Source organism: Microcaecilia unicolor, chromosome 1 (assembly GCF_901765095.1).
Source record: "Microcaecilia unicolor chromosome 1, aMicUni1.1, whole genome shotgun sequence".
In the NCBI taxonomy this organism is placed as follows: Eukaryota; Metazoa; Chordata; class Amphibia; order Gymnophiona; family Siphonopidae; genus Microcaecilia; species Microcaecilia unicolor.
The window spans coordinates 233,693,796-233,755,292 of record NC_044031.1 but is presented as its reverse complement, the minus strand read 5'-3'; the positions used below and the strand labels follow the sequence as shown (position 1 = coordinate 233,755,292).

The 61,497-nt window shown below is 43.8% G+C and overlaps 1 protein-coding gene across 1 annotated transcript; it reads left to right on the top strand.

Moving 5' to 3' along the window:
• Positions 1–5,663: 5,663 nt before the first annotated feature.
• On the top strand, positions 5,664–39,378 carry FRRS1L (ferric chelate reductase 1 like). The gene is made up of 5 exons (XM_030209326.1): positions 5,664–5,853; positions 10,608–10,692; positions 20,423–20,561; positions 28,699–28,945; positions 39,206–39,378. The coding sequence occupies exons 1-5, from the start codon at positions 5,664–5,666 to the stop codon at positions 39,376–39,378; spliced, it is 834 nt and encodes a 277-aa protein (XP_030065186.1).
• Positions 39,379–61,497: the final 22,119 nt, after the last annotated feature.

Sequence of the window (61,497 nt, the reverse complement as noted above, 5' to 3'; positions counted from 1 at the left end):
GTAATGTCAGAGGGGGCAGGGGATTGGCAGAGCCAACAGTCATGTGCCTGCTTTTCACACTACCTTGCTGCCTGCACCTGGGGCAGATTGCCTCTACCTCCCCGCCCTTGGTACGCTACTGATTTCCTATACCCCTACACTGCCTTTATGCAAACGGTTGGTTCTTCCAAACCTTAAAATGGCACACTATGAAACCACTCGTCATTTGGTGTTTTATTTTCCACTAGTAGAAAAGGCCCGTTTCTGGGAGAGATGAAACGGGCGTTAGCAAGGTTTTGGGGCAGGGGGAGATGGAGTTTGCAGCCTCTAGAGCCATGGTCAGTGACCCAGCTGTCCCCGAAGCCCCCTGCAGGCACAGGGAGATAGCGTTTGCAGCCTCGCCACCCACCGTCAGCGAGGCAGCTGTCCCCCAACCCCCCTCGAGGCACCTTCGCGCTCCATGATGCTGTTTCCATGGAGATCGCGCATTTCTTTCCTGCAGTGTGGTCTGCCGGAGATCGTGTTTGTTTCCTGCAGTGTGGTCCGCCCTTGTCGTCCTGATGTTGTGACGCTTCACAGGTGATGCTGTTTTCGTGGATAGATCGCATTTGCAGCTTCGGCACCCAGCTGGGAGATCGCGTGTTTGTTTCCTGCTGTGTGGTCCGCCGGAGATCGCATTTGTTTCCTGCAGTGTGGTCCGCCCTCGTCATGACGTTGTGACGCGAGGGCGGGGCACACGATGCTTCACAGTTCTGACTTCCAGTTTCCAGGCATGGGCAAACAGGATATTTCTGGCGCCTCACAGTTCCGGTTTTGAGGGGGATTTGAGGCTTCATTTAGAACGTTGGGGTTGCGAATTATGTCCGGAAGGGGTGTGGCGGAGGGCGGGTCCTGAGTGACAGTGAGTGGTGCATGAGTGAGAGTGAGTGTTGCTGACAGCCTACCCTCCAGTGTTTCCCTCCCACAGAGTGAGCTTCAAAATGTTCCAGGTGAGAATTATTATATAGGATTACCTTAATTGTGAAATGATCTTCCCCCATCACTCAGTGATTTAAAACTTTGTTAAAGACACATTTTTTTTCAGCCTAGCCTTCTCTTCTAGTGAATGACACTCATTTTCACGAATGTTCAGTCACTGGCTTCGGTGTGTGTGTGTGTGCGTGGGGGTCTGATTATATGGATATACTGCACAGAATTTAAGAGTGATTGTTATTTTGATATCTTTCCTATTTTATTATTGGCGTTCCTTTCTTATACTCTAATTTTCTTTTTAGATTTTGCACCGCTTAGATCTGTTTGTCAGCACAGGTGGTATAAAAAGTTTTAATAAACATAAATCTTTGAGCTGTTTATTCCTGTCTTTTAGGTCAGAACAGATATAATGGTCTCTTCCTTGTGAGCAATGGACTTCTTTGTGTGTGAAGGATGGATACTGGAGTTGTGAAGATAGCTTCATTTGTCAGTTGGTTTCTGTATATAGATGCACCAGTAGTCAGAGGTACTATCTAGATAATGCAGCTAAATATTGTTACAGAGCACCTCCACACTACCTGGATAGCACTAGGATGGTTCAAGGGCAGAGTGTGAGCATTCTGCCTACTCTGTGGATAGTCAACGATAGTTGCTATCCATATAGCTATGCGGATAATTTAACCTGCCTAGCTATCCAGCTAGTGGTTGAATATCACTGCTATTTGCAGAGCTGGCAGTGGTCTCCCCTGAATATGCATCTGTATCGTTCCTCACTATCTGGATAATGGTGCTGAATATATGATTTAAATGCCATGGCCAGAATTTAAATAATATGCTGGCCATGGCATTTGAATATTGGCCTGATCATTAATTAATATGAATGCCTGAACTGTGTCAAACCACCCACTAGGATTTATTTACCGCCTTTTTGAAGGAATTCTCTCAAAGCGGTGTACAGTAAGAATAAATCAAACATGATTAATAGACAATTACAGCAGTAAAAATATTCAAGTATCAATAAAAAGTATGGCGTGGAGGGGCATAATCGAACGCGAACGCTATGTCTGAGAACGGGTACGTGAAGGGGCGGGACAGACCGTATTTTTGAAAAAAATGGGCGCCCATCTTTTTTTTTTGATAATACGGTTTGTGCCGGGCAAATGCATCGGATGTGTGTGGATTTGAGCTGGGCAGTTTCGTTTTTCAGCGATAATGGAAACCGAAGGCGCCCAGCTCAAAAACGAACAAATCCAAGGCATTGGGTCATGGGAGGAGCCAGGATTCGTAGTGTAGTGGTCCCCCTCACATGCCAAGACACCAACCGGGCACCCTAGGGCCCACTTGTAACAATTTAAAATAAAAAGTCAAATACCTCCCAAGTCTATGGCTCCCTTCCTTTGGGTGCTGAGCCCTTCAAATCCCCCCCAAAACCCACTGCTCACAAATCTACACCATTACCATAGCCCTTGTGGCTGAAGGGGGGCACCTAGATGTGGGTACAGTGGGTTTTGGGGGCGGTTTGGAGCGCTCCCATTTACCACCACAAGTGTAACAGGTACGGGGGGGGGGGGGGGGGGATAGGCCTGGGTCCACCTGGGTGAAGTCCACTGCACCTACTAATAACTGCTCCAGGGACCTGCATACTGCTGTGATGGAGCTGGGTATGACATTTGAGGCTGGCATACAAGTTGGCAAAAAAAAGTTTTTAAAGTTCTTTTTTTTTGTAGGAGGGGGTTAGTGACCACTGAGGGAGTCAGGGGAGGTCATCCCCGATTCCCTCCGGTGGTCATCTGGGCAGTTGGGGCACTTTTGGGGGACTTGTTTGTGAGCAAAAAGGGTCCAGAAAAAGTGACCCAACTTCTCGCTAAAAATGCTTTTCTTTTTTCCATTATCGGCTGAGGGCGCCCATTTCTGCTCAGCTGATAACCATGCCCCAGTCCCGCCTTCACCATGCCTCTGACACGCCCCGTCAACTTTGTTTGTTCCCATGACAGATTGCAGTTGAAGGCGCCCAAAATCGGCTTTCGATTATACCGATTTGGGTGCCCACCAGAAAAAGGCGCCCATCTCCCGATTTGGGTCGAAATATGGGTGCCCATCACTTTCGAAAATAAGCCGCATACTCTACTGCTTACAATGTCAACACAATACATAATAGAACATTTTAATTGACAATGTAATGTATAAGCAAAGATGGAACATATAGGGCCTTATTTACTAAGCTGCACAGTAGACACGCTAACATTGTAGTGTGTGCTAACACTAGAGACACCCATAGGAATATATGGGTGTCTTTAGCATTAGCATGTGCTAATTTTTAGCGCATGCTAAAAAGTTAGCACACCTACAGCGCTGCTTAGTAAACAGGGTCCAAAAATAGGTAAAAGGAGTTAGAAAGTGTCACATAAGGTCGGAGAGATGGTTAAATATTATCTCAGCTAGAGTAGGAGTGGATGTCAACTAGATCTAGATCCACATGACAGGGTGATCCAGTCCTGGGTTTACCCCATTGCATGCAGGTACTTATAGTCTTGCTTTTCTTAGGGGCTGGAATGAGGAAAGCAGAACTATAAGTTCCTACGTGCAATAGGGTAAAACCAAGACTGCATCAACCCTTTCGGACGAATCTGGATCCATTTGGCAACCTTAGTCCACACAAACGTTTGCAAACACCAATGGAAATGAAATGGGCTGCCCAGCACCTTTTTGAAATACAGCATTCTTGGGTCAGGAGCAACTAGGAATCACTCCTACCCCTATACTCCCTGATAGGATAAACTGTAGAGGATAAGGCATGGACTGGGGATGCAGGAGAGATGATGCAAAGCCTGGGGTGAAAGATAGTTTTAAAATTTTCAGTCAAATGTATTTATTTATTTATTGATATATATTTTTTTGTTGGCCATTGGGAAAGGGTCTGAGACTGGCTTCCTGGAATGCAATTAGTCTATAAGGGCTGGCAGTCAATATTTTTGTTTATTTTTGAAAAATAGTGCAAACTGAAATAAAGCCACAACCCACCAATAAACTGAAAATAACAAAAATAATTAAAAAATGAACTCTGTTACATCTCTTACATTTTTTCCTTTTTCTTTTCTCAGCTGTTTTTAACTATAGTTATCTTTCCTGACACAGTTATCTGTCTAGTCTACTGTCCTTTTAATTGTCTCCTTTTAGGTTTTAAATCAGTTTTAGTTAGGCTCCTAATTGGCGTTGCTGGTCTTTAGGTTTCAGGCATGGTTCAGTGGGGGGGGGGGAGAGGGGGGATCTGTTGGGCGGGGGTTTATATTTTCTAATTTTCATGGATTGGAGCTGTAAGAGCCAAAGCCCCATCTGTGGCAGTTGTCTTTTATGCTGTCTATCTTGTCTTGCCGGAGTGTTTGGAAGTTCCTTGGGGGGATGGGTGGCTTAGGGATTTTATTCTTTGTACTTTTTCTTTTGTTATTTGTTGGAATTTAATCACAGGATTTCCAATAAATAAATGTTAGGAGGGGTGAGACAGGGGAAATATTGTTCAAAAATATTTGGTGATGGACTTTATTCTTTGTTTTTACTTTTTATGTTTTGCTCTTTGAAATTTTTGTATACCCAGATTGTTGGATGAGTTTATTATGAGGAGTCATCAATAAAAACATTAAAACATAATTGGCTCCTTTTACCGTTTACCACAATACATGCATCGCCTGAGACAAGCTGAAAGCAATGCTGCGGCCTTAGCAGGTTGGTAGAAAGCTCTCTCTTCCTATCCATTGGCAATGCTTGTTACTATGGCAACTGAACTTGAGCCTAAGAAGCAGGGAGCTGTCAAGTTACCCAATTACAGGAGGGAGATTTGAGGCTAGTCCTGGATTTCTGACTAGCCCATACTGAGGCATTATGGGCTTCTTTTCCAAAGCAGCGCTACTGATTTTCGGTGCAGCAAATGAGAGAGTTCATTCAATTCCAATGGGCTTCCTCTCATTTGCCCTATGAGCTGTCCTGCACTGATTTCAATGTGTGGACCAGTGCTTTCCAATCTTTTTGTGGCTGTGACTCCATGATTCTGACCAAATAAAATGATATGACCCCACCCCTACCCCAGAGGTGTAGAATAATGATGCCCCTATGGAAAGCCTATCTAGGTCATAACCCCAAATGTGGGTTCTGTAACCCCATTTGGGATCACAACCCACAGTTTGGGAAGCTCTGGTGTGGATTAAGAGCCTGGAGCACAGTTCAAAAAGCGCACTGGTCAAAAGTCTCCCTCTTGGAACTGGGTAACATGGCAGCTCTGCAGAAGCAAAACCCCAGTGTACTCCATTATTTTCACCTTATCATTTGCCATCATCACCTACAGAAATACAGGGGTGCTGCCTGTTATCACAACTTACCGACTCTGGGTTTTGTGGTTGTTTTTGTTTTGTTTGTTTACAGGACCATAGGTGCTAGAACTGAATTTAGGTCAGAAATGCACTCTTTGCCATGAGCACGTGATATCATGGAGAATTTGAGCAAGCCCTCCTCCCCTCTTTCTCATTTGAAATCAGCGACAGAATGATCTCCCTTCCCTCTTTTCATTTCCTGGGTATGGAGTAGGGGAGGCAGCGGAGAATTGATCATTGTCTTGAGCTGCACCGGATTGTTTCATTATAACGTGGAGCACATCAAGCGTTCTCTTTGTGCGCTTTCATTTCTCTGCCCTGGCTCTTTCTGTGGGGAGCAGCGTCTTAGGGATGCTGCAGTGCCTGGGCTGGGGAGCTTGGTTGCTGCTTGCAGGAATCACCACCAGCAGCCCCGCCGATGAGAGCACTGCCCGGGGCGGCCGCAGAGACCAGGGAGATCCGGCCCTGGATGAGCTGCACCAGGACACCTACGGCACCTTCGCCTCTGAGTTTTATGATCTCAGATACCTTTCGGAAGAAGGTCAGCAGCGGGGCACATGTAGCAATACAGCAGGAGATGCAGAGCCCGGGGGGGGGGGGGGATTGGCGGGGGGGGGGGGGGGGGGGGGGGGGAGATTAGTTGCACGTTACGGCTTTCTTACTTTCACATTCTCGCCTTTCCAGATGATCAGTTGTAAATCATAGAAAATGGTGTTTTGTCAATCCAAGCTTGGGTCATTAAGCATATTTTTAAAGGTGCAGCTTTAGATTCGATGCTTATGTACGATAACCGGAGGGTTGCATGCAGCAAGATTTGAAGAGTGATCTGATATAATAATAAATGGTTGGTTTTTTTTCTTTATTTTTTTTTTCTAAGACAGTAAAAATAACTAGTTCATTTTGAAAACAATCTTTCAGCTTGGGATGAAGGGGGGGAATTTGTTCATTTGGAGGGTATACAGATATTGTGAGTTTTTATCTTTTTGCAGGCCGGTGTGAAATCGCTTTTATTTCAGCACAAAGGCCAGCAGCTCCCTTGGAGAAAGAAAGAAAGAGAAAGACTGGACCGTTTTCAGCCACACACACCATTAGGCAGTTCGCCTTGCTTTTGGCATAGTCATATGGTGTGTGGGGGTGAAAACATGGATGATGATGAAGGAAGAAATCGCTTCTTAACAGTTAATCAACAGGACGCTGCCCTAAAATTGTGGTGTCCTTAATTATGGGGGTCTTTTACTTAGCTTAGCTCCAGTTAACTGCAGCAGGGCTCATAGGAATAAAATGGGCCCTGCTGCAGATAACTCAAGCTAAGCTTTAGTAAAAGACCCCCTATGTTATTGTTCCCTATTGCATTGCTGTTTCTGTCATTTAAGTAACAGTACACAATAGAGTGTGTGGTGAAAATTTAACAAGGCAGGAAGGCAAAGATGGTTTGCCAAAGGCCAAGAAATAGTTCAATTTAAGTAGCCCATGTCCCAACTGTGTTGTTAAACTTATAAAATGTTTTGAATTTTGATGAGATTTTGGATTGTTAGCTCTTGCCTTACTCAGTTGCAGCTCAGGGCCAGTTACATTCAGGTACTGTAGGTATTTTTCCCCGTCCCCCAAAGGGAGACATTCTCTCCCTAATCTGTTCCCCCTACCAAATAACTCAGAACTTGCTTTTTAACAAGTTTTCAAATAAGACTATTTTTTCTATTGCAGAGATTACTTTTTTTTTAACAATTCTCGGGGGTTAAATCATGTTCAGAACTCTTAACCTGATCTCTGCGACCCACATTTGAATTCCTGAATAATGGGAATAAAGTTGCAAGTTGTGATTTTTTAGTCTATCTCTGCTATAAAAGTCAGGGTCTGTATCCAATTTAGTAAACTCTAGTCAACTAGCCTTAATTCTTGCCTTCTGGCTAGTACAAATACACTTTTTCTAGAACCTGTTTTGTTTATAGTTTTTAAAAATGTGTAGTAATGATAAAGTCTGGCTCCAAACAAAGGGCCTCTTTTACTAAAGCATGCTAGCATTTTTAGCATGCACTAATATTTAGGGCATGCTAAACGTTAGCAACCTCAATAGGAATATGTGGACATCACTAACGTTTAGTGCACCCTTAATATTAGTGTGTGCTAAAAATGCTAGCGTGCTTTAGTAAAAGACCCCCCCCCCCCACAAAAGCGTATATCTTAAAGCAGAGAAACTCTCCACTACATTGAGGGCCCTATTTACTAAGCTGTTCTGTAGGCGTGCTAGCATTTTTATATGTGCGCTAATGCTAGAGACACCCATATATTCCTATGGTTCCCCCATTAACCTTGAAATAATAGGGTATCCTAATCCATGGCGATTACCAATTGACCCTTCTGAGAATAAAATACCATTACCATCAAGCAAACACTGTATATTCACACAGAAAGAAAACAAAACATTTGGCAGTGATCCGTCATATTACAGGATTTCCTATTTCAACCCATCAATAATAATGAACATTTCCAACTTAACCACATAGGCCATAAATGACCAAGCAATTAAACAGCATAACCCGAGAGAAGTCACCCCAACATCCCACAATAAAACTTCAAATATTACCAAACCCAGCCCTGTCAATGTCACACTGAGTCATTACGCTCATGGTCTGAAGTGTTGTTGGGTCAGAAAAGTAGTTGCTTCGTCCAGCTTGTCAAGTAATTTTATCTGGCCAATTTCACAGGGTAAAACAGGGCAAATTTGATGCATCTGTCAAACACTGCTGCACCTGCACTGTGGCAGAGTAATCTTGGAAGCATAATATTTTCTTATTCTGGTATGTTAGGTTTTTCCCAGAGTGGATGGCACTCAGAACTGCCTGCTTAGGTGCAAAATTTTAATACCTTAAGAATAACAAGTCTGGGGCACCTCTCTCCCCCCCCCCCCCCCCATTCCCCCCACTCTTGCCTCTTCTGGCCCAATTTATGAGCTCTCTTCACGTAAAAAGGCCTCGCATGTTCTCCCAGGTGCAGCTCTCGAGGCAACCAGGCCTGCAGGAATCCTCAGAGCTCTCCCTCCAACAGTGACTCTGGGAGCCCAACCAGACACAAATTGTTTTCTAAATTGTCGAGTTTATGCTCAAGCACCAAGACTTTTTTTGCAAGGCCTCATGCGACTCCACCAAAGTGCGGGCCTGGTTCTCCAAAGAGCCCATGTTCCGCTGGTTCTCGGTAAGCTCCAATTCTACTGTGTCAATGCGGTCATGAGCCTCCTCCTCTCTGCTGTATATCTGCTGCTGCTTTTCATCAAGTGCAGCCTCCACCACTACAGTGATCTCGGCCACTATCTCCGAGGTTCATGTAGAGCTCACCGTTATGCCGGGAGGACTAATCACAGGCGCCAACTTGGATGCCATTCTCGGTGTCTCCCGAATTCGTCTGCTCTGCTGGTTTTTGGTGTCTTAGTGACCTGGACCCTGAGTACAGCCCAACATACACAGCTTCAGATTTTTCCCCTTGGGTCAAAAACGAACAGCAGGAACTGCGGAAAATAGCCGCTATGTACAGATTTATTAGAGGGTGTACAGGAGCTCAGTCCTTCAGCTGCTGCTCCATACCACAGTATCACGTGACCTCCAAGTGGCTTTTTAAAAATGAAATTACCCTCCTAAGGGTAATTTTCAAAAGCCATGTACCTGGGCAAAAGGGCTTTCTGGAAATTTCCCAGCCTCCCTGTGGGTCAGCCTGTACTATGCATGCAATAACATACATTAGCTCTCTTTGAGTGGAGACAAGGCATTTTCAGTGGCAGGGAATTTAACTACAGCCATAGTTTTGCATTTTCATAACAACATAGATTATTTCAGTGGATGATGTGCCACAAAAAAGGCAGGTGCAAATCTGTAAGCACTTTTTCTCTAAGCAGTTTTCAAAGGGAAAATTCACAGTTACTTTCCTTTAAGAGCTAGTGTGACATACTCAGGTAAAAGTACATGTGTACTTTGAAGCCTCCACATAGTTAAGTCATGCGAACCCCATTTTCAATACAATACAATATAATTTCTTCTATTGCGCAACTATCCAATTATAGTCTTATGTGGAGTACAAAAATAAAGTAGCTAGCTATTGCTAGGCAGTATAATCAAATTCAGAAAAAGACCATTATAAAACATTTTCTAAGTTATAACAGAATGCATGACAGAAATTCCGGCTAGAACATTCTAACCAATATATTTATTTAAAAAGATAGGACTTCAGCTGTTTACAAAATGACATGTAAGTGCCTAATTACCTCAGTTCTAATGGTAAACTATTCCATTCTCTTGCTGCTTAATATTGAAAATGTCAATAGAAGAATTTTTTGGAGGTTGATTATTATTATATTTTCCTACCCCTAAGGAAGCAAGATACAAAAAGCCTCATTTTTCCAGCTAGAGGACATTCACTATGGGGGTAAAAGTCAAGATGCCCATTATGTTCCTATGGGCGTCTCGGCATTTATCGCCAGCTGATTTCTACTGAGAGCAAAAAACACTACCAAGGCTTAGTAACAGACCCCCTAAGTGAGTCATATAAGGTGATGCTAAGATGTATCTTAAAAGCAAGAGTACATAGTTTAAAAGTGGCTCTGGCTTCAACTGGCAGCTAATAAAGATTTTGCAGCAATAGGATGTTTAGGTCAGAAAAGGAGCATTCAGAATTTATGGGTATTTTACAAAAGGCTTATTGAATTCATAGCCTTTTGTAAAATAAGTATAAGGACAGGTAAGAGAGCATGTGTATTTGCTGCCATCTACAGTGGGAACATTTTCCAAATATGTATGTGCATTAAAAGAGGAGATTCACTGGGGGAGTCTCACATGTAAGCAGCAGGACTTACATGTGTGACTACCGCAAAACCCACATGCTAGAGTTTGTAGAACTACACATATAAGAAGGGCCAATTAAGGAGCCAAGTTTTAATCCTCAAATTGAGAACCGCAATTGCCTCATCCCTCACCTCTCAAAAGCCCAGCTGATTCAGAGGAAGTAGAAATGCTGACTGGGAAATGTTTGGAAATGTGTATATTCCACTGTTAAAATATAGATGTATTTCTCATGTTACAAACCCGCCCACACTATACCCAGACCCTACACCCTTGAAATCGCTATGTGCTGTGGCTATATATATGTAAGTAGTGGGTGTTTTTTAAGTGGATAAACACTGCCTAATCCCTCTAAAATGACCTCCTTTGTGTTGCAATCATACTTCATAACACCTCCTGAAATGATGCTCATTCATTAGAGGCAAAAGAAATGTTCCTAGAGGCATTGAATTGTATTCTCATTGTGCAGGTTACCCTTTCCCTACTGCTCCCCCTGTGGATCCATTTGCAAAAATACGTGTTGATGACTGTGGAAAAACCAAAGGCTGCTTTAGGTGAGTATGATGTGAACCTGAATCTCATCACTCATATATATGTATCTTCTCAGGTCTGGGCTCATGAATTTATAAGTACATAAGTGTTTCCATGTTGGGACAGACCAAAGGTCCATCAAGCCCAGTATCCTGTTTCCAATAGTTGTCAATCTAGGTCACAAGTACCTGGCAAGATCCCAAAACAGTACAATACATTTTATGCTGCTTATCCTAGAAATATAACAAAATGTTTAAACACACATGAATACAAGTGTATTGCTTCTTCAGCTTATTGAGAGTGGAGTAGTCTCATATGTAACACACGATAAAGATTATTTGATTTTACACCCACTGACTGGGTGTATTATCTGTGTGTATTGTCTAATCATTGACTGAACCTCCACCACCCTTTGCTAATCTTATATATAAAGATATATTTCTGTTTGTCAATATGCTAACATCTAATTTTATGTAGCACTTAGCTTGAACAAGTTGGTGCTCTTAAAACCCCGACAGGTCCCCGTTTCGTGGTTACTTTCTCAAGGGGGAGTCACCAGTTCAAGTAACAGTCTCAAGTGCAACTGCAGCATTGAGAGGTTGCACTTGAGACTGTTACTTGAACTGGTGACTCCCCCTTGAGAAAGTAACCACGAAACGGGAACCTGTCGGGGTTTTAAGAGCACCAACTTGTTCAAGCTAAGTGCTACATAAAATTAGATGTTAGCATATTGACAAACAGAAATATATCTTTATATATAAGATTAGCAAAGGGTGGTGGAGGTTCAGTCAATGATTAGACAATACACACAGATAATACACCCAGTCAGTGGGTGTAAAATCAAATAATCTTTATCGTGTGTTACATATGAGACTACTCCACTCTCAATAAGCTGAAGAAGCAATACACTTGTATTCATGTGTGTTTAAACATTTTGTTATATTTTGATGCTCGACAGAGCACAGGCACAATTGTTTGTTTTGTCAATTACATTGATTATCCTAGAAATAAGCAGTGGATTTCCCAAGTCAATTTTAATAATTGCTTATGGACTTTTCTTTTAGGAAGATATCCAAACCTTTTATAAACCCCACTAAGCTAACTGCTTTTACCACATTCTCTGGCAATGAATTCCGAGTTTAATTACATGTTGAGTGAAGAAACATTTTTTTCGATTTGTTTTAAATTACTACTTTGTAGCTTCATTGTGTGCCCCCTAGTCCTAGTATGTTTGGAAAGAATCAACAAGTGATTCACATCTACTATCACAGTATTTATATTTATTCATCTATATATTTTTTTTAATGGGGGGGGGGGGTGATCTATTTCATCATGTTTGACATTAATCAGAAAGATCTGTTGATAGACTGTATTTCTCAATGTATTGCTATTTGTTTTCAAAGCCAAAATGATTTACAATCAAGAAACATCATTATATACAGTAATGTGGATACCATTCTCATTCAATTCCACCCCATTTCTTATCCAACATAAACATGCAATATAATCCCATTACCCCTTCACCCATCACCCAGTTACCTTCCAGTGTCATGTCTCTGTGAAGTTCTATCCAAGTAATCATGTGTTAATTAATTTCTTGAGTTATAGATAGTCTACTCTAGGCATTCTCTAACCCATCCGGTAAAAGATTCCAAATAACTGGTGCAGTTACAGGGAGTGTATTCCCTCCCTCCATTCTTCCCAGTATAATTAACAGCCCCTTCTTCACAGACAGTAAGGTATGATTGGGCTTGTACACAGTGGTGTACTGACTGGGAGGAGTGGGGAGATTGGGAAGGGGCCATGGTTTCAGAGCACTAGGCCGAGGGCGGTGCTAAAGAGGAGCTGGAAGGTCAAAAATCAAAAGTATGGGGCCTGTGTGTTGTGGTGTGTTTTGGAGGGAAGGTACAAATCTAAAAATTGGTCCTGGGTACTGGAGAACATTGGTTAAAAGGTAAAGTCTGCATTTTTGTGGATGATACTAAGATTTATAACAGAGTGGACACCCCGGAGGGAGTGGAAAACATGAAAAAGGATCTGCAGAAGCTAGAAGAATGGTCTTATGGTTTGGCAATTAAAATTCAATGCGAAGAAATGCAAAGTGATGCACTTAGGGAGTAGAAATCCACGGGAGACGTATGTGTTAGTCTGATATGTACAGACGGAGAGAGAGATCTTGGGGTGATAGTATCTGAGGATCTGAAGACGATGAAACAGTGTGACAAGGAGGTGGTCGTAGCTAGAAGGTTGCTAGGCTGTATAGAGAAAGGTGTGACCAGCAGAAGAAAAGAGGTTTTAATGCCCCTGTATATCTCATTGGTGAGGCCCCACCTGGAGTATTGTGTTCAGTTTTGGAGGCCGTATCTTGCTAAGGATGTAAAAAGAATTGAAGCGGTGCAAAGAAAAGCTACAAGAATGGTATGGGATTTGCGTTACAAGACGTATGAGGAGAGACTTGCTGACCTCAGCATGCATACCCTGGAGGAAAGGAGAAACAGGGGTGATATGATCAGTGTGTTTTTTCTAGAAAAAAAGGTGCCGGTACTCAAATGCCTGGCCACCCTTCAGAGGTGGCGTAATCACTGAGGAACCCACCCCACAGTAGCCAGGCCCCCTACAACCAGTCACAGAATCTATGACAAGGCAAAATTGGTGTGTAGAGCCTGAGCTCTTTCATTAAAACTTGTGGACCATGGGTCAATTTTAGCAGACAATGGAAAAGGTGCGGTACTCAGTACCCCCAAGTACCCCCTCAAAAAAAGCCATGGTTATGATACAGACGTTCAAATATTTCAAAGATATTAATCCGCAAATGAACCTTTTCCGTAGATGGGAAGGCGGTAGAACTAGAGGACATGAAATGAGATTGAAGGGGGGCAGACTCAAGAAAAATGTCAGAAAGTATTTTTTCATGGAGAGAGTGGTGGATACTTGGAATGCCCTCCCGCGGAAGGTGGTGGAGATGAAAACAGTAACGGAATTCAAAAATGCGTGGGATAAACATAAAGGAATCCTATTCGGAAGGAATGGATCCTCAGAAGCTTAGCGAAGATTGGGTGGCAGAGCCGGTGGTGGGAGGCGGGGCTAGTGGTTAGGAAGCGGGGCTAGTGTTGGGCAGACTTCTACGGTTGTGCCCTGAAATGGCAGATACAAATCAAGGTCGAGTATACACATAAAGTAGCATATATGAGTTTATCTTGTTGGGTAGACTGGATGGACCGTGCAGGTCTTTCTCTGCCGTCATCTACTATGTTACTAGCCTGCTTATTTTTGAATGAGAAGGCTGGCCATCTTCCGACACAAATCGGGAGATGGCAGGCCATCTCCTAAAGCTGGTCAAATCGGTATAATCGAAAGCCGATTTTGGCCGGCTTCAACTGCTTTCTGTCGCAGGGCCGGCCAAAATTCAAGGGGGCGTGTTGGCAGGGTAGCGAAGGTGGGACGGGGGCGTGGTTAAGAGATGGCCGGCTTCGGCTGATAATGGAAAAAAGAAAGCCCTGACGAGCATTTGGCCAACTTTACTTGGTCCCTTTTTGTTCACGACCAAGCCTTAAAAAGGTGCCCCAACTGACCAGATGACCACTGGAGGGAATGGGGGATGACCTCCCCTTACTCCCCCAGTGGTCACCAACCCCCTCCCATCCAAAAAAAATATAGAAAACATTTTTTGCCAGCCTCTATGCTAGCCTCAAATGTCATGCCCAGCTCCATGTCATCAGTATGCAGGTCCCTGGAGCAGTTTTAGTGGGTGCAGTGCACTTCAGGCAGGCGGAACCAGGCCCACCTCCACCCCCCACCTGTTACACTTGTGGTGGTAAATGGGAGCCCTCAAAAAAAAACCCCAAACCCACTGTACCCACATGTAGGTGCCCCCCTTCATCCCTAAGGGCTATGGTAGTGTTGTACAGTCGTGGGTAGTGGGTTTTGGGGGGATTTGGGGGGATTTGGGGGGCTCAGCATACAAGGTAAGGGAGCTGTGTTCCTGGGATCATTTTGTGAAGTTCACTGCAGTGCCCTCTAGGGTGCCCGGTTGGTGTACTGGCATGTGAGGGGGACCAGTGCACTACAAATGCTGGCTCCTCCCATGACCAAATGCCGTGGATTTGGCCGGGTTTGAGATGGCTGCTATTAGTTTCCATTATCGGTGAAAACCAATGGCGGCCATATCTAAGAGATTTGGCTGGCCCCGACCATATTATCAAGACGAAAGATGGCTGGCCATCTTGTTTTGATAATACAGTCAGGTACGCCACTTGATGGGGCCGGTGTTAGAGATGGCCGGCCCCATTCGGTTATGGCCCTCCACGTTACTTGTACAGCTCTCACCAAGCACGTAAGGAATTCAGTGCTTGACCATATAAGGCCTTAAAGGGAAACAGTGTCATCTTAAATTGCACCTGGTAAAATACCGAAAGCCAGGGCAGTGAGTTCAGTATAGGTGATATGTTCACTTCACTGGAATCCCCCCTTTCACTTTTGTGATAATCCTGTGTAGATACTGTTACTGTAGTCTAAATTTGAAAGAGCATGTGCTTGTGCCAGGCTCACTAGACCTGTCTGGAATAAATATGGGTGTAGATGTAGCATCATTTTGAGTTTCAAAAATGATTCGGGTTTCCCATTTTGAGCACATTTATTTTATTTATTTTTATTTTATTGCATTTGTATCCCACATTTTCCCACTTATTTGCGGGCTCAGTGTGGCTTACAATACATTGTGAATGATGGAAATACAATGTGTTACAGTACAATTATGGGTTACATTATGAGGAGTTGTGGGAAGACAAAGTCAAGTCAAAATAACATTTGTAGCATAGAAAATATGGAATGTTACAATGGGGAAAAGATAGGGCGATAGAACAATAGCACGAAAACCTTAAGGTATAGCAATTTTATATGTGGGTGGAGTGTTCGGGGTAAGAGAATTTAGAAGAAAGTGTGTTGGTGCATTTCTGTTAGTGTGTATGGACTTCATGTGTTTTGATCCTTGCAATAACTTTTCTCAAAGAGATAAGTCTTTAATCATTTGCGGAAGTCGGTTAGTTCGTAGATCGTTTTCAGGTTGCGTGGTAGTGTGTTCCAGAGTTGCGTGCTCATATAAGAGAAGGTTGATGCATGTAGTACTTTGTATTTTATGCCTTTGCAGTTAGGGAAGTGGAGATTGAGGAAAGTTCGGGATGATCTTTTAGCGTTTCTGGGTGGTAGGTCTATTAAATCAGACATGTATGCAGGGGCTTCACCGTGGATAACTTTGTGGACTAAGGTGCATACTTTAAAGGTGATACGTTCCTTGAGTGGGAGCCAGTGCAGCTTCTCACGTAAGGGTTTTGCACTTTCGTATTTTGGTTTTCCGAAGATGAGTCTGGCTGCTGTATTCTGGGCTGTTTGAAGTTTTCTCAGTATTTGTTCTTTGCAGCCTGCGTATAATGAGTTACAGTAGTCCAGATGACTGAGTACGAGTGATTGCACTAGGCTGTGGAAGACGGATCTCGGAAAGAATGGTCTTATTCTTTTCAGTTTCCACATGGAGTAGAACATCTTTTTGGTTGTGTTGTTTGCATGAGTCTCAAGTGTTAGGTGGCGGTCGATTGTGACTCCTAGGATTTTTAAAGTTTCGGAGATTGGCAGTTGTAGTTTAGGTGTGTTGATTTCGGTATATTTATTCGTGTTGTATTGGGAGGTAAGTATGAGGCATTGAGTTTTTTCTGCATTTAGTTTCAATCGGAATGCATCTGCCCAGGTATTCATGATGTGTAGACTCTGGTTGATTTTGTTGGAGATTTCGTTGATGTCTTGTTTGAAAGGAATATATATCGTTACATCATCTGCGTATTTGTAAGGGTGAAGGTTGTAATTTGATAGAAATTTTGCCAAGGGAATCATCATTAGGTTGAAAATAGTTGGTGAGAGGGGAGATCCTTGCGGTACTCCACATTCAGGTGTCCATGCAGCAGACGAATTTGATGTGACTTGATATGAGCTCAAGGTTAGGAATCCCTTGAACCAGTTTAGGACATTGCCTCCGATGCCAAAATATTCAAGTATGTGTAATAGAATTCCATGGTCAACCATATCAAAGGCACTTGACATGTCAAATTGTAGGAGGAGTATGTTGGTGCCTGTAGCAATCATTTGTTTGAATTTGGTCATAAGGGTGATTAGTACTGTTTCTGTGCTGTGATTTGACCGGAATCCTGATTGCGCATCATGCAGTATTGAGAACTTGTTGAGATAATTTGTGAGTTGTTTGGTTACCATCCCTTCAGTTATTTTGGTTATTAGTGGAATAGATGCTACTGGTCTGTAGTTAGTTATTTCGCTTGCGTTTTTCTTTGTGTCTTTGGGTATTAGGGTAAGTAAAATTTTTCCTTTTTCCTTTGGGAAAAGTCCGTTTTGTAGCATGAAATTCACGTGGTTCATTAGGTCTGTTATGAATTGTTGAGGAGCTGATTTCATGATGTTGTTTGGGCAGATATCTAGTTTGCAATGGGATTTGGCGAATCTTTTGAGCGTTTTAGAGATGAGGTCCTCTGACAGTAGTTCGAATTCGGTCCAGATCCTGTCTGCTGGGTATATTCCGTCTTCTGGGTCTAGACAGTCTAGGAGTGTGGCGTATTCAGAATTACATTGGCCACCTGTTGTATGGAGACTGAAATTATAAATTTTAACTCTAATCCATCAGGCACTGAGTGGTGATGCTCCTTGGTATCCAAATACTGCTTTGTTTATCTATATACCACACACAAGGCAGTCCTATCTTTGCCTGCTTAGCTATGTGGGTGCTGGCATTGAATATCAGTTGGCACTCGCCTAACTTTTCTGTTGGCGGCTGACCCTAGATATTTAAAGCTAGTGTCTGGACATGGCCTGGTAATTTTGCTCATTGCTTTCAGCTGCTTAAAAACTGCTGACTGGTGAGAGACTGGGCATCCAAATGGCAGATGACATTTAGGGAAGCAATTTTCTATTGCCTGCCTACTATAAGTGCAAAATGTACAGCTACTTTTCTACCTGTGTATCTCATAGCTAATTTTCAAAGGGAAACTACTGGTCCTTCCCTTAAATTCCCTTTTTCAACTTCTAATGAGGATAAATAGGGGTATGGGGGACTTCAGGAGTGGGGAGGGACATTAGAACCCCTTTAGTCCTCTTGGTGGGGGTCTCCAGTAGGGGATCCTCTCTTCAATTAACTCTGCAGCAGCCCTTTTTGGACCTGGGTGGGGGGAGGGTGTTTGAACCACAGACTGCCCTTTATAGACCAAGGAGGATCACTTCAGCCCACAGATGGCCTTTTATGGGGGTGTAGACAGGACCAAGAAATTGATAAGCACAATAGTAATTTTTTTCTGTAGAGAGCATTAGTTGGCTCACTATTCCTTTAGTTACCAGAAATCACAGTAAGCTATTTTAATTTTCACAAGCTGCTTGGCATTCATCAAAATATTTTTGTGTTATAGGACAGACTTACATCAGCGGTAATATAAGAGTCTGCATTGTCTTTTAAACATATTAAAGCATTATTTCAGGTGTTTCATGCAGGTTAATACATTGATATTCTTTAGCAAGTAGTCCCCTTGAAGGATATGGCTCTCATTTTACAAGCCATATTCAAATTTGATATGTGTATAAACCGGCATAAACATCTAAATCCCCAAGCCGGGATGTGCACATATTTAACCCAGTATCAAGTGAATTCCCACCAGGACAGTTCCCACCCACCAATTCCCCCCAAGACAATGCCCACCTAGGACAATTCCCCCTGGGACAATTCCCACTTAAGGAGACAATTCCCACCAAGGACCCCCCTCCCAGGACATTTCCCACCTTCCTAACATGTAGCTTCTTTCTGGTGTCGGGTCCCATGAGTCCTGGTTGTGCTTTTTTTTTTCTGGTCGTAGTATTTTTATTAAATTTAATAGAGAATAACAGAAGACAATTCAGTGTAACAGTACAACAGCATACAAATTGCAAAAATCATGTAAAGGACAGAAGAGAGAAAGGGATGTGTAAAAGATAATGTTGGGGGGTGTTTGAGGGTGTACTGGCCTCCCAAACGATGTGGAAGAGAAAAGGGAGAGAGATTATTTGTCCTAGTGTGTTTTTTGGGTTATGGGTGGGAATTGTCCTCCCTGGTGGGAATTGGTTCAGTGACAATTGTCCAGATGGGAATTGGTGGGTGGGAACTGTCTGGTGGGAACTGTCCAGCTGGGAACTGACCTAGAACCATTTAATCCAAGTGCATGCAAATGGCAAGGGGGCATGGGCTGGGCATGTTTTGGGCAGAACAAGTTCATAGACATTTAATTCCCATTTCAGAAGTAAACTAAATGCCTACTAAAAGATCAGGGCTTTTTATGTGCCGGTACATGCTGGTACAGTGTACTGGCCCTTTTTAAAAACTTTGCCCGCTCATCCCCCCTCTTGCCCACGGTCATTGCTGCTTTTCCCAATGAGCAGCAGCAGCGGGCAAAGCAAGGAGTAGCAACAGAGCCGTTGAGAGGGGGGGCAGGGGGGACAAAATTCCTCGGGCCCTGGTCTCACCCGCCTGCTCTCGGCTCTGTCAACAGACTCTCTCCGTCCGGGCCCCCTGCATTCAAATCGATTTGGCAGCGCCTCACCTCTGTGTGAAAGCACAGCGGCAGATCATCTCCCTTCGGGCCTTTCCTCCCTATGTGCCGCTCTCGTCTGATGTAACTTCCTGTTTCCGCGAGGGTGGGACACAGGGAGGGAAGGCCTGAAGGGAGGCGATCTGCCGCTGCGCTTTCACACGAAGGTGAGGCGCTGCCGAATTGATTTGAATGCAGGGGGCCTGGTGGCGGATGGAGAGGGGTTGTCGACGGGGCTGGGTGTGGGCGGGTGGAGACTGGGGACTGTGGCGCTGGTGGCCTGAGTAGCGATTGGGGGGGCGGTGCCGGCGGCCTCGGGGGGGGGGGGGCGGCCTTGCTCCGGGCCCGGCTAAGTCTCTCGGTGGCCCTGAGTAGTAGGTGTGGGGCTAGGATACATGCTGTCCGGCTCTGCAGATCCCCTGCCCTGGAATAAGAAGTTAACATCAGAGGGGCAGGGGATCAGCAGAGGCAAGAGTGTGCATCTGAGCACTGAGGCCCGCACCTTTTACTCCTTGATTTGCCCACCACTGCTGCTCATTGGGAGAAGCAGCAGCAGCCGCAGGAGAGATACTGGATGGGAAAGAGAAGGCAAGGGGAGATGCTAGATGACAGAAAGGGAGCAAGGGGAGATATGCAGGATGGGGAGAGAGGGAGCAAGGGAAGATGTTGAGTGGGAGAGAAGGGGGCAAGGGGAGACAGATGCCGGATGGAGAGAGAGGGGCAAGGGGAGATGATGGATGGGGAGAGAGGGAGCAAGGGGAGAGATGCTGGATGGGGACACCTATATCTCTTTATAAAATATGCACTTTTATTTATAGACTACCAGTTATAACATTACCCTCATTCTATCAGGTCAGCATTATCAATGTACAGTGCCCTGCGAACCTGGTTCAGTCTGCATGTGCTAATGCCTTTGTCCCACATAAATGGGCTCATGCGCAGCAAAAGACTGAATTTACTAATGTGATTTTTCCTTTACCAGAACACCTATCTATGTGGGACATAGGTGCTGATATCTGAGGATTGAATCAAAATCTATACAATATCCATTGAGACTAACAGATATGGGGTATAATACTTGATGATAAAAAGTTATCGTGGCTTTTTACAGCAGGAGACCTTAGGATATGCCTAACTTTTATTTTAGGTATGGTAAACCTGGATGTAATGCGGAAACCTGCGACTATTTTCTAAGTTATCGAAGAATAGGGGCTGATGTTGAATTTGAGCTAAGTGCTGACACCGACGGCTGGGTAGCAGTTGGCTATTCCTCTGATAAGAAAATGGTAAGATAAACCAATTTTAATGATGGTTGTACATAATGTATTTAGCTCACATATGTTTCTTTTTTTCAATAAATTTTTATTAATCCCCTAATGCATACCTTTATAGCATGAATACACAACATTATAACACATAGGATAGAGAGTTTTCCCATTTTCACCCAATTAACAAACAGCTACTACCAGCAACTGAATATATCACCTTTGCTGATTTGTTATCCTCAAACTGAAATTGTATGGTAAGGAAAAGGATAGCAGAAAGCCTGCCAGGAATTGGGAGAGATTCCCTGCTTCTGTGAGAATGACAAGTTGGCTGAGGAACTGGAAGAGGATCCCTAACGTTTCCAGCAGCAATTCCTGTAAGGAAAGGGGGAAGGAGGAACTCAGTGTGCCCATAGAGCCTGTGTTGTGCAGACCTGATACAGCAGATTTCCCGAGGCAGAGGAAGTGGAACCTGGGGAGGGAGAGAGGGAGATTCATGGAGGTTTTATGACAGCAGATGGTATGATGTCAAAAAGTTGAAGCTGGCCCTCCTGCACAGCCGCCATATTGGAGACACCAAAACAAACTATCCGCTGCCCCATCCTTGTAAGTAGCATTTTAATTTCATCTCAGCTACAGAAACATGCCGGTTTGTGCAGCATATGGATGTACACAGTGGAACCGTCAGAACGGAATAACCTTTCATCTGTTAGAGTAGTAATTGCTCCTAAATTGTAAGGGACACCCTAGCAAGTGTTGTATTTGTGCAGAGATGTTTTCACCTAGTAAAAGGCCACCAAAATAGAGATGATGTTATGAGAATCATGTGCTCAACATTCAGAGTTTTTATTTTAAACTACAAAGGTTTTTTTTAACCTTACTTAGGTTGAAACCTGGGAGCATTTAAAATCTTTTTTTTTCCTGTGCCTAGATCAAAAGAGAAAGATGGTATGTGGGAATATGCTCCTTTTTTGTGGAATGCAGTGGTATATTATAAAAATGCACTTGATATTTTTTATTACTGCTATTTAAAAGAGAGGTATTGAATGAGAGAAGAGCTATCTTTATGCAGAAGTCTAGAATTAGTCTAAATGTGCCAGTTCTGTTGTATATATTTAAGTCTGTTTGGATGTAAATGCAAGCAGTACATTATTAGCCGCTAAGGGCCAGATTCTATATATGGCACCTAGATTTCTGCATGGAAATACTCACATAACTTAATTAGCATGACAAGCCAATCAGCATTTTTAACAGCACTTAACAAGCAATAATAAGCACTAATTGGCAATTACCAGAATTTATGCATGTAAATCGCTAACCAGCTTATAATCGAACGAGAAAAACGCCCAAGTTCCGACCTAAATCGGGAGATGGACGTTTATCTCACAAAAACGAATAAAGCGGTATAATCGAAAGCCGATTTTTGGGCGTTTTCAACTGCACTCCGTCGCGGATGCGGACAAAGTTTATGGGGGCGTGTCAGAGGTGTGGCGAAGGCGGAACTGGGACGTGGTTATCTGCCAAACAAAGATGGGCGCATTTCAGCGATAATGGGAAGAAAGTATGCGTTTTTAGCTAGAATTTAGGACACTTTTCCTGGACCCTGTTTTTTCACGAATAAGGCCCCAAAAAATGCCCTAAATGACCAGATGACCACTGGAGGGAATCGGGGATGACCTCCCCTGACTCCCCCAGTGGTACCTAACCCCCTCCCACCACAAAAAAATGATGTTTCACACATTTTTATTTTCACCCTCAAATGTCATACCCAGCTCCCTGGCAGCAGTATGCAGGTCACTGGAGGAGTTGTTAGGGGGTGCAGTGGACTTCAGGCAGGTGGACCCAGGCCCATCCCCCCCTACCTGTTACAATTGTGCTGCTTAATGCTTATTAGTCGTCCAACCCCCCCAAACCCACTGTACCCACATGTAGGTGCCCCCCTTCACCCCTTAGGGCTATAGTAATGGTGTAGACTTGTGGGCAGTGGGTTTTGAGGGGGATTTGGGGGGCTCAACACACAAGGGAAGGGTGCTATGCACCTGGGAGCTCTTTGACCTTTTTTTTTGTTTTTGTAAAAGTGCCCCCTAGGGTGCCCGATTGATGTCCTGGCATGTGAGGGGGACCAGTGCACTACGAATCCTGGCCCCTCCCACGAATAAATGTCTTGGATTTATTCGTTTTTGAGCTGGGCGCTTTCATTTTCTATTATCGCTGAAAAACAAAAACGCCCAGCTCACACATTGTTGAATAAAACATGGGCGTCTATTTTTTTTCGAAAATACGGTTCGGTCCGCCCCTTCACTGACCCGTTCTCGGAGATAAACGCCCATGGAGATAGGCGTTTTCGTTCAATTATGCCCCTCCATGTGTATTCTATAAAGAACTGTGCCTAAATTGAAAAGCTCATAGTTCAAGATACGTAGTTTAAAAGGGGCATGTTTATGGGCGTTTCGTGGATTTGCCATAATTTCCGTGCATAATTACAGAATACGGGCCAGTGTGCCTAAATATACACACATGGATTTACACCAGGTTTTTATTGGATTATATGGGCATGTGTAGATTTAGGCACTACGGTATTGACTAAATGTATTCTATTAACCACGCCTAAATCTAATGGAATACGCTTAAATCCATGTGGATTTTTTAGGCACCATATATATTGAATCTGGCCCTAAAGGTTAGATTCTATATATTGTGCCTAGAAAATCTGCGTGGAAAACATTTACGCCTAAGTGTGGAATTTCCTAGCTTCTAAAACTACATGCCTCCATTTATACTAACAGAAACGTGGCGTAAATACTGGCAAATTGATTTAGGCGCAGAGGGCCATATTCTATAACAATACGTGTACATTTTGAAACGCCCACAAACTGCCCATTTTCATGCCTATAACCACGCCCCTTTTTGCCTGCGCGCATTTAAATTTAGACGCAGTGCATTACACAATATGCTTAGGGAGTTATGTGCATAAATTCTAATTATTGGAAACTAGTGCTCCTTATTGCTTGTTAAGTGCTGTTAACAACGCTGATTGGCTTGTTAAGCCAATTAAGTTACATGCATTGTTACAGAATACATTTGCATTTTGGTGCGGATCTCTAGGCACGCTATATAGAATCTGGAGGTAAGTTCAAACAAAGTTAATTATTTTCAGTGGAAAATAAATCTGTTTGCTGCCTGCTATGTGAATATTCCATCATTGTTTCATTATTGCTACAAGTATTACATATTTGGGGCATTTGCTTAAAATTTGATGGGTTTAACTCATTTATTCAGACCTTTCATGCACATAGTATTGTTTTTAAACCCACTGCTTTGGATCCTACTGATCTGTACTTCTGTCTGGAATTTTGGAAGATGAAAAAGGGGAAATAAAAAAATAAATTTTAGATGTACTCTGTTGAAGTTCTTTACTTTTGCAATTTGTATATGGATGCCTGTTCTGGTATGTGATAGGAACTGTGGTTGGAGATGAACATTCCAGTTTGGGGTGCTTGTCCTTTGTCAGTAGAATTTTGAGATGAAGTGTGATTTCAGCATTTTGTGAAATGTAAGGTAGTCGGTTATCTTTCTGATATTTGAAGGTAAGGCATTCCAGGATTGGGTTGTGAGGTAGGAGAACTTTGTGTTATGAAAGGATTTGTAGATTACACCTTTGCAGTTCGGGAAATAGAGCAGGATGTAGTTTTGTGCGTCTGCCAAGGCATTTCTGAGTGGGAGATTGTTTAAAACGATCATGTAGTCAGGGATTAGTCCCTGGAGGATTGTGAAGCCAAATGTAAGAATCTTGAAGCTTATTCTAGCTTTTATAGGAAGCCAATGCAGGGCTTGTGTTATGGGAGAGGCTCTTTGGTAGCAGGGAGACCTGAAGATCAGATGAGCTGCTATGTTTTGGATGGTTTGCAGCTTTTTAAGGCAATATTAAAATAGTTAAGAGCCTGCAAGACCTGACAAAAATCACCAGTGTCAAGGTAATGCTATAAATGTTTCACTAGCTGAAACCTGAAAAAAAACGGTAGTGACTACATGTTTTACTTGATCATAGATGGCCATTGAGTCAGATGTTTGGGGAGGCTGAAGTGAGGTAGAGCAAATCAAAATCTTTGGGGCAGGGAGACCTATGTCATCAGTAAATGAACAGTGGGGGCACTTTTGAACACAGCAAGGAAGGACCCCTTCACTATGTTGCTCTGATACAGTTGCATCAGCTGTTTTGCACCCTTAAGTACATAAGTATTGCCATACTGGGACAGACCGAAGGTCCATCAAACCTAGTATCCTGTTTCCAACAGTGGCCTATCCAGGTCGCAAGTACCTGGCAAGATCCCAAAACAGTACAATACATTTTATGCTGCTTATTCTAGAAATAAGCAGTGGATTTTCCTCGTCCATTTTAAGTCTATGGACTTTTCCTTTAGGAAGCCATCCAAACCTTTTTTAAACTCCTTAAGCTAACTGCTTTTACTACATTCTCTGGCAATGAGGTCCAGGCAGAAGTCAAGCAAAGGTCAGGTCCAGGCAGAAGTCAAGCAGTAAACAAGAGGAGAAATGCACCAGTACAACCAACCAGGAAGTAGCCGAGGCAAGGAGGAAAAGTAAGGTTCCTGGTTTTAAACTGAACGCATCTGATATCACAGTAGGAGTGCCCAGGCATAGGCGCGCTCAGAGTGTAGGCGCACCCAGATGTAGACACGCCCAGACTGTGGGTTCTCAGGAGGAAAGGAACCAGCAGCATCATGGGCTTGTGCGTCTGGCCCCGCACTTGACAGACCAGGTTTGTGATTAGTATTTTTGGAAAGAGTCAACAAGCGATTCACGTCTACCCGTTCCACTCCATTTATTATTTTATAGACCTCTTATCATATCTCCCCTCAGTCGTCTTTTCTCCAAGCTGATGAGCCCTAGCCGCTTTAGCCTTTCCTCATAGGGAAGTCATCCCATCTCCTTTATCATTTTTGTCGTCCTTCTCTGTCGTCCTTTTCTAATTCCACTATATCTTTTTGAGATGCGGTGACCAGAATTGAACACAATATTCGAGGTGTGCTTGCACCATGGAGCGATACAAAGGCATTATAACATCCTCATTTTTGTTTTCCATTTCTTTCCTAATAATACCTAACATTCTATTTGCTTTCTTAGCCACCACCGCACACTGAGCAAAGGGTTTCAACGTATCATCAACGATGACACCTAGATGCCTTTCCTGGTCAGTGACTCCTAATGTGGAACCTTGCATTATGTAGCTATAGTTCGGGTTCCTCTTTCCCACATGCACCGCTAATTTTCAGCAGCAATACATGGTTAAGTGTCACAGAAAATTAGCAGATTGCCCCAAACAAGCAATTTAACTGGTCAGCAGCTGTTTGTGGCTGATTAAATTGTTTTGAATATCGACTAGTAGATCTTTTTCTGGCCGGGTGCAGCATGCAGCCATTTAAAAAAATTAACATGGGAACACTTACTGTGTCTTGTTTAGGAGGTATTAGGGGCTCCTGTCTCATGGATGCGTTAACCAGTTAGCGCAATGGTAATGTCAGTGCACTAGCTGATTAGTGCATCCACACCCATTCTCTGCCCCCCCCCCTGACATGTCCTCCCCCAAAAATACTAAACAATAAATACCATCCTCCCGATATTCAAAAGCATTTAACCAGCCTGTATTGGCATCTGGTTAACTGGTAATATTCAGCAGGGGATAGCCGGCTATCTGCCGCTGAATATCACCGGTTAGCAGCCAGCAGATAGCCAATTATATCAGCTGACATAACTGGCTATCTGCCGATTTTCAGCTCCACTTTAGCAGCTATATTTGGCTGTGTGAATATGTGGGATACCTTCAGAGGTGTGCTGGAGCCAGCTCGCAACGGCTTGCACAAGCCAGTTGTTAAATTTTACTGAATTTTGCGAGCTGGTTGTTGATGGAGCCAGGCAGCGAGCACTCAAACATCTGGGGAGTTTTTCTTCTCCTCTCTCCCTCCTCCCCTAGCCCCTACCCACCTGTGAGCCCAGCATACCTCGGCTTCCTACCTCATCATATCCTCTCCCTCAGGTTCATCATCCCCCCCACTCCTGTCTTTCAGGGCTTCTAGTATGGGGGCCCCGCTATAACTTTCTACCCTAACTATCCCCTATACCCCGTTGTGTGTCCTTGGATCACTTAGGGGCTCACTTTCAAAAGAGAAAAATGTCTTAAAAATGGCATAAAGTGGGCATTTGGACGTTTTTCTCTGAAAAACTTCCAAATCACGATTTTTGAAACTCGGATTTGGGAGGTTTTTCTCTGCAGTGAATGCAAATCACAGGGGGGCATGTTGGGGGTGTATTGAGGATGTGATTTGGGTGTTTCCACAAGTTGGACGTTTTTCTATCATAATGGAACAAAGCAAAAATGTCTGGGTCTAAAAGTTAGATTGGTTTTCAAAGCTAGGGGTGCTCAAGTATGGGATTCAATTTGTCCCCAATCTTGTTTAATATTTACTTTAATCCATTATGTGAGGTGCTCAGAAAGTGAGATGTTTGATTCCAAACTTATATTGGTGATGTTCTTGGAAAGTCTCTAGAAGTGCTTGAATGATGTATATAAGAGGTTAAACATTTTGATAAATGTGACCCTAATATCTACTATAATAAAACTCACCCTCAACATTCTGAAGACAACGTTCTGAAGTCACTCAGTCACTCTCTGAAGGGTTCGTCAGTTCATGGTGGTGAAGCCACAACAATGACCATGTCTCTCTGCCCCGCCCTCGCATGACAGACCAATCAGAAAAAACACCCTCAACGTTCTGAAACACAAAGAAGCATCACAAAACCATTCCCAGGCAACGCTAGGCGACGTAAGACGGACCAATCAGAGGAAACTACGTGACAATAAGGGAGGAGCATTCACCGGCAGAACGGCTCATTATTTGTGCAGCACGGAGAGCACAGAACCACCGCTGGAACGAGAGAAGAATATTCCTGCTGTGGATATGTGCAAAAATAGACCGGGGGGGGGGGGGGGGGGGGGGGAGAGAGAGAAAATTTTAAATGCCTAATGCCGATACTGAAGAGTGCCGGAGGGCCTATAGCACAGACTATATTTGGGTTCGCTTGACGTGGAGTCGGTGGAGCCGGAGAACAGTGTGCCCCTCAACATCTGGGACATGGGCGAACAGGAGAAGCTGCGGCCCAGCTGGAAGGATTACCTGCGACCCAGCCAGCAGCAAACAGCGACCAAGGAAGGGGGAGGAGTAGGGAAACACGCGGAGCGTATTTCCCTACTCCTTCCCTGCCTAGGAATCGCTGGAGACTAACGAAAAAAACCACACACCGACGCACCACCTCCATCATTCGAAAGGCATCCACTCTTTCTACAACAGAAATGCAAACTAATAATACAAAACAAACAAAGAATACCCGGTTTCTTATGCGGCTACAGGTAACTCCCCACCCCCTTCCTCTTCCCCTTTTGTCGAAGCGGCCAAGGACATGCCCAACCATCCCCAGCCTCAGGCAAGCCGTCTCCCACCTCGGGGATTCCCACGAGCACCCGGAAAAAGATGGCGCTGCTTCCTGCAGCGCAAAAATGTTCCAGCAATCCCCTGCAGCCGGCCTGAAATGGCCAAAAAAAACCCCTACAGACCCAACAACGTGCTCCTCTACCTTCCGCCCATCTAAAACAACACTGCTGCCTCAGCACAACACAAAAAAAAAACCCCGGAAAAAACAATCCACCACTCAGCAAAGGCTGACCCCCCTACAACCATATTTACATTTCACCAACAGAAAGACCCCCTCCACAAACCTCCTTGACAGACAAAACCACACACACACAATACAACAGAAACACACCCTCAAAGCCACACACCAATCCATCCCACTTTGCCAGCACAGCACATCCCACAACCCCCCACCCAAAAAACAAAACAACACAAAAAAGACACACAACAACAACCTGCACACACACCCCACCCTCACACACACACACACACACACACACACACACACACACACAAATAACTCTGTGACACATACACACACACAGAAAAAGCCACATGCTAGCGCCCGTTTCATTGGTTTAGGAAATGGGCCTTTTTTTTTACTAGTGTTTTTATAATTTATTCTAATATATGAAGAAAGCTGACATATGAAATGTTCTTTGTTGCATGTACAGGGTGGAGATGATGTTATGGCTTGTGTTCATGATGACAATGGCAGAGTTCGAATACAACATTTTTACAATGTTGGACAGTGGGCTAAAGAGATCCAAAGGAATCCAGCAAGAGATGAAGAAGGTATCTTTGAAAACAACCGTGTGACTTGTCGGTTCAAACGCCCAGTATATGTTCCCAGAGATGAAACCATTGTGGACCTTCATTTGAGCTGGTACTATTTGTTTGCTTGGGGTCCAGCGATTCAAGGTGAGTTGATATTTTGGTATTTATTTACTTATTGTATAATTTTGCTCTTTAAATCCCCCTTTTTAGTCAGAGGATCCAGCTGAAAGCAATACACAAAACAAGTAATTTTAAACATTTACAAAAACAAAACAAGTTGAGAAAGTGGACACTTACAAGCTTATTTTTGAAAGAGAAGGACGCCCATCTTTCGGCACAAATTGGAAGATGGGTGTCCTTCTCACTGGGTCGCCCAAATCGGCATAATCTAAAGCTGATTTTGGGCGTCCCCAACTGCTTTCCATCGCGGGGACGACCAAAGTTCCTGTGGGCGTGTCGGAGGCATAGCGAAGGTGGGACTTGGGCATGCCTAACATATGGGCGTCCTCGACCCATAATGGAAAAAAAAGGGTGTCCCTGACGAGCATTTGGACGACTTTACCTGGTCCTGTTTTTCTTACTACCAAGCACAAAAAGGTGCCCGAACTGACCAGATGACCACCACAGAGAATCGTGGATGACCTCCCCTTACTCCCCCAGTGGTCACTAACCCCCTCCCACCATCAAAAAAATTATTTAAAAATCTTTTGTGCCAGCCTCTATGCCAGCCTCAAATGTCATACTCAGGTCCATCACAGCAGTATGCAGGTCCCTGGAGCAGTGTTAGTGGGTGCAGTGCACTTCAGGCAGGTGGACCCAGGCCCATCCCCCCCTACCTGTTACACTTGTGGTGGTAAATGGGAGCCCTCCAAAACCCACCACAAACCCACTATACCCACATGTAGGTGCCACCCTTCACCTGTAAGGGCTATGGTAGTGGTGTACAGTGGTGGGTAGTGGGTTTTGGGGGGCTCAGCACTCAAGGTAAGGGAGCTATGTTCCTGGGAGCAATTTCTGAAGTTCACTGCAATGCCCCCTAGGGTGCCCGGTTGGTGTCCTGACTTGTGAGGGGGACCAGTGGACTACGAATGCTGGTGCCTCCCACGACCAAAGGGCTTTATCGCCGAAAATCAGAAACGACTAAGTCTAGGGACGACCATCTCTAAGGACGACCTAAATGTCAAGATTTGGGCGTCCCCGACCGCATTATCGAAATGAAAGATGGACGACCATCTTGTTTCAGTAATACAGGTTTCCCCGCCCCTCCACCGGGACGTTTTGCGAGGATGTCCTCAGCAAAACTTGGGCATCTCCTTCGATTATGCCCCTCTTAGTGTAATATACAGTGGCGTAGCAAAGGGGGGGCGGGAAGGGCGGTTCGCCCCGAGTGTCAGCTTGGGGGGGGTGCTCCCTCCCAGCTCCCCCCCTCGGCGAATCGACCCCCCCCCCCCCACACACCTTTAAAAAGAATATCGGGAGTCGCGCCTGCCCTGTACGTACAAGAAATGTGGACCGTCGGGTCTTCCCTCGCTCTGTCTGTCCCGCCCTCCGCTGACGCAACTTCCTATTTCCGCAAGGGCGGGACAGACAGAGCGAGGGAAGACCCGACAGTCCACATTTCTTGTATGTGCAGGGCAGGCGTGACTCCCGATATTCTTTTTAAAGGTAGGGTGCGGGAGCTGGTCGTCGGGGGGGAGGGGGTGTCATCGTGCTGCACCCGGGGGGGGGGGGGGTGCAACGGCAAACCGCCCCGCCCCGGGTGGCAGCCCCCCCTGCTACGCCACTGGTAATATAATAGCACATTTTCCCCTATTTCAATTGCAAATCTAGGTACATCTTTGTGGAGGACTTGATGGGAAGAGACATGGAAAAGGATGTTTCAGTGGAATACCGGGTGCATGGTTGTAGGGGGTGTGGATGTGGTCTGTTCCATGACTAGTGCTGTATAGAAATTACATATATTTTCGAGTGGCACGATGTCCATCTATGTGTTAGAGTAGGCATATATCTGTGGGAATATCTGAATGATGTGTGGAGTATGTATAAGATATTGGGTAGATTTGAAGTTTCTGTGGGATGGAGTGGGATAGTGGCTGGGGAAGGATGGTATGCGTATGTGTGTGTACATGGGGTGCAGTCTGTGGGGGCTTTGGGTGCTGCATTTTTTGGGGGTATGTGGGGAAATTTGGAGATATCAAGGTGTCAGAGTCTGGAAATGTGGGAAGATGTATTCAGGAGTGTTCTTACTCTTCTTCCCCTCCCCTTGCAGTCAGCCCTTAACTTTGTACTCTCCCTCCTCCATGCACACGTGCCTGCTCCTTCTCTACCTCTCCCAAGCTTCCTTTTATCTCTTTCTCTGAGAGTTGGTCCCTCTTGGCATAGTAGTGCAGTCTTCACCCTGGCAATGGCAGGATTCCTCTTCTTGTGCTAGGGGTTTGGGCTCTCCCCAACACCCTACTCCAATCTGGCCTCAGAGCAATTTTCTTCCGCCACTGACTCCGTGCATTTTGAGTTGGTGAAGCCTAACCTTCCAGCCAGCCACTTCTTCCTGCCAGCTCCTGTTCTGCAAATTGCATTTGTGTGGACAGACAGTAGGTAGTGGCGTAGCTAGGAGAGCGCAAGGGGAGCGGCTGCACCCCCAAATGGGCTTCTGATGGCGCTGGTGTCTATTTTTAATGTGATCCATCACATTTAAAACATGCGCCAGCACCATCGGAAGTCCGCTCTCCGCTTCCCCAGTACTTTCAACATGGTTACGCTTCTAACAGTAGGTGCTATTGCTACAGTGAAATGCACCTAACTAGATAATCAACAATAAGCGTGAAACACAAATTCTACAATAACATGAAAAATGAACCTGTACAAAATCCATATAACTATAAAACAGTTTAAACAATATCTGATAAAACGGACAATATTTAGGGGCTCTTTTACTACAGCTTAGTACCTGCTAACAGAATTAACACATGCTACATGCTAAGAAGCACATAGATTTAAAATGGGCTTCGTAGCATTTCGCGCTTGCTAATTTCATTAGCGCACTAAGCTTTAGTAAAAGAGCCCTCTGGTAATGTGAGCAAGAGTGGGCCCAGAACCCAGATAATGCGGAGCCACACAGCATGTTAAGAGGAACAGAAAACAATATTGCTCCTGGAGAATATTCCCGGAAGGTATCGCGGAGTCTGGGTTTCCAAATCGAGTTTTAACTCTGTAATGTCCCATTCCTTTTCCTGGGATACTGACAGTTCTTTCTGGAACAGATTCCATCTTCAATCCTGCTTGTGCAAGATCCCCAACAACTGGGTAGGGAAGCCATGGCAATTTACCTCCAACTGAACCTGCCCACCTGGTGTTTGGATGGACATGTGAGCTGTAAGATATTGTCTCCGGTCCCCATGCACACATGACAATTTCACAGTTCATTCATCATTTACATGGAATGGGTTGGCTATTCCACTCTGAACAAGCGTCCTTACATTGCCAGAGTCTATCAGCATCTGGTAGGGGTCCTCATTCAATTCAACTTGCAGCACACAGCTCCATCTCTCAAGTGGGGAAGCCTCCACAAAAGAGCAAAAATGCTGGGCTACCATGTTCACCTTCATGGCGTCTTCATCCACCTTTTAGCTGGCCTAGGCCATATAAACTCTACACCCACACCTGAAAATTATGAGTAGTTCTCATGACCAGGTCAGTGGAGGCGCTGGGTATGTGAGGACGAAAGTCTCCATCGCTCCAATCCTGTTCTCTGGGGTGCCAGGCTAGAAGGCAGTTTTGGGTCCTTAGAGTTCTCAGATTCTGCCTCTCTTCTTATCCAGGGCTCATTTCCTATCTTTGTAGGGCTCAGGTTTGGGTTGGGCTTGGAAAAAGGCCTTGGCTGCCTCCAAGGTGCTCTCCAGCATCAATATAGGATGTCACCTCACTCACTGTTTCATGGATGAAGGTAGTCCCTCAAGGAACTGTTAGAGGAGGATGACTGTTGCTATCTCCAGGACAATGTTGCCCTCCAGTTGGAGCCACTTCTAGGCTACCTTCTTGAGCTGGTAAAAGAAACTCTAAGGATTCTCTTTCACTTGTAGAAACCTCTTTTGAAAATGTTGCCGATAAGCCTCTTGAGTGCAACCTGCCCTCTTCATAATGGTGGCCTGTATAGGTGTCCGTCCCATTGGTGCTGACATCTTGAAACACAGTCTGGCTACTACCAGTCAGCAGGTTCCCTAAATATGCTGTCTATGATGCTTCCGGCCATCCAGCCAAGCAAACGGTTCTCTCTTAACGTTTGTCAAAAAGTAATCTGGGTCATCCTCCAATTCCATCTTTGGTAATACTGGAACTGGAGTGTGTAGCCTGGGTACCTGTAGCACATGGGTTACTTGCACCAGGGAGTTTACACTGTACCTCCAAAGAATTTTGCAGTGCCTGTTGTTGCTCGTATTGACTCTGTACAATAGTCTGCAGCAGTTGCTGTTGCTGCTGCTGCCCCTTGACCAGGGTCTGGAGCAGTATTTCTATATTTTCCTTGCAATCTTGGTATGCATGGCACAAGAGGAGCAAACCAGAAGATAAAGTCTGCCTATCTGGCACTAACTATACTTCTGGGCCCTAACTCTGTTAGGGCTAGCCCCTTTTGCCCATTTTTTGTGTGTGGTAGTCCTACCAGGCCCACAGCCCCAGAGGCAAAGGTTTCCAGCTTCTTCTAGCAGGGTAATCTCCTATGCCAACACTAGAACCATATGTGGTAATGTGAACAAGGGCAGGCCCAGAGCCCAGACAAAGTGGAGCTACACAGAGGGTTCAAGGAAACAGAAACCAATACTTTACTAAAAGTGGCATATATGAGTAGTCCTGTTAGCATCACAGGCAAGGGAGAAAATAACATAAACTAGTCCTATGCAGTAAAGTCCTCCCATGGTCCTGCACCTGCAGGCTGTGGCATGCACTACAGTCTCTTGTCAACAATATTTACCAGCCTGCCTCTGGCTGGATCAAGAACACATTTGTTTAAGGTCCAAAGTAAAAACTTTCCCTGCCTGGCTGTCATGGTTGCAGTTCACAGGCATGAGGTGGAGGCATACACAGTGGGCCTTCACTGCTTCCTTCTGGGCCTCCTTAACTTAGCTGCGCATTGAGCTTTTATACTTCCTAGACCATGCCCTTCTGGCTCCACCCCTTCCATGTTACTTCCCCTGTAGACAGGACTATGAGTTTTAAGGTGGCCCTGACTCTGAGAGGGCATGTCCTTAGGGGGAAGTGGCCATATCCTATAGACTCTCTCACAAACCTCTTAATATGAAGGTGAACTACAGTTGAAACAACAACAACCATTATACTTCAATAAACATGCAGCATTCTAAAGATAACTTTCTGCACCAACTCAAAGCCAGTGAAAATAGGCAAGCCTTGTCCAGCTTTCAAAATATAGATAATCTGGAAAGTCCATAAATTGTTATGGAATTTTATTCCAAATGCTAGGGTTCAATTATGGTGATTGTAGGGAAACAAGGGGAGATGAGGTCCTCCAAAAGAAGATCTTGGGAAGAATAGATTTCTCACAGGATTATACTAAATTTGTCATTCGGATATTTGAGACAAGAATCAAAGATCAGAATACTAGACTTAGAATCTTCTTATTCTTGCTGTATTTCTTCAAAAATGTAGCAAATAAATCCTAATAAATAAATAAAATACATTTATTGTTTTGGCAACCGATGTAGGGTTTTTAAAGCTGGGGTTATGTGTAATTGTGACAGAACAGCGTGTTTTTAAGCCTGTAAATTGTATTGAATATTTATTGAAGTGTATTTCTCTAGACTGGCCAGCAGGTGGTGCATGTTTATATTTAAAACTATTACAGAGGAATGACCGTACCTTCTTTTAGTTAGCACACAGATAAAGGAAATGCCTATAGTGATGCAACCAGCTATTTTTGAAACTTGTTGTTCTGGGCTCTGATTGACCCAGGAGCTCTTTTCATTTGGATTGTACTGACTTTTGTCCCAGTTTCAGCCTGGGAGAAGAGAGAGAGAGAGAGAGAGAGAGAGAGAGAGAGAGAGAGAAAGCTCTTTGCTGAAGCCCTGTAAAATAATTATATTTGATAACTAGCGAGCAGCTATATGTCCTGATCGCTCCAGGTACTTTCTAGAAAGTAAACACATGTTTAGTTAGTGTATATAATTGATCCACATTTCAGTTACCTGTTATTGTTTGCTGATTGCACTTTTATGTTACACTGTTCAATTTTAAGACAATAAACAATTTTCAATTTATTGTCTCTTTGTCTGGATTGATAAAGAATCCTGGTGGTTTGTGTGTTGGGTCTGTGAATGCTTTCTGGGAACTGTGTGGCCCCAGTAACCTAGAAATCACTGGGGATAATTTGAAAGCGGGAGACTTGCCCAGAAGTGGTTAGAACCCAGTCAGTAGGAGGAGGGTGCTAGTGTGGAGCACAAGCCCAGGTGGACAGTCATAACTGCATGATTTAATGTAGCAAACTGTCATTACAGAAATATAAACACAAATTTCTATTGTGTTTTAAAACTTAATACAGAATCTATGATGATCCCTAGAAGCCGTGCCTCTGTTTTCCATGTATACTTTCTTCCATATGATATTAGCAAGTTGAAAAGTGCATACTCTAGGCAAGTTTCACTGACAATGTGTGTGACTGGGGTGTTTATGTGGATGAGTGGACAGATGAATTAAGACTGGCATAGTTGAGTGAGTGAGTAGATGGCGGGATGTTTGAGTCCATCTCTCTTCTCTTCTAATTCCTCCACTGTCTAGCATTCCATGCTCTCTTGTTCTTTTCTCCACCTCCACAGACACTTCAGTCAGGCTTGTGTGAATCTTCCTGCTCCTCGCTTGCAGCAGCAGGAGTATGATAACCTCCACAAAAAAGGGGGAAAGGATAGTACTTCCACAAAAATCCACCAAAGAAAAAAGGGTGGAAGATGACAACCAAAAAATGTCCCAGGATGACAACAAAAATAGAAGAAATAATGTCCAGATGTCCAAACCTTCTAAAAGCACACAAGCTTTATTCTCCAAAAGATACAACATGCGTGGACAATCCTGACCCCAACACAGGCCTTGTTTCAGCTGTAAGCCTTCTTCAGGGTTTTTTTCTATTGATTAAAATCAAACATATAAACGGCGAGTGACCGAACTCACTCGCAAATGCGCAGTAAAGACCCTCTCTGTCCAGCCCCCACGTCAATACTTGATGACGGGGGCGGGACAGAGAGGGTCTCTACTGCGCAAGGGGAGGGATGAAATCGCTGTCGCTACCGCTCCCCCCCCCAAGGTCGCCACCACCACTCCCCCCACCCGGAGTTGCCGCTGCCACCCACCCGGGCTGGGCCCTCGCTCTGCTATACAAACAGCGTCAACGCAGCACACAGCTCAGCTGAGCTGCCGTCAGCCTTCCTTCCCTGCCTGTGTCCCGCCCTCGCCCACAAGGGCGGGACACAGGCAGAGAAGAAGGATGGCAGTTCATCTGAGCTGTGTGCTGCATTCCCGCGCTGTTTCAATAGCGAAGCGAGGGCCCGGCCCGGGTGGAGGGGTGCTGGCGACTTCCGGGAGGGGGGGGGGCGGTGACCTTGGAGGGGCAGCTGCGAGCTCGGTGGTTGGGGGGCCTTGCAGCGGCGAGGAGAAGGGGCCTTTCAACCCCCCCCCCGTCCTATACGAGCCCCTTTTTACGGGCTCAACGGCTAGTTATACATAAAAGCATATAAGATACAAAGATGATGCAGACATGTACATTTGTAAACCCTAATCTGCAAAAACTATGCCTAAATATGTGTTGCAGACCTTTATGCGTAATTCTGACACGCCTACATTTAAGACGTCTTATATAGAATCCAGCCCTTAGTATATGCAATCCAGTGAACCAAGAAGCCTAGCCTGTTTTAAAATGTGTTAATTTTTCTGTCAGTGATTTGAAAATGATTTTATTCACAAAAAAAGAATGAACATTGCTGAACCAAAACTAGGTATCAAGCCTTACACATTAAAAGGAATAAACGTTATTTTCACCAATTTTCCAAAGTTAGCCCACTTTTCCCTGTCCATGTAACCCTTCCCCTGAAACAAATGAAACTATAGATAAATCCGCTGTGGGCAAATCATGAGATACAGACAAAAACAAGAGCCAAGAAAATCTCCCACAAGCAGGCCCAACATACCAAAGGTAGATTCAAGGCCCAATCACTTAGAGTCCTCCCCCCAACAAAACCCACCAGTAACACAGTAAAATAGCAACATAGTAAATGACAGCAGATAAAGATCTGTCCATCCAACAGTCACACAGATCCAACCTTAGAATTATAGCTAATAAGAAACACACCTGAGGACTGGATGTCTGTGTTCTTATAACCCTGATCCTTATTACAGAAACATCTGAACCAAAAAACTATCCCAGCCCAATTCCAAAGCTCTCTCCTCCCCCACCCCTGGGGCAGCAGGAATGATAACCTAGCCTGAAATCTATTAAGAGCTAAACTACATGCTTTAGGTGTTAAGTGATGAAGATAACTGCCCCAAAGGAGCAAAAACATTTTTTCCCTAGATTCATATAACATTAATGTGTGAAGTTTGTTCCTCCAGTGCCAAAATGAAGGTGGAATCTCTTGCATCTAATATGAGAGAATACATTTTTTTCCCCACAATAAAAGCTTTACTAAGAAAACATTTAGTGTTCCTAGCCAACATTCCATAATGTGGGGCATGATTAAATATAATGCTAGTAAACCTTAATGCCGATAAGAGCCCCCATATACCGAACTACTTTTACCCCAAAAAGATGAATTTTAGAATATTGCCACAAAGCATGACTAAAAGTGTTGTCCATTAGTTGACATTTTAAACACTGAGAGGTGGGAGCACAACCTGCCCTATGGGCCTGCTATTGGGAAAAATGTGCTCTATGTAGAACACGATATTGGCACTCTTGCAGTTCAGCATCGGACACCAGACTTGGAGTCTGTAAAATCAAACGTAATACACACAGGTTTCCCAAGGAGACCCCTAAGTCTCTAGTCCAAACTTCTAACAGAGAATCATAATTCTTGCTCGGGGTCAACATACAAAGAACTTTATAAAACCATGAAAATAAAACCGCAGTGGCATCACCTTCTAACAATTTATGAATTTGAGCTGTACTATCCCCAGACTCCAAAGAAGAGATATAATGACTAATTTTATTTATTTGGATTTTGCTCACACCTTTTTCAGTAGTAGCTCAAGGGAGTTACATTCAGGTACACTGGGTAGTTCCCTGTCCCAGGAGGGCTCATAATCTAAATTTTTACCTGAGGCAGTGGAGGGTAAGTGACTTGCTCAAGATCACAAGAAGCAACAGAGGGATTTGAACCAGCCACCTCTAGCTGGCAAGGCTGGTGCTCTAACCACTAGGCCACTCCTCCATACCACACAATTTTTGATAAGCAAATATATCCCAGGGCTGACAGTGAATTTTTTTCGACAGCGCTCCAAAAGAAAGTAGATTGCTCTCCTCGCTAACCACGTGCGAAAGAAGTGTGATCCCCTGCACCCTTCAATGCTCAAACACTGCACTATCCAACCAGGGCAAAAAAAAAATCAAGATTCCCACCTATAGGCAAATATACACTACTGCCAGGGGTACCACCCCATAAACCCAATAGTTCTCTCCATGTGCCACAAAGGAGCTAAAGGAAAACTAGTCACCAAATCTTTATCTTTATTTAAAAACTTAATATACCGCTCACCTTTCCAGATCAGAGCGGTTAACAAACCTTAACCAAATAAATATGATAGCATGTAGCAGAAAATTTTAATGTAAAGGATGAAAATAGGCCTGTTCAAAAGTGAGAGGTGTAAAATCAGATGACCCTTCCAGCCAATCCTAGAAATGCCTCAGTAAACAAGCTTGATTATAGAGGTTCATACATGTAAAACCCAACCCAGTCCTGTGCCAACCCCCTTGCAGATAGTCCCATTGTAATTTTGATGGTTTCCCCCCCCCCCCAAACAAAAACGCCAAATAAATACAGTGTCTCCACTCCCCTTCTCAGCTGCTTCCTTCCTTCCTGCAGACAGCGGCAGTGTGCCTTCAGCCACCAATGCCAGGACTTCTCAGGCATGCTTTCTGAGCGTGCGCAAGAAGCCCGGCGCCGCTGAGATCTACAGGAAGGAAGCAGTTGAGAAGGAGGGGAACAGAGGGGGCACTATATTTGGCTAGTGGGGCCTCAGCATTCCTGCCAGCAAAGGTATGGTTGGTGTGTGTGTGGGAGTTGGCGTGTGGGGAGAGGGGGGACAGGGGAATGAGTATTGAAGGAATGGCTATTCCCTTGACTGGCCTCAGCTTAATGTTCTGTGCATTGTGATGCTCACAGAGGGCCTTTTGTTGTCTTTTGTCTGCTACAGGTTCCATAACACGACATGACATTGACTCTCCACCTGTATCGGAGCATGTAGTCAGCATTTACAAGTATGAAGACATTTTTATGCCATCAGTTGCCTACCAGACTTTTTCATCGCCATTCTGCTTGCTACTTATTGTTGCACTGACTTTCTACTTACTGATGGGAACCCCATGAACAGAGCCCATGCTGCATACTGAAGACACAGAAGATTGTCAATAGGAAATTGTGAACAAGGCTGCTTCTTTTTGTTTTTAATTGAATTTATGCTCAGCTGTCTGTTTTATTTGTTGAGATCTATATTCAAACAATCTTATGTGACCACGAGTACGAGCAGTCTGCATTAGTTCTTTAAAAAATCTCTTTTCTCGTTACAAGGCCAAAGTTAGCCATTTTCAAATTAAGGGGGGGGGGGGGGGGGGGAAAGGAAGAATGCCAAGGGCAGAGGAAAATCTTATAGTGGCCATATCCATATGTCCATCAAAGGGAGGAAATTATCAATGTGGGCTACTGTTTGGATTTTTTTTTTTTTTTTACTGTTAACCCCAGTTCTTAATAGCATAAAATGGGACCTGTGTTAAAATAGCAGGAGTTAATAGTAAAATAACATGTTTTAATGGTAACCCATGTTGATAACTATGCCCCTAAATGCCAATGCACGAATAGCAGGTATAACGTTTATACAGATATTATGTCCCTATAAAGTTATTCATGGATAGTCAGTGGTGGCACTTAAGACGGACATTACCACTAATTATTTGCATAACTTTATATGGATATCTTACCTATATAAAGGTTTGCAGCCAGCAGTTGTTGTTGTAAGTTTTTGTATTTAAATTATGAGCTTCTCAGAAGATGTACAAGCTTCTGCTAAGGCGTGCCAAATAATTATTAGAGTGTATTGGATGATAAAGTGATAAATCTCTGATAGAAATATCTTAATCCCTCCTGATGCTTTTGCTTTTTGACGTATGGACATAACTTCTTCTTTAACATGGTTCAGTGAAGACATTTGTGATAGCTGTACAGTAGTTTAGGTCAACATAGAATTTATGAATGTTTTTATTGTTACCCGCTTAGGATTGTAGATAGTTCAGGATACACATTTTTAAAATAGATAAATAAGATGAAATAAATCCAGTAGCGGGACTGCAAACTTTTATGTTTAATCCTTTCTGAAAGAATACAAATGATGAGCTGTAGACCCTTTCAGAAACAGTTCAGTCACTTAAAAAGTTTTGTTCTTTGCCCAGTCAGAAATCCCCCACTGCATGCAGAGGCAGCCTGGCACAGTGACGCTCTTCTGTACCAATTATTCACTGTAACTGTAAAACTATATCATTTTGCAGATCTACAGATATCTAAGTACTGGAACTGTCAGCAAGTGCCAAATAGGCATACCAGCTGATGTGTGACAGGGGAAGACAAAATAAGGAAAACGCATGAATAAGAAATTGCTATGAAGCAACCCAGAATCAAAATTCAGTATTTTTAATTATCCAAGGACTAGCTGAATATTTCTATTGTTTACATTAAAGAGTATTTGTGATCTGGCTTTGGGATGTTTTGTTACTTTGTGAAAAAAGCTCCCAAATGGTACAGCATTCTTTTTTAAGCTATTATAATCTAGAACAAGAAAGTTTTCTGATGTCCTTATGGCTGTGCACTTGATAAATTTCATACTGTCATATTTTCTATTAAGCTTCCGCGCCTGGTGTCATGGATTTTGCAGTTTTCTGGGTCTCACTGTGTCCGAGTAAGTGGAACTAATGTTTAAGCCATTGTGCTGTAGCTTCACAAGAAAGCCCCAGTATGATGGCTGAAAAGTTGGTGCCACTTACTTGGGTGCAGCAAGACCTAGACAACCTCCATAATCATTCATGCCTGTTATACAGTGCCATACACTGCTGAGTATGTTAGATTTGTGTTCTAAATGAAATTTTCACTGTGCTGAGTTTGCAAAACCATATGGAGTATGTCTTTCCTCTGTTAGATTTCTCCACTTTCAACTGTATAATCCAGTTACATGAGGGGACAATTCTCAAAGTCATTGCTGTGGGTAAACACCTACCCTAAATGAGACAAAGGAGATCATTTTAAAAGGGCTAGTCGCATTTGAGACAGGCAAAAACTGGTACTTAAACATTGTTTTTGCATTAACGTCTAAGTTCTCATTTTACAAAGATGGGCTATGCATGTCGGAAACCCAAGTGTATGCAAACAGCAAGGGGGCATGGTCTGGGCGTATTTTGGGTAGGACTAGGGCATGCCTAGAAGATATACATTTATTCTCCATTTCAGAAAAGGAATAAATGTTGATGTTTTAATAGACATTAGGATTTACACCTGCTACCAAGCACGTTTAGATTTTGGCAAACTGCTCCTATTGAGCAGCACTGCACTGGAGGGATTAGGGGAAGCTGCCTCCTTAATCCTCCAGTGGTTTTTGTCCCCCCCCCCCAAAAGTCAAACTGATCTCCGTGACAACATCAGGAAAATGCATGTTGTACATTTCTAAACTGGCTAGATAAACATACATATGCTAGCACATAAATATTTATGTGCTGGTTTTCAATCCATTGAAATTTTCAATGTTTACTTTTCTAAAATGAATGTTTATTCTGCACACACCCAGTGCATTTGTTCTATGTGTTAGAACACTTATACATTGGCAGATTCTGTTCTGAAATACTGGTGAAACTTGACGAGTCCTGACCTGGACATCTCAATTCTGACTTCTATGTCCCGACTAAAACTGGGCTGTAAAAGTACGTGTGAGTTTATGACATGCATACTTTTAACCGAGTACAAAAGTACCTTTCCTCTGGGCATATTTGGGTGGGGGAATGAAAATAGCTAGATTCAGGCCAGTATATGAAGTGTCTTTCAGACTGTCTCAGAGTTGTTAATATTTAGCTTCATGCAAACAAATGAAGACCTCTATTTACTAAACCACATTGTTGCCTCATGAATGCACTTTATTTGCTGGTAAAGCAGTTTTCATCAGTTTTCTGCAATAACAACTGAATCCCAATGTGAGTAAAACAGTACTACTACTACTTATCAATTCTATAGCGCTACAAGGCATACGTAATGAGCTGCTTTAAGAATAGCACAACTAGGCGTAAACTTTGCCAGCTGCATTATTCTATTAATGTTAGTTAAGGGCCTGATATTCAGCCAGCAGCGCTCAGCATTATGTCTGGAAATTCAATGCTGGGTCACGTCTGGGTTTCTGGAGCCGGTCAAACCTAGCCGATTAAATGCGATATTCATCACTTAACCAGCTATGGAGCATCATATAAAGATAAGACTGACTTTTATGTGGTCCTGTTTATGTGAAGACCTTGGCCAGTTAAGTGCTGAATATCGGCACTTAACTGGCCAAGTGCCGACTCTATCCTAGAATGTACCCAAAATAGCCAGTTTTGCTTTAAGCGCTAACTGGTCATTTTCAGCAGTATTAACTGGTTAAGTGTCACTGAAAATGATCAGCTAGCCCCGAACAAATGATTTAACCGGCCAGGAGCCATTTCTGGCCAGTTAAATTGTTTTGAAAATCGACCCCTAACGTTCCCCTAAAAGCTTCATTAAGTCAACGTATCTTATTGATGATCTTGAAGTCATCTCAGGGGCAGTAAATGAAAAGGGGCATGCAGTCCCATTGTTCCCTCCTGGAAAAACATTATACCAAATTAAAACAACAAAAACCCGCCTGTGGGTCACTGTACATCACCCTGCTCCCAGCAGTGCCACCCACTTGAAGTTAAAATGAAGCCACACCCTCTACCCAAGTATATTAAAAATGTTGCTATAAGAGTCCCTGTCCCCCACCCCCCACCCCCGATATTCTCATCCCTTACCTTGCTTAGATAAAAGCCCTGGGACTTCTACAGCAAAAGTCAAAATGGTGCAAACAGACCTAATCTCAGCTGGATGGTTTCTTGCTAGAACAGATTGACACCTCCTGTTACTGATTAGGTTTCTGCCAGGTACTTGTGACCTGGATTGGCCACTGTTGGAAACAGGATACTGGGCTAGATGGACCATTGGTCTGACCCAGTATGACTATTCTTATGTTCTTATGTACCACCTCCAGTAGCAGAAGGGCCTGTCCAGATGTGTACAGGTATAGTGGTTGTTTGGGTAAATGTGGAAGAAACTTTAATTGGTTTGTTATACAAGTTGCTTTCAGATCTCTACATGTTAATGGTGAGGTTTGCATCCCATCTGCATATTCCTTTCAGCATCCTCCAGGGTGACTCCCAGGTCAACCCTGACCCATTCAGGCCTTCGCTCCTGCTTTCCCGCACTCCATCCAGCTGCTTGCTAGGTGCTAGTGAGGTTAGCAGCCCATCTATATATTCTTTCCAGCATCCTCTGGTGTTATTCCTAGGTCCATCCAGGATTCCTCTGTTCCTGCTGCCCTGTGCTTCATCCAGCCCCCTTGCCAGAAGATTTGTATTCTCCCGTCTCCTATTTTGCGTGGCTCCTCTGCACTTTCTCTTCCTGATACTAGCCCTTCCTTATTTTATTCCCCATCTTAAAGCACTACATACCTCAGGACCACATTGCCAGTTCTCTGTCACCTCACTAGCCAATTTGTCTTCTACCCTCTACTCTGCTATTGAGCTTCAGAGTTTTCTTCATTTTTATTCAGTCATTACGTCTGAGTGCATCTCATCTTAACTCAGTTATAATGTCTCCCCTACTCTTCTCCTTCTCCTCCTCTTATCTGAGGATATCAATTCCAATCCTGGCCTTCTAAGGCAACATTTATCCTTCCTGTGCAGATCAAACCGCAATCCTTCAAAATAGGAATAGTATTCCTATTTCTTTCCTTCCTCTCTCTGAGTTTGACTCCTGGGTTTCCTTCTTTCTTGAACCATACTCCCCCCTGCCCTCATTCTTAAGGACTTCATGCTAATAGTCCCTCTGACTCATGCCTCTAAGTTTCTTGCTTTAACATCCTCATTCAATTTCCAGCTACATCTACTCACCAGCATGGCAACTGCTTTGATTGTCTTCTCCAACTGCTCACTCTCAAACTTCTCTTCCTCAGTGCTTCCCCTCTCTGACCATCATCTGATAACTTTCATACTTAATCACCCTTCTCCTCAGTCTCATCCAATCTCCATCAACATATTTAGTCATCTTTAGGCTATTGATCATTGCTTTCTCTCCTCTCATCCACTGTATTGTCTTTCCTATAATACTATTCTCTCCTCTGCTTTGGATGCTCTCACTTCTCCTATTCCCCATCTTCTAAGGTGTACCAAACCCCAGCCTTGGTTGACCTCCAGAATACACTAACTATTTTCCTGTGCCCACTCTGCAGAGCACCTTTGGCTAAAATCATATTTCCATACTGACTTCATACATTTCAAATTCTTGCTTCCTTCCTTCCAGTCTGCTCTTGCACATGCCAAACAAGAGTACCATATCCATTTGACAAACTCTCTTGCCTCCAATCCTCCCCATCTCTTTGCCACATTGAACTCCTTCCTCACAGTGTCTCCACCTCCAACTTCCCCTTCACTTTCTGCCCAGACTATGGCAGAGTACTTCCATGAGAAGGTTCAAAAGGTTTATCTTGTGTTCTCCACCCAGGTCACTTCCATCTTCCCTTCCCTCTTTTCATTCTTACATCTTTCATTTAACCCCGCCCCCTTTTCTTCCTTTTCTAGAAACATAAAAACAGAGAAAAATGAAGGCAGATAAAGAACATTTGGCCTATCCAGTCTAGCCATCCATGCCATCTACTATCCTTTCCTCTCCCTTAGAGATCCTACGTACTTGTCCAAAGCTTGCTTGAATTCAGAAACAGTCATCATCTCCATCACCTCACAGGGAGGCTGTTCCATTAATTCACCACCTTTTCTGTGAAGGAGTATTAAAAATCATCTTTATTGTGCAGAAACAATATGCAAAACAGAAACTATGGAAGAGACACAAAAAGGGGACAAATCGCTTCCAGAAAATGAAAAGTATCCAATTGTCAATTATAAGATGCCCTTAATATGTAATAATACTGGGCTGGTAGTAAGCAACAATGAAACAATGATGGAATATTCATTCACATAGCAAGCAATAATGAGCACTAATTTTTCTAATCATTCATCTACAACTGCAAGCACATTTAATTCTTTTCTCCCATCCAGTCATTAGGATGGAGTTATGCTTATGCACGCACTGCAACAATGCCAAACAGATAAACATTTTAGTTGCTATAAAATCTCATTGTAGGTAGGGTTCTTCTGAGTACAATTCTGGAAATAAGTGATTCCGAAATCAGATTTTTCCAAGACAGTAGTGCCCATGCATGTTTCTCAGGAGTCAGGAGGACCCTAAAGTGGCCAAGGGTTGATTCCTGAGGTAGCATAAAAGGTATTACATGACATCATTTTCACTAAAGAGAAATTAATATATTAGCCATCTGAAGCTGGATTGCCAAAGCACTGCAATGCAGTAATAATCCAAGATAGTGAAGGTCCGCCTAGGCAGAGAAACACTGAGATCCCTCAAGAAGAATGCAGAGGGACGAAAGGAGTGGGAAATAGATCAGGGACAAACGAGGAGACTTTAAATGATGGTAAAACGTTTATTAGTAAAGACTCGACACAGCACTGTGTTTCGGCAGAAAACCTGCTTCAGGAGTCTTTATATGATATATGTAAGACCATCAAGAGGTAAATATTGGTACAAGCAGATGTAGAATTATGGGTTTTTAGAAAGACCTTTGTTAGAAAACTGGAAATCCAGCATGAGATGAGCTGCAGATTGTGTGTCTCAGACAGGTAGTAAAGAATGTGTATATTGCCAGGGAGAGTGGGTATAGTATGTGAATAGTAAACATTCCCACTCTTATTTTCCCTCCTCCCCTCTACTCTTCTCTCTCTCTCTGCACTTCACCCTGTCCTTCCCCACTCTCTAACACCGCCCCTCTCTTAACCCTTGCTCCCCCTCCCCAGCTCTCTCTTTTCCTTTCCTACTCTCTAACCCCTGGCTTTCTCTAATGCTCCAGGTCTTTTCTTCTCATTTCCTCATCTCTAAAAATGCTCATTTTGCTAGGCTCCACTCCATTGCACCTCCCCTCTCATCTCTACCTTTCTACCCCTTTCCTTGCGCTCCATCCTGTCACACCTCTCTTTCCCTGCTCCATTCTTTGTGCTCTGTCCCCTCATTCTATTTTTTCTCTTTTTTAATGGTATTGATGTTATATTCTCTATTGTAGATATGATTTGACTGTTTTTTTGCTTTGAATTGCCCTTTGATAGGCAATGGTTTATCTCGCCTTTTCTGTAAAAGTTATGCCTCTTGTGTCTTTTGAATTGTGACATCCTTTCAGGTGAAGCATAGAGTAATAAGCCTGCATTAGAAATACACCAGAGTAAGACCATTGGGCCCATAATAGCACTTAAACAAATTCACAAGAGAGCCAGAGAAAACTCAGAAATATCACAAACAAAGCAAATAAACTTCACCATCAGCCTGGTTTAGCCACACAGCCACTAAACAAACAAGGAAATAAAAAAAGAAGTGAACAAGAACAAAACAAACCCCTTCTTTAAAAAAAAAAAAAATTTCAGCCTGCTACTTCAGCTGCCAGACAGTCACAACTACTCTTTGGGGTCAGAGTGAGTATTGAGCTGCCCAGTGAATGTTATTCTGAATGCCTTTCCTTAATCTCACATCTCTTTCTCTTCTCTGCCCTGCTTTCTTCTTCACTCTCTACTACTTATTAGTGTAGTATTATGTGCTCTTAATTCCCAGTCGAAATAAGCAATTTGCATATCCCTCCCCTATGTGAATTACTCCAGCCTCGAAGGCCATAGGTATTTTCAACCCCCTCTTCACATCAAGTAGTTTCAGTAGTCTGGATGTATGCCAAACCAATAGAAAATTTGCTGGATATCCACTGTTATGGCGATGTTCACTGTTATGGCAATGGGTTCCTTTCTGAAGTGAATCAAGACTCCTAATAAGCTGTTGATCATGTCAGGCCCAGAAAGCAGCACATTGTTTAGTGAGATTCCTTGAAATTAAGCATTGGAATCGAACACAAACCTGATGTAGCCTGGTTTTTGTGGATGATACACCCCAAAAGTAGGTAAGTACCAACATTCTTCATTGCCTTTTAATGGTGGAGCTGGCTTTGTATAGCCATTATCCATCATGTTCTGCATAAATGTTATAAAGTGCTATTTTGTCACTGGGTTCCTTCTTAGAGTCTTTTGTAACAAATTGAGATGAGAGAGAGAGCTTGCTGTCTGTTATTAGGTAGTTGTGATCTGGGCATTCAGAATGGTAGAGGAGCCACCCAGATGTTTGACTCATCTTTGTAGACTTCCATATCCATGATTCTCAAGAACTCTCTTTCTTCTACTGAAAGAGTTGGTTTGTCATCCTTTTTGCTGCCTTGGAACACTGAGTTCCCCAGATGTTCTCTTAAATATGGTGGAGAGGTGTTCTGACAGATGGTTGAGCCAGAGTCTGGTTGTTCTCAGCTGAAAACCTCCTTTACATGCAGATGGCTATGGCAAGGCTTGAACAAGGTGGTGCACCCATTCTCCAAGATGCATATTTTGTATACATCTACTTTTGGTCTCCTCAATCTGTTAAGGCAGATGTCACCCATCCCGAGGCAAATCAGTAGGCATATGGAGCATCGAGTGGACCTACTCATGAACTCTGATCAATGTTGGTACTTCTATTTCCAACAAGAGGAAGATCTTTTTATTTGGGTCCAATGGCTGCAGATACTCCACTATAGGTTGCAAATGATGATGGTGTTGCACAACCTCTGATGTGGGAATTTTCTCCCTGTTATCAGGTATCTGATTACACTCGATAAGAGTCAGTAGATGGATTTTGTTGCTACTATGCATCTCTTCTAACATGTATCCACTTGCTCTTCTCCTTTTCCTCTTAGTCATCCCTTGTGCAGGTCTTGAGGTGGTAGGGATAGCGATCTCTCTGGATGTCAAATAAGTCAAAGAATTCCATCCTTGCCAGGGACTGATTACTCTGCTCATGTAAAATGATATACATTTTACTGCCTTTTCTGATTGCTCTTTTGGATATACTTTAGCTACACATATCTTGGTACATGACCATCCACTAAGATCTTCTCCGCACACCCATGTACAGTTAGGTATCATGACAATGACATAGTAAATAGTAACATAGTAGATGATGGCAGAAAAAGACCTGCACGGTCCATCCAGTCTTCCCAACAAGATAAACTCATATGTTCTACTTTTTGTGTATACCTTACCTTGATTTGTATCTGCCATTTTCAGGGCACAGACCGTAGAAGTCTGCCCAGCACTAGCCCCGCCTCCCAACCACCAGCCCCGCCTCCCACTACCAGCTCTGCCACCCAATCTCCACTAAGCTTCTGAGGATCCACTCTTTCTGAACAGGATTCCTTTATGACATCAACCAGGAAATTGTGGAATACAGAATAAAAGTTCACATCTTTGGTAACAGTCCATTACCTACATCAGCAACCTATGGGCTTAGAAGGACAGCCCAAGAAGGAGAAAGAGAATATGGCACAGATGCCAGATGCTTCATTGAGAGAGACTTTTACGTCGACGATGGTTTAAATTTCTTATCTACCACGGGAGAAACCATTGACTTGCTAAAGAGAACAAGTTTCAAGTTTATTACACATTTAATATACTGCTCAAGAGAGAGCTATCAGAATGGTTTACAATGCCAAACAATAATGAAAAGGAAAAGAACTACAATAATAGTAAGAAAAGAAAGTTAAAGGCCAGTTCTGTCACACAGTCCATTTTCCCCCATCAGGCAGCAACCTAACACCTAAGGCTCAAATGCTTGGTGAAACAAACGAGTTTAAAGTTTAACTTTAAAGTTGTCTAAAGATTGTGCCAATTGCAAATCCAAAGGAAAGGAGTTCCACAAAGTGGGTCCTTGTACACTAAATAACTTCTTTCCAAGACTAGTTAAGCGAGTAACAGAGAGCGGAGGTATCTGAAGCAATCAGAAGAGCGAAGCATCTGCGATGGAGTATAGGGCAATAAAAAACAAGTCAAATAAAGCAGGGTTCCACAGTAGAGGGCCTTAAATATCGATAGTAGCAACTTGTATGCCATTCTAAATGAAACAGGGAGCCAATGCTTATATTGTAGGGAGGGGGTAACATGTTGTTTGACCAATGCCTTTAAGTAAGCAGATAGCTGCATTCTGCACTAGTTGTAAGCACTGCATCTGCTGCTGAGTAATACCACATAAGAGGGCATTACAATAATCTAATGTGGAGAGAACCAAAGCATTTACAAGTACTCTAAGGGCTGAGTCAGTAAGTAGGCAGTGGAGAGAATACAACTTCCTCAACTGGAGAAAACAGCTCATCACAATCTGTATATTACATATTACTGCATAATGACTAAAAGACAGTGAATTGTCCAAAATCACTCCCAGAACTCGCACCCTATCAACTATAGGCAATGGACATCCTGATATTTTTAGAGGTTGGGACAGAGGACTATTCAATATAGGGCTGAAAAAACAGTAGTGCATTTCTCCAAATTCAGCTTAAGATGATGGGCGATTAGCCACTGAGAGATCAGATCAAGTTTCTGGTGTAGAACGGCAACAGAAGCAGCATCACCAGAGCCCAGGGAAGCTAGAATTTGAATGTCATCTGCATACGAAAAGACGACTAGGCCTAACTGTTCTATCTACGTTAGGAGAGGTGTAAAAAAAACATTGAATTACAGGGGTGCTAGGATAGACCCCTGTGGCACCCTACAGGACATGATGTATGAAGAAGAGCAGACATCTTGCATGTTAACTATGTACGTTCTATTTGCAAGATAGGAGCAAAGCCACTGTAGGGCCAATCCCTGGACAGCCAGTGTATAATTGATCTAAGAGAAGGTCATGATCTATCAGATTGAAGACTGCTGTCAGATCTAAAGAAATCAGGAGTAAAATCTCTTTAGCGGCTTGATATTGAACAAGATGAGTAGTGAGGCCTAAAAGGGCAGTTTTTATGCTCTGAGACTTCCTAAAGCCCATCTGATTAAGGTGTAGAGCCTCCTGTAAATCTAAATAATCTACTTTCTGATGAACAATCTGCTCTAGGAGTTTTGAAAGAAATGGCAGATGCACTATTAGGTGGTAGTTGGATATCTGAGCTATATCTTTAGTGCAATCTTTAAGTTTAGGAAAGATATAAGCCAGTTTCCAGCAGTCAGAAATATTTCCTTGGGCAAATGAGGTAGATACGAAGGAAGCTTGAAACAGTGCACTGCCAGTGCTACTTAGCGAAACAAGGGGACCATTTGTCGAGGACACTAGGAATTTGTGGACGTTTGGATTTGAGATGTGAAGTTAGTGGACATGTTCCAGTAAGTGGATTGGATTTGGGACACTGCAAGCTAAGTAGTGCCAGCAGTGCACTGTTTTGAGCTTTTTTCTTATCTATACATTTTTTGTCTGGGGACATTTTCTTGCATTGCACTAAATATATTATATCATAAAGACTGATTATAGCAAAAGAACAAAGCTGTGAAGAAACTGTTTACCTTCCAGCTTTGGGGTTGTATTGAATTTTGTTATTCCTTGGTAAGAAAAATATATCTTAAATCCTGTTTAACAGTGCATACAGACAGGTTGCACTGATGGAATAAAACCTTTTAAAAACATTAGGAAATGCTTATGCATGATCCATCTGTAAAAAAGTCTAAAGCTGTTCCAGTTGGATAGACAGTGCCTTAAAAGGTTGAGGATAAAGAATTTAGATGCATGACAGATGAAATATGCAGAGCACGCAGTATGGCTGTGGTGGAAAGGTGGGCGAGTGCTTTCTGAGGAGAGGCTCATGGGCTGCTGAAGTGGCAGTGACAGCAGCAACCCATGGCGCGGGTGCCTCTGTCTATCCCAGGATTAGACTCCAACTGCCCAATGCAAAGCGATTTAACTGGGCAGGAAAGGCTCCTGCCCGGTTAAATTGCTTGTGGCAACCTAAGTGCAGGTTGAATATTGATCGGCAAGTTTCTGTCTTCCTCTCTCTCCACGACTCTGCTCATTGTCTCGCACTCAGAACCCCCTTCCTCCTGGAAGCTTTTCACCCCTCCATGTGCTCTCTGACAGCTTTTTTATTTCTTTGAAAGCTTCCCATATATAGTTCTTCTGTGTACATCCGTAGGCTGCACAAGCCGGCATGTTTCTAACTATGACCGAGATAAAATAACAATGAACAAAGACAACATGGATGCAACAGCTGATAATTTGTTTTCAACCTACCAAGATGGCGGCTGCTGAGGGAACTGGCTTCAGCCTGTAGACGCAGAACCCTGAGGTCCAAACATAGGTTTGAATTGCATAGACACGACAGCTCTAGAAAAGAAGGGAGAACTTTTGTGACATGTGCCAGGCACCAGGACTGCAACCTTCAGCCAGACAAGCTTACAGGTAGCAGCTGCTTCTAGTTGGAGTCAGTGGATATATTAGTTAAATAAGGGGTCCTTTTACCAAATGGCAGTAAAAAGGGCCCTGCGATGCCTTTTTTCCGGAAAGAAATGGCCATGCGCTATGGCAAGACATTGGTGTGTGGCCATTTTTGTGGGGGAGCCCTTATCGCCTCCTATTTAGGAGGCAGTAGGGGCTCCTGCAGTAGCCGGGCATGTGTGGCGCTGCCGATTACCACCGGGCATGCTCCCTGCACTAATCGTCAGAAGCCGGAACTACCGCCGGACTCCTGAGAAAGCCCGGTGGTAGGGCAGTGATGTGGCGGTACGGTTATCTCCGCTTTGTAATAGGGCCACTAAAACTAAATAAAAACGAATATTATTTTAATGAAAACAAAAACTACAACTATTCTCAAAACCAAAACCAAAACTGAAGAAAAACTAAAATTAATAATTAGAAATGAAATAAAAACTAAAATTAGAATAAATATTGAAAAGAAAAATGTGAAAAATCCAACACTGAATTTTATGACTCTAGGGATTTTTGATGGCTAATACGTTTAACTAGTTAAATCGTTAGGTGGTGCCCTGTCACAAACATACCACAGGGGGGAGCTCTGACTCCCTGTTTCCAGATTATAGCTAAAATAGACGGAAGAAATGCTGTTTCAGGCACGGAACCTGTCAGGGTGAAAGAGGGTCATTTCCCTTTATTTAATATTATTTTAAGTTTATATATTAATTTTAACTTATTTCAATAATCGTTTTCTAAGTTTAAACCTCTAACACAGGCAATACACTGAAAGGAGCCCTTTGTTTGGTCCTTATTTCAATAATTGTTTTCTAAGTTTGTATATATTTTATAGACCCCTGATGCAGGTGTTATGCAAAATATGGCCTGTATCTGGTCCTTCCATGCTTGGCTCATTCATTACAGCTAGCTATCAATGATGACTTTAGAAGCTACTAGTACTCAAAGATCATTGAAAAAGTTCATCATCTGGTGAGTCAATGAAGGAAATCATGAAAGCTGGGCCAGAAACTTAAACAAAAATATGGGAAGATTTTAACTATGGATTGTCAGACCAGATGGAACAGCACCTTCTACATGATTAAGTGATTTATTATTTCTGGAAAATTATGTAAATGAAGTCTTAAATGAAACTGGAATTGATACACTTCTGGCCAGTGAGTAGTCAAAGCTAGAAGAGACTCCTATGCTTCTAGATAATGTTGAAAAATGAAAATAAAAACTGAAATGATTGAATTTCTAAAAATAAAAACAAATTCAAAACTATAATAAAAAACTAAAATGATCAAATTACTAGAAACTAAAATAAAAACCATACTAAAACTGAAAATATATGATTTAAAAAACAAGAATTTTTGAAACTAATATATCAGTGGTTGGGGTGGAACTTGCCACACTGTAGTGATGCCTATGCCACAAACAGTGTCAGCCAGCATCAGAGCCTTCTCTATGCAAAGCCCCACCTACCATGATGCAGCTTCCTGTTTCTGCACAAGTAGGGCTCTGCATAGAAAAGGCTTCAATGTTGGCCAGAGGCAGTTTGTGGTAGTAGTTCCTTGCACATGAACAGGGTTCACAGGAATCCCGCAGAACCTGAGATGTACCCGTGGGGCCAGAAGCTGTTCCTGTGGGGTACATTGTTTAAACAAGGCTGTCTCGTCACCACTATGCTCACTGCAGTGGCATAGGCTAGGACTGAATGAGCCCCAGGTGGAAAAATTAAGATGGGCCCCCTATAACATCATTTCTCCCAAAATAGTGGGAATGCAGGGGGGGTGGGGAATAAGGGGCAGCTTCTTCATAGCTGTAATAAATAACCCTGGAAAAGCAAACACATTCCAAACCTATATAGAAAACCTGTCATATTAATAGAAATTGAAATACAAGATATCACAGATACATACTTCCCAAAGTTGATATTATAATTAATAAATTAAGAAAAAAAATACATTTGTCTAACCTTGTTGTCCGAGTATTTTCTGTGGTCCCAGTGTCTCTTTTCTGCTTTTCTGTTTTTCCTTAACTCTCTTTCCAGGGTCTTCCATCCATCTTCTCTCTGTGTCACTTATCTCTCCAATCCAGTATCTCCCCTCTGTGTCCCTGTTCCTATTTTCTCCTGTATCCAGCAATGCTCCCTTGTGTCCTTGTCCCTAAGCTTCTCCTACTAACCTACAAATGCACTCGATCTGCAGCCCCTCCTTACCTCTCTACCCTCATCTCCCCTTACGTCCCTACCCGTAACCTCCGCTCTCAAGACAAATCCCTCCTTTCAGTACCCTTCTCCACCACCGCCAACTCTAGGCTCCACCCTTTCTGCCTCGCCTCACCCCATGCTTGGAACAAACTCCCTGAGCCCATACACCAGGCCCCCTCCCTACCCATCTTCAAATCATTGCTCAAAGCCCACCTCTTCAATGTCGCTTTCGGCACCTAATCACAACACCTCTACTCAGGAAATCTAGACTACCCCAACTTGACATTTTGTCCTTTAGATTGTAAGCTCTTCTGAGCAGGGACCGTCCTTAGTTATTAATTTGTACAGCGCTGCGTAACCCTAGTAGCGCTCTAGAAATGTTAAGTAGTAATAGTAGTAGTAGTATGCTTCCTCCATGCCCAATTTCTCTGTGTCCCTATCCCTCCCATGTCCAGCTTCTTCCCTCTCTCTTCCTTTCTTCCAGTGGCATCTCTAGACAGAAATATTTGAGGCGGCAACAGGGAGGCAAGCTAGGTATGGAGTGGGGCAAGCCGAAGAGACATTTCCACACATCATGTCCACTACATCACACCTCTCCCCAACCTCCGTTTTTAAATTAGCAAAATAAGACGCCAGGTACTCCTATGCATAAAGAAGCCCTCCCCCCTCCAGCTAGTTTTGGCTACCTGGTAAAACCGCCATTATAAGCATCATTCAACATATTCTTCTGTATGAGAGTGAAGTCTGGATTCTAAAGGATTGGACAGGATCTCAATATAAACCCTGTACCTCCATTTCTGTATCACAAACTCCATATTCCCCAACAATGGAGCTTCCCTTACAGCATGTTACACAAAAATCATTCAGATTATCACCTCAGAAACAGCACATTCTCTTCTACTGACAGACACTGACTAAATCAGATGGGGTTTTTATATGGTGACTCTACAGGATATAGAAACCACTAGTCTTGAGAATTTTTAATTTGAGCACCAAGGTCCTGCTTTCAAATAGGTCCACACACTTTTCAAACTAACAGAACACTGCAAAATACATTCAAAACCTATATAGCAAACTTCCCAAACCATAACAGCCCTAATCCATCTGTGAAAAGACAATGCTATAAATAATACACTGGCCCTAGAACATCATACTACTAGGAAACTAACACAAGCTTTATTGTTAAAGAGTTTTACACAGACACTACATGCTAGCAGAATCCTTCACCTCAGTCACACATACAGAACATGGATAGATACTCACCTGATACAAAATAGGGGACCACAAAAGATATGCAAACAAAAATTGAAACAGAGACCCCTCTCCCCCACCACCACCAAAGAAAGCCAGATGCTATAAGCAGTGCACTACTGGTAAAAGAAAACCAGAAATGCATTTTCTCCTGTACTCTGCAAAACACAAAAATAGAAAAGATGTACATTTTCCAAAGCTGACACATCCCAATCCTTAAAAAGTATTTAATATTCTTCCTTTCTACCTTTGTTGTCTAGGCACTTTTATTTCTAATTGGGCTGGTCCCAGTCTCTCTTCTATTTTCCTTGTATCAGTCTTCTTCCAAATTATTGTCCAGATTTGCCTTTCCCATTTCTTCTCTCCTTTTTTTCTTTTCCTTCTCTACATCTGTCTGCCATTGATCTTTTATTTGATGTTTTTCTCCACTTTTCTCTTCTCTGCATTTATATCCACCCATTTGATTTTACTCTAATTCTCTCTTTCTCTCACCCTCTTCTTAGTCTTCTTCTTTTCACCTCTCATCTACCTACCAGTTTCCCATCTCCCTCTTATCCCTTCTCCAGTACTCTCTCTTGCCCCCTCTGCCTCTCTCCTTCCTCAGTCTCCTACCCTCCCCTATCTTTCACCCACTCCCTAGTCCTTCACTTCCATCCTCTATACTTAAAGCCCTCTCATCTACCCTCCACTGCCTCTCATCCTCCCACTAGACTAGCTCCATTCTTATTTCTCTTTCTTTCCCTCACCTCCAGGCTATTCTATCTCTTACCCTCTACCCCATCTCCTATTGCCTCTCTTTCACCATCATTTTAAACCCATTTCCACTCTCAACCAACCCCTTCAGAGATTCACCCCCTTCCTCTCATAGCCCCCCTCAATACTCCCATCCCTTTTTAATGCCTTTCATCTTCTGTCCTGTCTTCTAGCTCATTCACACTGTCAACCTTTCCCCACACTTCACACCCTCTCTTTTACTCTCTGTTTCACACTCACTCATTTTCCCAACCCATCAACACACCCCACTCATACCTACCAATTGCCAGGTTCTCCCTATCCTCTTGAAATTCCCTCTCCATCTCTCCCATCCAAATAAAAAAATTCTCCCACAAAATCACCAAGTCCCATACATCTTCTGCTCTGTTCCCCTACCCCTCACTCCTAAGTCCCATCTAGCTTCTGCTCTGTTCTCCTACTCCCCACCCAAATCCCAACCTACACTCCTTAGTTCCACTCATCTTCTGTTATGTCCCCCGAGTCCCATCCATCTTCTGCTGTTTCCAGGTTTTCTGGTCCATTTGACATTTCTTCTCTCTCCATGTCTACCGTGATTCCCTCTGTGTCCTTATCTGTCCAAACATCTCCCCTCTGGGTCCCTATCTCTATCCTCCCCCATGTTCAGCAGCACCTGTCCAATTTGTCCTCATACTCTCTGTGTTCATCATTACCCCTCTGTGTCCCTGTTCCTCCTTGTGTCCATCTCCTTCCCATCTTTTTCCATTCTCTTGCACCTCCCATACCAGCGCAGTATCTCTGTCACCTTTCCCCCTCTCTGCAGTCCAGTATCTTTCTCTTTCTCCCTTCCTCCATCTTTGGGTTCAGGTCTGTCCCACTCTGTCCCTCCCCCCCAATCATCCAGTTTCTCTCTTTCCCCCCTGTTCATCCCCCCATCCCGGCATCTTTCTGTCTGTCTGTCTGTCTCTCCCTTCCCTCCAAGGCTCCAGCATCTCTCCCCCTTTCTTCCCCATTCCCTCATTCAATCATTCACTTCTCTCCACTCAACCCCCCCATCCAGAATCTCTCCCCTTTTCCTTTTCTGTGATCAAGCATCTTTGTTTTTCTTCCCCCTCTACTCACTCTCATGGGGATGCCATCTTTCTCTTCCTTTTCCTCCTGGTGTGGCTGTCAGGTTCTCAGGTTCAGAGCCCGCGGGGCCGAGCTCTGGAGCAAACGTGAGCCCTTGGGCTGCTGACGAGGAGCGACAGCAGCAGGCAAAACCCACCAACCAACGCTGGGCAAGCAAACCGGCACTGGCAGGGACTGCAGGCACCGCCCAGCGAGCTGGAACACACGGACTGGAATCCCCTGGACTGGAGGACACAGGACTGGAACACTGGACTGGAATCCCCCGGACTGGAGAACACAGGACTGGAACACTGGACTGGAGCACACTGGATTGGAGCACACTGGATTGGTCTGTACAGCTTCACCTGCACTTAGCCACTGCCCCTCAAGGGTTGAGCCCCTGGGTTCGAGTGGCCGGCAGAACTTACCGGATACCGGATGACACAGGGACCAAGACTAGAACAAGCTGAAGCAGAAGTGCTCCAGGTACTCAACTAACTGAAGTGCTCCTAAATCTTAAACTGACAAACCTAAGCTCTATCCTACCAGGGGTGCTCCTAAGCCCTGCACAACAAAGGGACTTCCTAAGCCCTAAACTAACAGGAGCTCCTAAGCCCTGCTCAACAAAGGGACTTCCTAAGCCCTAAACTAACAGAGCAGGCAACTAAACACAAAGCTAACACAGGTGCTACTAAGCACCAAGTTACAAGCAGTGCTCTACAACTCTAAACTAACTAAGGTGCTCCTATGCACAAAACAACCAGAAGTGCTCCTAGCACTAAAAGGGACACCGGGGAGCCACAAGGGAAAAACAAGGAAGAAAAAACACAAAAACTAGCAAAGGTGCTTCCTAAACACCAAGCTACAGCTGTGCCCCACAGCACTAAATAACCAAGCACTAAACCTACAGAAGTGCTAGTAACTGAAACTAACAGGGGAGCCACAAGGAAACAAGCAGGGAAGCTAAACACGAATCAAAGTGCACACTGCACTAACACTAACCTGGACCTTTAGCAAAAGCAAGCAGGGAAACTAGACACAAAGTCAGAAGTGCACACTGCACCACCCTACCTCAAGCAAACGTTGCAAAGGCCCTGAAGGAAAGAACACCACTTCCTTATCAAGGCCCTCCCAGATGATGTCACATTCCCTAGACCCAGGCATACAGCACACTGAAACCCAGAGAGGCCCAACCCACACCAATACAGCACCAATACAGTAACGGAATTCAAACATGCGTGGGATAAACATAAAGGAATCCTGTTCAGAAGGAAGGGATCCTCAGGAGCTTAGCCTTGAATGGGTGGCAGAGACGGTTGGGAGGCGGGGCTAGTGCTGGGCAGACTTATACGGTCTGTGCCAGGGCTGGTGGTTGGGAGGCGGGGATACTGCTGGGTAGACTTATACGGTCTGTGCCAGAGCCGGTGGTGGGAGGCGGGGCTGGTGGTTGGGAGGCGGGGATAGTACTGGGCGGACTTATACGGTCTGTGCCCTGAAAAAGACAGGTACAAATCAAGGTAAGGTATACACAAAAAACTAGCACATATGAGTTTATCTTGTTGGGCAGACTGGATGGACCGTGCAGGTCTTTTTCTGCCATCATCTACTATGTTACTATGTTACTATGTGAAGCACTTGAAGCCAGTACACCCAAAGAGAGGTAGAGCTAACTCAGTCCACCCACACAGCTGCAGTATACTGAAACAATTAGAGTCATGCTGCTGGAAGCTGTCAGCATAGAGAGAGAGAGAGAGCTAGCTAGCTCAGAAAGGACAGACAAAAGAAACAGAAGCCAGCTAAGAAGCTGACCCCCAGGAAAAAGGTAAGTTTGAGAGGGGTTCTGATCACAATCATAACAGCGGCCCATCATCTCCTTTCTATCTTTCTATTTCCTTCCCCCCTGTGGTCCTCCAACCATTCTGTACACTGTGGACAGTGTTATACATTCAACTAGGCTACCGCCAGCTGCCTTGAGAAGTGTAATCTGTGCTGCATCCCACCTATACAGAAACAGCAAGTTGTATCACAGTAGGCAGGACGTGGGAGGTTTGTGTGGCTGACTTATCCTGTTGTCCACGGAAAACTTCCGTTATAGGTAAGTAACTCAGCTTTTTCCTAAGACAAGCAGGATGAGTCAGCCACATGTAGTAGGTAACTCCCAAGCCATGGGGCATAAGGAGAGCTAGTTCCCCTGTACTACTCCTTATATGGTAGATAGGCCCAGCCTGGTGAATCCCAGGATGCATTGTGTCGGGCTGGGTGCTACTATTTTGAAGGTGACAGTGTCCAGAGTCAGGAACAATTGGGCATCACTCTTGCCTCATGTGAAGTAAGGAGGCCTGGGGATTTGGGGGAGGCTTGGGGAGGGGTTGGGGTGCCATTACCAAGGATATTTTGGAGAGACTTGGAGTAAGGGGCTGTGAGAGTGGGGGGTTCAGGAGGAGGTCTGGGGGTCCACTAGACCACCAGGGCTTTTTTAAATCTTGGGGGGTAGCCCATCTGGGAAGAGAACGCTTCTGGAGTTGACTGGTGGTGGCCTCCTTGAGTGTCTGACACTGCCAACAACATACCGGAAAATTGGAGGTCAACCAGGTGGGGGTGGGGGAAGGGAGGGAGGGAGGGAGGAGGAAGAGAATAGAAAGGAGGTGCTGGTCTATGTCAGGGAGGGGGAGAGATACCAGACCTCAGAGGGAGGATGAGTGGAAGATGCAAAACCACATGCTAGGTAAAATTAGGGTGGCAAGCCATTTTTGGGGGTGGAACTTGCCACCCTGTAGTGATGCCTACACTTTCCTCCTGCACCCCACCCCACCCCACCCCACGGCCAGTATCTTTCCCTCTCTCTCTCCTACCACTCCTGTTCCCTCCCCCCAAATGGGGCTAGTATCTCTCCCTCTCACATTCTGATTCCCCCTCCCCCCCAGTCTGGCATCTCTTTCTCCTTCTCTCCATTTGTCCAGCATCTCTCCCCCTCTCTCCCCTTTTGGTCTGGTTGGTTTTGGTCTCCCTCATGTCTCTCTCCTACTCTCCTTCTGTGGGTCCAGTGTCTATCTGTTGCCCCCCCTTCAGCAGTCTTCCAGAGTCTCAGTGGGTGACCAGCAACTGGAGGAGGCAGCGATGTAAACAAACTGCCTGCAGCTGGCCCCACCAAGGCCTTTTCTCTGTCACATCCCGCCTCCTGTGATGTAACTTCCTGTGGGCGAAACCGACGTCCTTGGCTTACTGGATGACTCTATTGTTTCCAGTTTCCGATGCTATTTTAAAATGCAGATTTACCACTTTGTCATTGAAAATAAATAAGATTCTTGGGCCAGGGGTTCTGGAGGAGGAGAGTGGTAATATTTTGGGAGGACTGAACCAAGAAGTTCCACCTTAATTCTTTTTTATCATGAAAAATGGAATCAACCCTGCAACTCAATGGGGCAGAGAAATGTAAATTACTGTTTCTCATCAGTAGGAGCTCTGATGGTTTCCTTTTTGTGCTTCAGGGCCTGCCTACTCATGCCCCTGTCAATGCTGAATACGATAATTGATTCTTGAGAGAAAGCATGGCCTCCCCTGGTAAGCAGCATAATCACTAACAGGACCATCTAGAACCACCAAAGGGCTTTTATGTACAGCAATAAATGTCAGTTCCAATCTGGGTACTACAATAGCCAAGACATTGCTGAATTTCAAATTAGCTTGGTACTTCCAGGAAGCTTGTTCCAAGGTCATTGAGAGTTTCTTTGACTTCATTGTTTGAATCCCTGCCTTATTAGAATGCCTTGGGGATTCCATTAAGCAAAATGTTAATCTTCATCAGTTTTAATAAGTGGGAAAGAGAAGACAGAAGTGCATTGTTAGTATTTTCTCCTATACAGAGAGAAAAACAAGAATCCATGGTGGAGATGCACATGGGGAAAATTTGTGCTTCGGTTCATTGTCAGATCAATCACACTTGGATTTGTTTTGTGCTCTGAAAATCTTTGTGTCACTCAGTTCTGTTAAAGTCAATGGGGGAAGCAAGTTTGCACTCTCAACAATAGTGTTTCCCATTCATTTTTAATGAAATTTCATAAAACTTGCTGGCGGCCATCAGCAATACAGGAGCGGGAATCTAAGATACCAGTGGGAAACAATCCTCAAGAGAAAAGGAAAGGGGAAAAGAAATACCAACATTGGCCAAAAAGAGAGGCAAAAAGCACTTATAGTGACGTGAACAACTCAAGCCACGGCGAAAGAGGCAAAGAAGCCACAAACAGTGAAATGAAAAGCCCCAGGTGTGGGGAGAGGGGAAAAGTAGCTCCAACATTGACAGGACTACCTTGAATCCTCTGGTTGTGAGGCAAAGAAGCACCAACAAGATTAGGTCAGGGTCAGAATTTTGTGGGACAATGAGCTTGTTTGAGAGGTGCATGAAAGTGTATCTGAGCTTCTCCATAGACATGTTTGTCAGGGAGAATTTGATGACAGAGTCCACTTTCTGTCATGCTGCCAGAAAGATCACATGAAAAGACTGAGGGCCCCTACTTTGAAAGGAAGATTGAAAT

Bases quoted from the DNA above. Each gene is read 5' to 3' on its own strand.
- FRRS1L (XM_030209326.1), top strand. From the start codon at position 5,664: ATGCTGCAGTGCCTGGGCTGGGGAGCTTGGTTGCTGCTTGCAGGAATC. The intron at 5,854-10,607 runs GTCAGCAGCGGG...CTCATTGTGCAG, and splicing joins CAGATACCTTTCGGAAGAAG to GTTACCCTTTCCCTACTGCT. The intron at 28,946-39,205 runs GTGAGTTGATAT...TGTCTGCTACAG, and splicing joins TTGGGGTCCAGCGATTCAAG to GTTCCATAACACGACATGAC.